Source organism: Macaca nemestrina, chromosome 14 (genome assembly GCF_043159975.1).
Source record: "Macaca nemestrina isolate mMacNem1 chromosome 14, mMacNem.hap1, whole genome shotgun sequence".
Lineage (NCBI taxonomy): Eukaryota > Metazoa > Chordata > Mammalia > Primates > Cercopithecidae > Macaca > Macaca nemestrina.
In genome coordinates this window covers 85,298,981-85,370,194 of record NC_092138.1, presented here as the reverse complement: position 1 = coordinate 85,370,194, position 71,214 = coordinate 85,298,981, and the positions used below count along the sequence as shown (strand labels likewise).

Sequence of the window (71,214 nt, the reverse complement as noted above, 5' to 3'; positions counted from 1 at the left end):
AAAATGAGACTCAAGTGCCTATAATGAAGGCAAACTCACAAAGCAAAGTGAATGAGGTATTGTGAGGGACGCCTGACCAATACCATGATCAGAATTTCCTTTTCAAGGGGGGTTTTGCCACAAGAAGGGGAGTGAGAACAGAATGTATCCAGAGATCTGAAAAACTTGATACACAAATAAAGGAATCTGGGACTAAAGCAAGGCCTTATAATCCTGGACCTTCAAAACTAGAAAGATCCTTGAAGAGATCATCTAGCCTAACTTCTTATTACTGATGAGGAGCCTGAGACACAGAAAGAAGCATGGACCTACCCAAAGCCGTCCAGCAAATTAGTGGCAAAACCAGAATTTAAAGCTACGAGTCCATATGCTTCCTTTCCATAGGACCTGGACCAGCTGGGATCATTTGAAGCCAGGAAGCCACATGAAGAGAAGGGAGGAAAATGGAATGACCATTGATTGAGTACTTATCGTATACCTAGCACCACAGGAGCTACTTTTCATATATATGATTCTTTACTCCTGCAAAGTAGGCACTGCTATTCTCATTTTTCACATGATAAAAGTGAAGTTCAAAAAGGGTAAAGAATCCACCCAAGAACATGCACCTGTTAATGGGGTAGGACACAGAGCTATCTGAAACCTGAGCATGTTCACGTGCATGTCTGCATGAGGTGGGATTTTGCTGTCATCAGATCCTATCTGGAGTGTGAACACAGGTGAAGGACTAACATTTTTCAGCCACAGTCTTATGTTTACTTAGGAAACAGCCCAGCCCAGTGAATTGGGCTCAAACTCAAGATTGGCTGATTCAACAAGGCACCCCTGCAGACAAAGCTGGCAGAGTAGAGATTTCAACTCCTTTCCATGGGTAAGAAAATTTGTACAGAATAGGAAAAAAAAAAAAATGGCCTAGGCGGAAGGGACTGGATCTGCTGGCCATGGGAAGCTACAGAAGATTTGGGAGAGGGGAGGAGTATTATGTTAATACCCTGGGAGAGGCTGACCCAATGATACCCCCCCGCCACCACAGTCAATTTCCAATAGGCATCTGGAATTCAGATTCCAGAACCCATGCCCCTCATTCCTTTGCCTCCAACAGCAGCCCACCAAAACCTGATCTCGAAGATCTTCTGTTTATGCTGCAGGGACTGTCAGGAGCCCTATGCCATCGATGACTCCAAGGTTCCCAGTCAAACCCAAGAGCACAAGCCATCGACCCAAAGTAGGTATCAGATAAGGACACTCTGCATGGCCCCTCTATACCTCAGTTTGCTCACTTTCTGCCTGCTGGGATACCCCCAAACTGCCTTCATCTTTTGAGTGATAATTCCAATTTAAAATGAGGTGGGTGTTGGATAGCTAAGTACTCAAAACAATAAAAAAGAGAGCTTAAACTCTTGTACTTAAAGTATAGTCTACAGACCAGCAATACTGGCATCACTTGGGGGCTTGTTACAAATGCATTTTCAGACCCTGCTCCAGACCTACTGAATCAGAACTGGCACTTTAACAGGATCTCCAGGTAAATTTGAATATACATTATAGTCTGAGAAACACTGGATTAAAGACTATAAAAATAGTGGGTTAAGATCCCTGTTTGGGGGGCAATACATGCTAGTTCAAATCTCAGTTCTGCCACAGAAGTTGGGCAAGTCTCTTGACCTCCCTGAGCCTCACTGTCCTTACCTGTAAAATAGGGCTATTCACAATACATTATGATTTTACAGGATCATTGGGAGGGTAAAATGAGGCAATATAAATAAACATCTAGCTCAGGGTCTGGCACAGAGTAGGCACTCAACATACAGAAACAATATGTAGGTATTGATCAGGATAGAGTATGTTCTGCTGCTAAAACAAATAAGTCTTGAAATCTCAATGGTTTACAAAATAAAAATTTATTTCTTGCTTACACAAAGTCTAGTACAAACCAGCCATCCCCCTTTTAATCTTTAGCCAGGGCCTCTGGAACATGAGGCTTCCTAGGCTACCATGCCAAGGGAAGACAGAGAGACAGAGAAGGCACCCTGGTCTTCAGTTTGTAATCAAAATCTTCTTGAAGATCCAGGAAAAGAGATCAAGCAGAGAAGATCAGGGATCAAAACCAACTATTTCAGACAGAAAAAAAAAAAAGGAAGCATTGTTGTCAAAATCAGCCAAATTTAGGACTCACACAAGTGGGAGGGGGTGAGCACAGATGGCCAGGAACCTGGCAGACCCCCATTGAGAGACAGGAAAGCACAATGATTTGTTTTGACAGAAATCCACATGTGAGAGTCTTTAAAATACTTTCCCTGGAAGTAGAGTCACAATAAAAATCAAGAACCTTAAAAATATGAATGCCTTTTCCCAAGGGAAGGATGATGATAATTACTGAGAACCTATAATATGCAAAACACTGTCTAGGCACTGGGGACCCAGCTGTGATCAGATAAATCCCTTACTGTTTCAGAGCGTATATTTCTCATTTTAACAGTAAAATGATATTATTTAATCCCCACCATAACTCAAAGAAGTGGACATTAGTATTCAAATTGAACATACCATTTTGCAGATATGAATGAAGAGGCAGGCGGGGGTTAAGCAAATAGTTAAGGTATGCAGCTAATAAATGACAGAGCTGTCTATCACAGAACATAGTTCAGACTGTCGACAAAATTCGTTGTTGTTCTTCTAGAAACCTAGAAGTATATAAAGACAAAGTCTCATATACAACATGTTCATAGCAACAGTATTTATGGTAGAAAAATTTGGGCTGGGCACAGTGGCTCACACCTATAATCCCAGCACTTTGGGAGGTAGGAGGATCACTTGAGCCCAGGAGTTCAAGACCATCCTGGGCAACATGGGAAGATCCCACCTCTACAAATAATAAAAAATTAGCCAGACTGGGCACGATAGCTCACGTCTGTAATCCCAGCACTCTGGGAGGCCAAGGTAGGTGGATCACCTGAGGCTGGGAGTTTGAGACCAGCCTGGCCAACATGGAGAAATGCCATCTCTACTAAAAATACAAAGTTAGCTGGGCATGGTGGCACATGTCTATAATCCCAGTTACTCAGGAGGCTGAGGCAGGAGAATTGCTTGAACCCAGGAGGTGGAGGTTGCAGTGAGCCGAGATCACGCCATTGCACTCCAGCCTGGGCAACAAGAGCGAAACTCCATCTCAAAAAAAAATTAGCCAGGTATGGTGGCACACACCTGTCATTTCAGCTACTCAGGAGGCTGAGGTGGGAGGATCGCTTGAACTCAGGAGGTCGAGGTTGCAGTAAGTCATGATTGCACCACTGCACTCCAGCCTAGGTACCAGAGTGAGAGTCCCTCAAAAAATAAATAAATAAATAATAAAAAATCCAACATTAGAACTTTGGTTAAATAAATCTTACATTATTCAAAAACTAGAATATTGTACAACCATTTTTTAAAATTATTGACATGAAAAAAAATTTATGCTATTAATGTATATAAATAAATTCAAATGCAGGGCTGGCTGAGGTGGCTCACATCTGTGATCCTAGCACTTTGTGAGGCTGAGGCTAAAAGATTACTTGAGGCCAGGAGTTCGAGACCAGCCTGGCAACATAGTGAGACTCCCGCTCTCTACAAAAAAAAATTTAAAAATTAGCTGAGCGCAGTGACACATGCCTGTAGTCCTAGCTACTTGGGAGGCTGAGGCAGGAGGATTGCTTGAGCCTAGGAGTTTGAGGTTACAGTAAGCTATGATCACACCACTGTACTCCAGTCTGGGCAACAGAGCAGATCCTTGTCTCAAAAAATAAATAATAAATAAGTAAAATTCATCCATAATACATAGGATATGATGGACTATGTAAAATATGCATAGGAAGAGACCGGAACTGGGATAATAACTTGGGGAAGAGGTGTTTGGGGTCACTCTTTCCTCTTTTATACTATGTATTATTTCCTAACTTTTCTATAAAGCATATGCATTACATTTATAAATGGAAAAAAGTTAATGTCTTAAAAGGAATACATACTTTGCCCTGAACTGATCATTATACATTCTATGCACATAACAAAATTTCATATGTAGCCCATAAATATGTACAAATATAATGTATTATTTTAAAATACACACTTTGAATTCAGCACCTACTTGTGAGGGGAAGCCCTCAGAGGACAGGAGGTGGTAGTTTCAGGTACACCCCCACCCCATAGTAACCCCCACTTGCCTGTGTGCACTGCTTCAGAGCCTGCAAAACACCTTCACTTCCGTGATCTCACCTAAGCCTCCCCACGTGACCCTGTGGAATTCTCATTGCCAGATTTGCAGCTTCAGAAGGATGAGCTTGACAGACAAAATCCCAAGCGCATTAACGCAGCCTCCCATTTGCCTTCGAGAACACCCCTGATCCAGCCAAAAAAGAGCACTTCCTCCAGCAGCAGTGAGTTTGAAGGTGAGTCCCAAATTGGGGTCCTAACACTGATCAGAAACCCCTAGACAGGGAGCCTGGTCCTGACTCCACTGATATTTCAGCTAAGCGAGATGCGGAGATGGAATCGCTCCCAACAAGCAGCCCCAGTCATATTCCAGAGCACACTGGGGAGACCCTAGAGTCTAAGACCTGACTCCACTATCTTCCAAGCTAGGAAGAGGATGAGGAGGAGCAGGTCTGGGGGGAAAGGGCACACATCCACGCTTTCCTTTCAAAGCTTGGTGGCATCATCTTTTTTTTTTTTTTTTTTTTTTTTTTTTTTTTTTTTTAGATGGAGTCTCCCTCTGTTGTCTAGGCTTGAGTACAGTGGTGCAATCTCTAATCTCAGCTCACTGCAACTTCCGCCCCCCAGGTTCAAGTGATTCTGCTGTCTCGGCTTCCTGAGTAGCTGAGATTACAGGTGCCCACCAACATGCCTGGCTAATTTTTGTATTTTTAGTAGAGAAAGGGTTTCACCATGTTGGCCAGGCTGGTCTCGAACCCCTGACCTCAAGTGATCCACCTACCTTGGCCTCCCAAAGTGCTGGGATTACAGGTGTAACCACTGCACCTGGCAGCATCATCTTATACGTGTATTTTTCATATGCTTAGTTGATATCTACTTTGGCCACTAGACAGTAAGTGCCAGGAGGGCAGGGCCCACATCAGTTTTGTTCCCTGTTATGCCCCCAGATCCAGCCAGGTGCATGGCAAGTAAACAATGCCAGAAAACACTTGTGGATTGAATGTAGTTCAACTGGGGGTGAAATGCCTCTGGGTCATGGAAGAACAGATGCCCAATCCCGGGACAGGGGCACAGCCCAGGAAGAAGAAATGCAGCCACATTGCTGGCCAACAATTCTATGCCCAGGTGGTCTCACATAACTCACAACCAACCCAGGAGTCCTGCTGAGAACTAAGGATTATCCAACCCAGTCATTTTGAAACCCCCTTGAAAACAACATTTCACAGAGTCCAATTTTTATAAAAGACCAAAGAGGAACAGCTCTGCTTGAATCAAGCCTGAGAAGGTAGGAACCCCACCACCTCACCCTCTCCTTCCTTCTGCCCTTCCCACCCCCTACAGGGGTGAGGTTCACAGAGGGAAAGGGACTTCCCACGAGTGCGCTAGGGAATGACGTGTCAGAGCCACGAGGGGCCCAAGTCTCCTACTTTCTATGCCACTGCGCTTTGCAAGACAGCCTACCATCACTGAAGCCACCAACGTAGCACAACGCAAAACACACTGCAAGAAACTCCTCCTATCACAAAAGTCTTCGAAGTCCTAAGCTAGGGGCTGCCTTGGGTCCCTTGGGATTCAAGAATCTGAGGAATGATCAGCAATGGATACAAACAACAAGAACAGTTCATCCAAGCCCTATTCAAAGGCCTTCACCCAGCATAATGTTTTCCTTTCTTCTTTCAGATCTGAATGCATATGCTTCCCAAAGAAATTTTTACAAGAGAAACTTAAACCGCTACTGCCAGGAGCGCTGGCCATTCCAGCCGTGCCTCATTGGGAGGCCATGAGCATTCTAGCCGGCAGCTGCACAGCTGCTGGGGCGCCTCCACGAGGAAGAGGGCGGTGGACAGGAGTCATGAAGATGAATTTGGAAACTCCCCTGAAGGAGGAGAAGACGTCTGAACCATCCTTGGGCCACCAAGCAAGAGTCACCCCAGCTCCTGAAAAAGCCCCCATGGAAAGAGCTGCCTCCAATTAAAGTTCTTGATTGCACCAGAGGATGTGTCCTTCCTTTTTTCCTTTCCCCCTTACCAAATAATGTCTTATTATTTTTAAATATATTGTCACATCTTACTAAGCTTTAAAAAGTTAGCCTATTGGCCGGGCACAGTGGCTCACGCCTGTAATCCCAACACTTTGAGAGGCCGAGGCAGGTGAATCACATGAGGTCAGGAGTTCAAGACCAGCCTGGTCAACACGGTGGAACCCCATCTCTACTAAAAATACAAAAATCAGTGAGGTGTAGTGGCGTGCTCATGTAATCTCAGCTGCTAGGGAGGCTGAGGCAGAGGTTGCAATGAGCTGAGATCTCACCACTGCACTAGCCTGGGTAACAGCCTGGTAACAGAACAAGGCTCAGAGAAAGAAAGAAAGAAAAGAAAAGAAAGGAGAGAAAGAGAAAGAGAAAGAGAGAGGGAAAGAAAGAAAGAAAGAAAGAAAGAAAGAAAGAAAGAAAGAAAGAAAGAAAGAAAGAAAGAAAGAAAGAAAGAAGGAAGGAAGGAGGAAAGAAAGGGAGGGAGAGAGAAGGGAGGGAGGGAGGGAGAGAGGGAGGGAAAGAAAGAAAGAAAAAGAAAGGAAGAAAGGAAGAAATGAAAGAAAGAAAAAAGAAAGAAAAGAAAGAGAAAGAAAGAAAGAAAGACGGGAGGGAAGGAGAGAGGGAGGGAGGGAAAGGAAAGAAAGGAAGAAAGAAAAAAGAGAAGGCGAGGAAGGAGAAAAAAGTTTAGCTTTTTGGATACCTTTTGAAATAATTCCAAATTGACAGAAATATTGCAAAAATAATACAGAGAAATTCCCATTTACCTTTTACCCAGAGTCACCAATTGTTTAATCTACATTTTCCCCATTTGTACCACCTTAGCTCACTGCAGCCTCCACTTCCTGAGTTCAAGTGAGTGAACTCAGGAGTTCAATCCTGCCCCAGCCTCCCGAGTAGCTGGGATTACAGGTGCCTGCCACCATGCCCGGCTAATTTTTGTATTTTTAGTAGAGACGGGATTTCACCATGTTGGCTAGGTTGGTCTCAAACTCCTGACCTCAGGTGATCCGCCCTCCTCAACATCCCAAAGTGTGGGATTACAGGCGTAAGCCGCTGTTCCAGGCCAAGGTATATCTTTAATAACACATGAGAACAGATTAATACAGTGTACTTTTAGGGTTAATTTTTAAGCATGAACTTTTTAGCCAAATGAATAAACATACACAGTGTTGTTAGATGCTGCCAACCTCTCTTCTATAAGAGTATATGATATCTGAGATACCTGTTTCCCCATGCCCTCAGCAACTGTTTAGCCTCTCCCAATCCTACAGGTGAGAAATGGTATCTCATTTTGGTTTTAACTTGCATTTCTCTTACCATGAGTGAAGACTAACATCTATTCATATGTTTAAGGGTCATTTTCATATGTTTTTATTAATTATCTGTTTATGTCTTCCACTCTTTTTTATTTTTCCCATTAATTTTTGAGTACTCTTTATATACTAGAAATACTAGCTCCTCAAAGTCAAGTTTATTAACGTTTCATTGAATCTGGACTTTGGGTTATCATTAGAAAGCCTTTCCCTACATCCAGTTTATAGAGGAATTCACCCACACTTCTTCATTTGCTTGTATAGCATTATATATTAGAAGTATAGAACCCTTTTCCTAGCCAGGGGAACTGAGACCCACAACACCTGGAAAATCGGGTAACTCCCACCCCAATACTGCGCTCTACCAAGGATCTTAGCAAACGGGCACACCAGGAGACTATATCCCACACCTGGCCGGGAGGGTGCCACGCCCACGGAGCCTCCCTCATTGCTAGCACAGCAGTCTGCAATCTGGCAGTAAGGCAGCAGCGAGGCTGGGGGAGGGGCACCCGCCATTGCAGAGGCTTAAGTAGATAAACAAAGTGGCTAGGAAGCTCGAACTGGGTGGAGCTCACAGCAGCTCAAGGAGTCCTGCCTGTCTCTGTAGACTCCACCTCTGGGGACAGGGCACAGCTAAACAACAACAACAACAACAACAAAAAGCAGCTGAAACCTCTGCAGATGCAAACGACTCTGTCTGACAGCTTTGAAGAGAGCAGTGGATCTCCCAACATGGAGGTTGAGATCTGAGAACGGAAAGACTGCCTGCTCAACTGGGTCCCTGACCCCTGAGTAGCCTAACTGGAAGACGTCCCCCACTAGGGGCAGACCGACACCCTACACCTCACGCGGTGGAGTACACCCCTGAGAGGAAGCTTCCAAAGCAAGAATCAGACAGGTACACTCGCTGTTCAGCAATATTCTATCTTCTGCAGCCTCTGCTGCTGATACCCAGGCAAACAGGGTCTGGAGTGGACCTCAAGCAATCTCCAACAGACCTACAGCTGAGGGTCCTGACTGTTAGAAGGAAAACTAACAAACAGGAAGGACACCCACACCAAAACCTCATCAGTACGTCACCATCATCAAAGACCAGAGGCAGATAAAACCACAAAGATGGGGAAAAAGCAGGGCAGAAAAGCTGGAAATTCAAAAAATAAGAGCACATCGCCCCCTGCAAAGGAACGTAGCTCATCGCCAGCAACGGATCAAAGCTGGACGGAGAATGACTTTGATGAGATGAGAGAAGAAGGCTCCAGTCCATCAAACTTCTCAGAGCTAAAGGAGGAATTACGTACCCAGCGCAAAGAAACTAAAAATCTTGAAAAAAGAGTAGAAGAATTGATAACTAGAATAATTAATGCAGAGAAGGCCATAAACGAATGGACAGAGATGAAAACCATGACACAAGAAATACGTGACAAATGCACAAGCTTCAGTAACCGACTCGATCAACTGGAAGAAAGAGTATCAGCGATTGAGGATCAAATGAATGAAATGAAGCGAGAAGATAAACCTAAAGAAAAAAGAAGAAAAAGAAATGAACAAAGCCTGCAAGAAGTATGGGATTATGTAAAAAGACCAAATCTACATCTGATTGGGGTGCCTGAAAGTGAGGGGGAAAATGGAACCAAGTTGGAAAACACTCTTCAGGATATCATCCAGGAGAACTTCCCCAACCTAGTAGGGCAGGCCAACATTCAAATTCAGGAAATACAGAGAACACCACAAAGATACTCCTCGAGAAGAGCAACTCCAAGACACATAATTGCCAGATTCACCAAAGTTGAAATGAAGGAAAAAATCTTAAGGGCAGCCAGAGAGAAAGGTCAGGTTACCCACAAAGGGAAGCCCATTAGACTAACAGCAGATCTCTCGGCAGAAACTCTACAAGCCAGAAGAGAGTGGGGGCCAATATTCAACATTCTTAAAGAAAAGAATTTTAAACCCAGAATTTCATATCCAGCCAAACTAAGTTTCATAAGTGAAGGAGAAATAAAATCCTTTACAGATAAGCAAATGCTTAGAGATTTTGTCACCACCAGGCCTGCCTTACAAGAGACACTGAAGGAAGCACTAAACATGGAAAGGAACAACCGATACCAGCCATTGCAAAAACATGCCAAAATGTAAAGACCATCGAGGCTAGGAAGAAACTGCATCAACTAATGAGCAAAACAAGCAGTTAATATCATAATGGCAGGATCAAGTTCACACATAACAATATTAACCTTACATGTAAATGGACTAAGTGCTCCAATTAAAAGACACAGACTGGCAAACTGGATAAAGAGTCAAGACCCATCAGTTTGTTGTATTCAGGAGACCCATCTCACATGCAGAGACATACATAGACTCAAAATAAAGGGATGGAGGAAGATCTACCAAGCAAATGGAGAACAAAAAAAAGCAGGGGTTGCAATACTAGTCTCTGATAAAACAGACTTTAAGCCATCAAAGATCAAAAGAGACAAAGAAGGCCATTACATAATAGTAAAGGGATCAATTCAACAGGAAGAGCTAACTATCCTAAATATATATGCACCCAATACAGGAGCACCCAGATTCATAAAGCAAGTCCTTAAAGACTTACAAAGAGACTTAGACTCCCATACAATAATAATAGGAGACTTCAACACCCCACTGTCAACATTAGACAGATCAACGAGACAGAAAATTAACAAGGATATCCAGGAATTGAACTCATCTCTGCAGCAAGCAGACCTAATAGACATCTACAGAACTCTCCACCCCAAATCAACAGAATATACATTCTACTCAGCACCACATCACACTTATTCCAAAATTGACCACATAATTGGAAGTAAAGCACTCCTCAGCAAATGTACAAGAACAGAAATTATAACAAACTGTCTCTCAGACCACAGTGCAATCAAACTAGAACTCAGGACTAAGAAACTCAATCAAAACCGCTCAACTACTTGTAAACTGAATAACCTGCTCCTGAATGACTACTGGGTACATAATGAAATGAAGGCAGAAATAAAGATGTTCTTTGAAACCAATGAGAACAAAGATACAACATACCAGAATCTCTGGGACACATTTAAAGCAGTGTGTAGAGGGAAATTTATAGCACTAAATGCCCACAAGAGAAAGGTGGAAAGATCTAAAATTGACACTCTAACATCACAATTGAAAGAACTAGAGAAGCAAGAACAAACACATTCAAAAGCTAGCAAAAGGCAAGAAATAACTAGGATCAGAGCAGAACTGAAGGAGATAGAGACACAAAAAACCCTCCAAAAAATCAATGAATCCAGGAGTTAGTTTTTTGAAAAGATCAACAAAATTGATAGACCGCTAGCAAGACTAATAAGAAAAGAGAGAAGAATCAAATAGACACAATAAAAAATGATAAAGGGGATATCACCACTGACCCCACAGAAATACAAACTACCATCAGAGAATACTATAAACACCTCTATGCAAATAAACTAGAAAATCTAGAAGAAATGGATAATTTCCTGGACACTTACACTCTCCCAAGATTAAACCAGGAAGAAGCGGAATTCCTGAATAGACCAATAGCAGGCTCTGAAATTGAGGCCATAATTAATAGCCTACCAAAGAAAAAAAGTCCAGGACCAGATGGATTCACAGCTGAATTCTACCAGAGGTACAAGGAGGAGCTGGTACCATTCCTTCTGAAACTATTCCAATCAATAGAAAAACAGGGAATCCTCCCTAACTCATTTTATGAGGCCAACATCATCCTGATACCAAAGCCTGGCAGAGACACAACAAAAAAAGAGAATTTTAGATCAATATCCCTGATGAACATCGATGCAAAAATCCTCAATAAAATACTGGCAAACCGGATCCAGCAGCACATCAAAAAGCTTATCCACCATGATCAAGTGGGCTTCATCCCTGGGATGCAAGGCTGGTTCAACATACACAAATCAATAAACGTAATCCAGCATATAAACAGAACCAAAGACAAAAACCACATGATTATCTCAATAGATGCAGAAAAGGCCTTTGACAAAATTCAACAGCCCTTCATGCTAAAAACTCTCAACAAATTCGGTATTGATGGAACGTATCTCAAAATAATAAGAGCTATTTATGACAAACCCACAGCCAATATCATACTGAATGGGCAAAAACTGGAAAAATTCCCTTTGAAAACTGGCACAAGACAGGGATGCCCTCTCTCACCACTCCTATTCAACATAGTGTTGGAAGTTCTGGCTAGGGCAATCAGGCAAGAGAAAGAAATCAAGGGTATTCAGTTAGGAAAAGAAGAAGTCAAATTGTCCCTGTTTGCAGATGACATGATTGTATATTTAGAAAACCCCATTGTCTCAGCCCAAAATCTCCTTAAGCTGACAAGAAACTTCAGCAAAGTCTCAGGATACAAAATTAGTGTGCAAAAATCACAAGCATTCTTATACACCAGTAACAGACAAACAGAGAGCCAAATCATGAATGAACTTCCATTCACAATTGCTTCAAACAGAATGAAATACCTAGAAATCCAACTCACTAGGGATGTAAAGGACCTCTTCAAGAAGAACTACAAACCACTGCTCAGTGAAATCACAGAGGACACAAACAAATGGAAGAACATACCATGCTCATGGATAGGAAGAATCAATATCGTGAAAATGGCCATACTGCCCAAGGTAATTTATAGATTCAATGCCATCCCCATCAAGCTACCAATGAGTTTCTTCACAGAATTGGAAAAAACTGCTCTAAAGTTCATATGGAACCAAAAAAGAGCCCGCATTGCCAAGACAATCCTAAGTCAAAAGAACAAAGCTGGAGGCATCATGCTACCTGACGTCAAACTATACTACAAGGCTACAGTAACCAAAACAGCATGGTACTGGTACCAAAACAGAGATATAGACCAATGGAACAGAACAGAGTCCTCAGAAATAATACCACACATCTACAGCCATCTGATCTTTGACAAACCTCAGAAAAACAAGAAATGGGGAAAGGATTCCCTATTTAATAAATGGTGCTGGGAAAATTGACTAGCCATAAGTAGAAAGCTGAAACTGGATCCTTTCCTTACTCCTTATACGAAAATTAATTCAAGATGGATCAGAGACTTAAATGTTAGACCTAATACCATAAAAACCCTAGAAGAAAATCTAGGTAATACCATTCAGAACATAGGCATGGGCAAGGACTTCATGTCTAAAACACCAAAAGCAACGGCAACAAAAGCCAAAATTGACAAATGGGATCTAATTAAACTAAAGAGCTTCTGCACAGCAAAAGAAACTACCATCAGAGTGAACAGGCAACCTACAGAATGAGAGAACATTTTTGCAATCTACTCATCTGACAAAGGGCTAATATCCAGAACCTACAAAGAACTCAAACAAATTTACAAGAAAAAAACAAACAACCCCATCAAAAAGTGGGCAAAGGATATGAACAGACAGTTCTCAAAAGAAGACATTCATACAGCCAAGACACATGAAAAAATGCTCATCATCACTGGCCATCAGAGAAATGCAAATCAAAACCACAATGAGATACCATCTCACACCAGTTAGAATGGCAATCATTAAAAAGTCAGGAAACAACAGGTGCTGGAGAGGATGTGGAGAAATAGGAACACTTTTACACTGTTGGTGGGATTGTAAACTAGTTCAACCATTATGGAAAACAGTATGGCGATTCCTCAAGGATCTAGAACTAGAAGTACCATATGACCCAGCCATCCCATTACTGGGTATATACCCAAAGGATTATAAATCATGCTGCTATAAAGACACATGCACACGTATGTTTATTGCAGCACTATTCACAATAGCAAAGACTTGGAATCGACCCAAATGTCCATCAGTGACAGACTGGATTAAGAAAATGTGGCACATATACACCATGGAATACTATGCAGCCATAAAAAAGGATGAGTTTGTGTCCTTTGTAGGGACATGGATGCAGCTGGAAACCATCATTCTCAGCAAACTATCACAAGAACAGAAAACCAAACACCGCATGTTCTCACTCATAGGTGGGAACTGAACAATGAGATCACTTGGACTCAGGAAGGGGAACATCATACACCAGGGCCTATTATGGGGAGGGGGGAGGGGGGAGGGATTGCATTGGGAGTTATACCTGATGTAAATGATGAGTGGATGGGTGCTGACGAGTTGATGGGTGCAGCACGCCAACATGGCACAAGTATACATATGTAACAAACCTGCACATTATCCACATGTATCCTAGAACTTAAATTAAAAAAAAAAAAAAAAGTCAGTGAATAATTTTAAAAGGACATTTTAAAAATTTCTTGAAACAAATGTAAATGGAAACACAGCATACTGAAACCTGTGGGATACCGGGAAAGCAGTACTAAGAGGAAAATATATAGCAATAAGCACCTACATCAAAAAACTAGGAAAACTTCAAATAAACAACCTAACAAAAAAAAAAGAAGTAAAACCTGTTCCATTTGGCATTTATTATTATGTATTTAGGAAGTATGGATCTAACTTTACACTTTCTCCTAATGATTACTTAGTCATTTCAGCATATTTATTAAAGAGAATATCTTTTGTCCAATCATCCATCTGAGATGACACCTTTATCATATACTAAATTTTAATATATATTTGTGTCTCTTTCTGAACTTTCTATTCTACTCCACTGGGGAGTCTGCCTGTTTTATTCTTGCTTGTATTTTCATGTAAATGTTAGGATCAATTTGTCTAGCGTCCGAAAAAATCTTGATGTTATTTTCATCATGATTGTGCTAAATTTATAGATTAAATTAGGGAAAATTATAAATCAGGAAGAACTGACACATCTATAACATTGATCCTTCCTAACCACCAACCAATGGCTTTTCCTTTGTTCAAACCTACTTTGTGGGCTTTCAGGACTATTTTCAAGTGTTCTTTATATTAATTTTGCAAATTTCTTATTAACTTTATTCCTAAGTATTTTATCTTTTGTTGCTATTGTAAATGGAGTTTTCTCTCTCACTATTGTTGTAGTTATTGCTTGTGTATAATAACACTATTGAGTTCAGTATGCTAATTGTATGCCTTGCTTCCCCTCTGAATTCTTTCATTGTTTGAGCAGTTTTCTTTCTGCTTTCCAATGGTTTACCAGTAATACTATTATGTCATCTGCAAGTAGAAATACTTTAACTTCTTCTTCTTCTAATTTTTATGTGTCTGATTTACCTTGTCTAATTGCAATGGTTAATGCCACTGGTACAATGTTAAAGTTAGTAGGTATCTGTGCTTTGTTCCTGATTTTAAATAGCTCCAGTATTTGCACATTAAGGAAGAAGTTGAGTTTAGGGCAAAGGCTTAGAGGTAGAGATAGAGAGTGCCATTTTATCATATTAATATAATAGCCATCAATTCCCTCTTTTTTCTTTTTTCCACATCTATAAGAAAAAAGGCACATAATTTCTTTACTCATATTGAATCAAACTTCCATTCCACAGATAAATTTCACCGACCATGATTTATTATCCTCATACTATGAGGTTGGATTCTGTTTGCTAATATTTTATTAAGTATTTTTGTATCAGTATTGGTAGGTGGCATTGCCTTGTAATTTTCTTTTTGTATTATCCCTACCAGATGTGGTTATCAATATACATTTGCTTCACAAAAAGAATTTGGAAGTTTTACTTTAAATGCTCTAGAACAATTTATGTAGTACTGTAACTGGTCTTTAAAAGCTTGGTGAAACTCTCCTTGTGAAACTCTCTGGACCTGTTGCCTATTTGGGGGAGGGTAATTCCTTAAAAAATTTCTTCTACAGAAATTGATAGTTTCTATCTTTAATGCAGTAAATTTAATAAACTGTATTTTCCCAGAAAATTATCTACTTCCTAGTTTTTCAGACTTTTCAAAATAAAAGTATGTTATGGACTCTCAAGATTTTTAAAATTTCTTTTGTTTCAACAATTATTTCCCCCTCATTCTTTCTAATTTTATATATTTGCGCTTTCTCCTTTTTTTCCTGATTAAGCTACACAGTATTTCTATTTTGTTAATTTTTTTCAAAAAAAGATTTCAATTAATTAGATCTGCTTTTTAACATTCTAGTAAATTCTGCTTTTAAACTTTTGGTTACTTTGTTGCTCTTTTTCCAGCTTTTAGAATTGGGAAATTATTTCATTCTTTTATTTTCTAAGATTTCAATTAATTAGATCTGCTTTTTAACATTCTAGTAAATTCTGCTTTTAAACTTTTGGTTACTTTGTTGCTCTTTTTCCAGCTTTTAGAATTGGGAAATTATTTCATTCTTTTATTTTCTTGATACAAGTGTTTAAACACTGTCCCACTGCGAAACATTAAAGTTGAAGCTACAATTAAGGTTGCTAATCAGTGACCTTGAGATAATCCACAGTTACCTGGATGGGCCCCATGTAATCACACTGGGAGGATCTGCAGCCCACTCTGGGGCAGGTTTCTGCCACAATAGCACAGAGGCCAGGACAGGAGAGGAGGCAGCAGCAGTCGGGAATTCACCAACAACCCCTTCCTGGTGAGAAGGGACTAAATTGTCATGTGACTTGCTTGGCCAATGAAAACATAGCAGATAGGACACTAGCAGGGGCTTAGGAATGTGTTTTCACAGTGGGGCTTGCTGTGTCTTCCTCTAGCAGCCCCAGAAGAACACGCCTGGCTGCCTACTAATCCAAAAGGGGTAAGAGTCAAGTGAGGCAGAACCACTCCAGCCGACCTGATAGGCACAGTAGACATTACGGCATGGTGGACAAAGGGATGGACCCCTGGAGAGGGGCTCAGCATATGTCCTCCCTCCTCCCTTTGTGGTTCAGTCCAAACCCCACTGTCTCCAACATTCCCTGGTTCCCCCACTCTGTGACATCACTGCCAGCCTCCTGTCCACTCTGCCAGCTGCAGGTGAGTGAGGCTCATAGGTTAGACCTAAGGGTAGGAGGGGGTAATCTTTCTGTACTAAAATAGAAAATGCCCCCAACATTCCAGGACACCTATTCACTTTGTTACAAGAAGCACCCCTTATTTGCCTTGACCACACTGTTTCTCTGTTTCTGGGTCTCAGTCTCCCCATCTGTGCTGAAAGTCTCCTAAGGGCTCTCCTAGCTCCAGACGACTTCCTGTTTGACCTCGTTGATCTTTCTTACTCTGATCAAAGTGCTGTGGGGTCCCTAGAGAACCGAAACTCAACAATCCACTGGGGACAGCCCAAGGGCCCTTTTCTTTGGCTCCTGCTTCCCTCTAGAGGCGGGCATTGGTAATGCAAGAAACACCACACCCGACTCCGTCCCAGTGAGCATCTCAGTGACATTAAACGCTTACTATGTGCCGGATGCCCTCCAAAGCACTTGACATCTTTATGTCACCAAATCCTTACAACAGCATTCTGCGGGTAGGTTTCACCATACCATTGTACAGACTGGAAAACTGAGGTTCAAGGAGGCTAAGTGGCCCGAAATTACACAGCAAGATGCAACAGGAATTAGGAACTAAAGTCCATCTAAGTTAAAAAGGAGTGTGCTTTTAACTGTTATGCTGTTCTGCCAGGCTTCAGATGGAGTGTTTCCATTTAAAAACCACTTACCATCAACTCTTGGAGGTCAAGGTGGTTCTGAACATCTCATTCTGGAATTGTATAGACAGAATAAACTACATTATTCTGTACAGACAGAATAAACTACATTAAAATCCCAGCTGTTCCTGTTGGCTGCCACACCTGAGCAAGTGACCTTTCTTAGGCTCAATTCCCTCCATCTGGAAAATCAGACAAAGTCCCTTCTTTGCAAGGTGGAGAGGAAAATGAAATGAGCTCAGAGATGTCAAAGGACCTGCCCAAATGCTCAATGAATGTCAGTGTTCTTGACATCATGGCTGTTTCTATTCCCATAACTTTCTGAGATTTTTTTTTAAAGCCTGTTCATGGAAGGGAGAATGGGGTGAAGGATTGAGCTTCTTGAAGGAGGTCACACCTGAGCTGTCTTCAAGTGTAATGAGGAGAGGACATGGAGGTGCAGGTTGCAGCTTGTGCAGAGGCACAGGGATAGAACAGTAAGAGAAAGTCTGGAGCACAGCCAGCAGCTCCTATGGCTGAAGAGTAGTGACTGAGTTGGAACCAGTGGAGCTGGCAAAGTTCACAGGGGCAGATCCTCAGACAAGTTTGAACAGCAGAACAGGGGAGCCACTGAGGGTTTAAGGCAGAGGAGGAGTGATCTAACAGGATTGGCACCAGGGACAGATCTTCTGGTTGCAGATGAGCCACCAGAGAGGCTAGTGGGAAAGCAGTGGTCAGGATCCAAAGACAGGAGGTGCTAGTGGTGAGGGCAATGGGAATGGAGGGTGGCCGACAATGGAGATATTTATGGGATAGATTCAAAAGACCTTGATGAATGTGAACAGACGGGAGGTAAGGGGTGCCCCATTTCTAGCTGTAGACACAAAATGAATAGTGGTACCTGTCCCCAAAATAGGAAACATGAGAGGAGGAAAAGCACGTTTGGGATGGAGAGGGTGGGGAAGAGAGGTGGTCCCACCAGCAGGCAGCCAAAAGCAACCCTATAAGTCATCCATAAAGCTATTAATGAACTTGGCAGATGGGTGAGGCAGGTGGTGTCCTGCTGGTTGTGACATTCCTTGCTACTCCCTGGTGACAGCACCTGCTTGAACCCTGAACCAAAGTGAGATACATACAGGTTCATCCAACCATGCCACAAATGCTGTTAACCACCTGTCCTACACCCTGCACTGGGGACTCAGCAGCGAACACAGAAGACTCCCTGCCTTCCTGGATTTACTAATGGGAAAGTGAGTACAAGAACATAAATGAATTCTAGGCTACTTCTGAACATGACAAGGGCTGCAGAGAAGCATGAGGTGGGGAAGGGAAATAGAGAGTGCTGGGAGTGGGGAGGAGGCTTAAACAGAGGGAATAAATGGAGAGAATTAAATAGAGTAAATGGGCCAGAGAAGGCCTCACTAGAAAAAGTGTTCATGGCTGGGTGTGGTGGCTCACACCTATAATCCCTGCACCTTGGGAGGCCGAGGCAGGCAGATTTCCTGAGGTCAGGAGTTCGAGACCAGCCTGGCTAACATGGTGAAACCCCGTCTCTACTAAAAACACAAAAATTAGCCGGGCATGGTAGTGCGTGCCTGTAATCCGAGCTACTCAGGAGGCTAAGGAATGAGAATCGCTTGAACCCCGAAGGCGGAGTTTGCAGTGAAAAAAAGATAAAGTGTTCTCTAAGCAAAGGTTTGAAAGAAGTGAGAGAATGAATCTTGTGGATCTCTAGAGGAAGAGCATTCCAGCAGAAGGTGGAGCAAATGCAAAGAGCAGTATGTTTGGTGTGGCAGGAAAGGGATGAAGGGTAAAGTAGCAGTAGACAGTGAGGGACAGGTGGATAAATGGTTAGATTATGAGTTGTTTCGAGAGGCCCAGGGAAGGACTTTTCTTTTACTCTGCATGATACTGGAAGCCACTGGGAGGTTCTGGGCAGAGGTGTGACATGATCTAATGTCTGTAGGAGGAGGATTCATCTGTGTTGATGCTTAATGCTGATGGTTTGGAGCCGTTGCAATAATCCAAGTAAGAGATGCTGGTGACTGAGGCTGGAGAGGAGCATTGGACAGGTGGGAAGCCACTGCCCAAGGATGAGGCCATGGAGTGAACCCAGTGTGCTGTGATTGACACACGACCACTGATGATGGAAATTTCCAAAGTGGGGCTTTGGCCACAGAGAAAGGGGAGCAAGAGCAGATGGCCAGAGCCTGGAAAAGAGAAAGGAGGTTGGGAATAAGATAGACTTACAACCTTGGGTCATCAGAGCTGGGAGAATCCTTGGAAAGATGGATGATGCAGCACACTGACTTCCTGTGGCAGATGCGGGGGACCTCAGCATGGGCTAGCCCAAAGCCACACAGCAAGTTAGTGGCAGTGCCAGGACTGGGACCAGCAAAGCTGAGCTGCATCATCATGCTCCCGTGGGACCTGGGCCCAGCTGGAATAATGGAGCCAACAAACCATATGGGAAGACAATGAGCACAGAAAGCACTTTGAGGCACCTCCCATCAGAGTGGCCAGTTTACAGACAATTAAACACTCATCACTCCAAGGTGGTATTACTGTTCCCATTTTCCAGATAAGAAAGGGAGGCCAGTGGCTGGGCAAATTGACTCATGCCTGTAATTCCAGCACTTTAGGAGACCGAGGCAGGAGGACTACTTGAGGCCAAGAGTTTAAGACCAGCCTGGGAAGAATAGCAAGATACCGTCTCTACAAAAAGTAAAAAAAAAAAAAAAAAAAAAAAATAGCCAGGTTTGGTGTCACACATCTGGAGTCCCAGCTACTCAGGAAGCTGAGGCAGGAGGATCACTTAAGCCTAGGAGTTCAAGGTTGCAGTGAGCTATGATTATGCCACTTCGCTCCTGCCTGGGCTACAAAGCAAGACTCTGTCTCAAAAAATAAATAAATAAAATAAAATAAAGTGAGGCACGAAGAGATTACAGAACCCACCCAAGAGCACACACACACCTAGAGAGAAGGCAAATCTGACTCTTAAACACGAGCTTGTCTCCGTGGGCTGCCGCATCTCCTGGGGTTCTGCTGCTATGGGACCTGGCAAAGAAGAGATTCACGTTTTTCAGCTACAGTCTTAAGTTCATCTAGAAAACGACGCTGCCCAGAGAACTGTGCCGGACCTCCAACATCTGCGGTTCAAGAAGGCGACCCTACAGGTAAAGACTGGCAGAGTGGAGGCTCCAAGTCCTTTCCACAGGTAGGAGAAATGTGCACGCTTGAGGAAAGACCGGCCCTCAGAGTGGTGGGCCCAGGCAGTTGGGCCTGGAACTGCTGGCCACAGGGAGCTACAGCAGGTCAGAGAGAGGGGAGGGCCCACTATGACCCAGTGCTTAAATAACAATGGGTTTCTGGGATTGGAGCTGCAGAGCCAGGAGCCCCAGTGCCCTTTCCTCCTCCCACCGCCCACCAAAACATGGGGTCCAAGATCTTCTGTTGTTGCCACAAGACCAGCGAGGGGTCTTCTACCACTGCTGGCTTCCACAATCCAAGAATGTTTCAACAGCATCATCCACGGTCCTTTAGTAGGTTCCAGGAGTGGGTGTATGATAGTGTCGGGAACATCTGATGATTCTCTGTGCCTCGGCCTCCCCAGCCACCTCCTGCTGGGACATGCCCAGATTTCCTTCAGCCTTCTGGGAGTGTGGAAAGGGCATACTCAAACCTGTAACGACACAACCTAAAGACTCTATGAGTTATTAGAGATTAGTTATTAGGTAGCAGATATTCGTTGAAATCACTGGCTTTAGTCCTCCATAGTAGTTTATTGATCATTTAATTTCTCACTGAGTTTGTGGTATTTTATTAGATGGTAGTTTAAACTCTGCCTCGGCTGCTTACTGAATTTGGGCATGTCGCCGACCCTCCCTCTCTAAGCCTCAGCATCCTTCTCTCCAAAACGAGGATAACGATAATATATCGCCCACTGTGCAGGCTGTTAGAAGATGAAGGGAGACACTGTGTGTAAGTGAATGCATATGGCCACACACAAAGAAGACATTCAGCAAATGATATCTGTGGATGTGTATTAGGATCAGCTGGGCCATGCTGAGGTAATGAGTGAACTCTAAAATCTCCATTGCTTTACCCAGCTTGAGATCATTCTTAGCTCACACAAGCAAACTTTTATTTTTAAAGCCATGAATGATCTGAGGAGTCTCTGAGTGGAGTATGGCCAAGATAGGTTATTCACGTATCACTCAAAGCCTTTACCCAGGATAAGTTTATTCCTCTGTTCTTTCAGATCTGAACACAAATTCTCTCCACAGTGCTGCACCAAACAGACATCCACGCCTCCCCCATGACAAACGCGTGATGCTCAAGGCGTGCACCCTCAGGAGGCCATGAGCATTCTAGTCGGCGGCACCCACGTGGTCCCTGAGGCTGCACGGCTGCTGCGCTTCCATGAGGAAGAGGGTGGTGGACAGGAGTCATGAAGACTGATTCAGAAACTCCCCTGCAGGAGGAGAAGATGTCTGAGCCATCCCTGTGCCACCACCAAGAGTCACTCCAGCTTCTGAAAAAGCCACCATTGGGGGAGCTGCCTCCAATTAAAGTCCGTGGTCACATCAGAGGAAGTGTCTCTCCTCCTTCCCCCTTTGCCAGCCCTACCTCTGTGATTCCCAAGAATTAGACCCTGGCACCTCTTGGAAAGAAATGCGGTTTTATCATTTTAACACATTAACACATTTTTTTTCAGTCACTCCTAACCAACCTAACAAGGAAGTGCTCTATTAGGAGAGGCCAGTTTGCATAACAGGCCGCTGTCATAAACGTCCAGAGCTTGAGGGCACACAATTCTGCTCACCTACTGTGCGACTCCATTTGACGCTCAGGGCCACAGGGAACAGCAGGGCAGGTTGTGAAAAACTCTGCAAACAGCAGCCCTAGAGTTATGCAACACGTAGCCAGTGCAGATACGCAGCACTGCTCGTGCTGAAACACGGAGCATGCGACTGTGATTACCATGCAGAGGACCCCACATGGTTTCCACATTAGCCAGGGAGCCAGGCACAGAAGTGTATCACTCTGCCATAACAGGGCAAACACTTGGAGAGCAAAATGACAAAGAAGCATTTTGCCACTGACTTGGGGATTCATGGAAGGCTTCCTGGAGGAGATGGGGCTTCAGTTTTCTGAAGGTTGAAAGGGAGTTAGCCAAAAGGAGAGGGGATGATATTCCAGAAGGAGGGAATACAATCAGCAAAGTTGGAAAATAGGGACACGACCCGGGAAGGCATGAGGGTAGCAAAGTACCAAGTCTGGAGTAACTCAAGTGAAAACCTGAGCCAGGGTTTGGTGGGAGGTGAGCAGACCACCAAGAGCTTTGTATCCAGGGAAAGGGAGCTGGACTCTATCTTGAAAATAATGGGAAGCCACAGATGAGTTTTAAGCAACAAAGTGACACAGTCCTGATTTCCGACTTTTGTACTATGAACAGTGCCTTAGTCTGTTCGGGCTACTAAAATAAAATACCATAACTGGGTGACTTACAAACAACAGAAGTTTATTTCTCACAGTTTTGGAGGCTGGGAAATCCAAGCTCAAGGCCCCAGCAGAATCAGTGTCTGGTGAGGGCCCGTTCCTCATAGAGGGCGCTTCTTGCTGTGTTCTCACATAGCAGAAGGGGTGAGGGGTCTCTCTCAGGCTCTTTCATAAGGGCACTAATCTCAATCATGAGGGCTCTGCTCTCATGACCTAATCCTCCTAAACCTCCCAAAGTCTGCAATTCTGAAACCATCACCTTGGGAGTTAAGATTTCAACATATGAATTTGAGGGGACATTAGACCATAACAAACAAGGTGAGTTGGAAGACAACGCCTTTTTGTTTGTTTGTTTGAGATGGAGTCTTGCTCTGTCACCCAGCCTGAAGGGCAGTGGCATGATCTCCACTCACTGAAACCTCCACCTCCCAGGTGCAAGGATTCTCCTGCCTCAGCCTCCCAAGTAGCTACAGGAACGTGCCACTACACCCAGCTAATTTTTGTATTTTTAGTAGAAACAGGTTTTTGCCATTTTGGCCAGGCTGGTCTTAAACTCCTGACCTCAGGTGATCCGCCCACCTCAACCTCCCAAAGTGCTGGGATTACAGGCGTGAGCCACTGCACCTGGCCAGAAGACAACTTATTAATTAACACTCCTTGTGCCTGCCCTGCCTCAGAAAAGTGAAGAATAAAGGAATATGGCCATGGGATTGTGGAGTAAAAGTCACACCTTCAATGAAAAGCCCATCCTGGCTACAATTTGAAGGACGGATTTTTTTTTTTTTTTTTTTTTTTTTTTTTTTTTTTTTGAGACAGAGTCTCGCTCTGTCATCCAGGCTGAAGTGCAGTGGCGTGATCTCAGCTCACTGCAACCTCCATCTCTCGAGTTCAAGAGATTCTCCTGCCTTAGCCTCCCAAGTAGCTGGGATTACAGGTGCGTGTCACCACGATTTGAGTATAATAATAATCGCAATAGACAGTCCGGTACATTGCTTACTCTGTGCCAGGTCCTCTTCTAAGTGCTTCATAAATATCAACCCAATCAGCAAAATAACCCAAAAAGGTTAGAACTATTACTACCTGATTTTACAGATTAGGGAACTGAGACACAGGTTAAATAAATCTTTTAAGGTTTACACTAATTCACATTAAGTGCCAGAGCTAAGACTTGAACTCAAAAACGCAACTGCAGAGTCCACACTTTTAACCACTTGGTTATGCAGCCCCTCGATAATGGTAGAATGACATTCAGTTATTGCTCTGGACCCCAAATTGACTGTTCATTGCCTGCTCTTCAAAAATGGAACTGGCCCTTTAAATATTTTTATGTTGGTAGTTGGTGCAATGTTAGGCTCTGTCAGGAGGGGGTGCTAGAGACATTGGAGGAGGAAGGGGCCTTCCTTCCTGGTTGTAAGGGGCCCATCTTAACAGCACACAACTCACAGCTTCTCCAACATCACCCTCCTGCAGTGCAGGCAACTTTTCCAGAACAGGAATCCTGCAGAGGATGGTGGTCAGTAGCACTTTGCAACTAACAGCTTCTCCTAGTGTCCCCCACAAATAGGAGGTGTGCCTCTAATCAGACACCGTTCCATGACAGATATCCCTGGCACCCAAGGGCAGACTCTAGAACATTCTCCCAGACTTCTCTGCCATTGTAAGCCACAGCCACCCCCTTCCCAGCAAGATCTGGATCTCAGCTGGGGATAGAGCCTGGGGGTGTTCTTCCTTAGTTCTAGGGGTGCTGGCTGCTCCTTATGTCCATTATTCCTATATTCTTTAAAGCTCTCCTGACTTCTTACCACTCCTTCATTACTCCAATCCCCTGTTCTAGTTAGTACTTACATTAAACTTCTCATATTCAAATTGTTATGTGGTTTCTCTCTCCCAATTGGATCATGACTAATGCAGAAATCCAATTAAGAGGCTGGGTTTATGTCTGTGGCCCCAGAACTACAGGAGGCAGAGACAGGAGGATCACCTGAGGCCAGGAGTTTGAGATCAGCCTGAGCAACACAGCAAGACCCCATCTCTACCAAAACAAAACAAAACAAATTAAGCAACCGCCTAGGTGATCAGGACAGACAGTGATACAGGCCTACAGTAGGGCAGCAGCAGTAAGGATGAAGAGGGCCTTGAGTCGTATTTCTCAAGCAAGGCTGGCCAATTCTAACTCAGAACCGTACAGGAAAGAAGATTCTGGAGAATGAGGTCCTTGTGGTATTGAGGCCAAGTGGACAACACACAGCAGATCACTTAATTTTGGGCTATTCCAAGCTGGAGGGGCCTGTGGGACATCTGGATGGCCATTATTAAGAAGGCTGGCAATATTTAGCAGGAAAAGGTAAAAGAACTATAGCTGGAAGGAAGCAGAGGGGCTTACCACATGTGTGCGGAGTTGTCAGCTCACAGCATTGTGGCACCTCTTCCCCATGGGATGAGACCCCACTGGCATCCGTTGGGTGAAGATACAGTTCACTTTCCCAGACCTCATGTCCAGAGTCCTCTTCCACTGCCCGCTCTCATACTGTATCCACTGGACCCACCCTCTTACCCAGAGTCCCCTTGTCCTGTGCATTCCTCACCTCCTCCCATGCCAGGGTCCCACTTTCCTTCTCCAGCAAACCCCATGTTCCTTATTTCTCGGAGCTGCTTCCTGCAACAACTATAGCAGGTGCTTTACACAAAAAAGATGCTCCTTAAATGTCACTTCCTATTTTGATAATTTAGAAACTCCTTCACAGAAGGGATGCAAAGAAGCCTCCATCCTGTGACTTTTTTAAAGAGCTCTCAGACACAGGGTGACATCTTTCTTTGAAAGATTCTCAAATAATAACAATAAAAATAATCATGGAGGCCACAGCTGGATTTACTTCTGATCATGGCAAACTAGCTTATATCAGACCAACCCTCCTGCTGACAGCAGTTTAAAAGCAATTGTTTTTTTTTTTCTTAAGTGTGTTTGAATGCATCAGAGAGATATCAACATAGTGAGGACATGAGGGGCCAAGATGCTGAAGAGGAAAGTACAGAGAGAGGAGATGAACAATGAAGCCTTCTTATCCCCTTGAGGCACCTGCCAAGTCCTAAGCAGAGTCCAAGTAGCTGAAAAGCAGAGTAAAGCTTTCAGAAGTCTCACAGCTTGGGGTAACAAAAATTGGAGGTTTAGGACTCACCATGAAAGAGGAGTCCTGGTTAGAGATATATATATGTATTACATTTATATATATAATATAAATATATTATAAATATATATTATATATTAATATATATTAATACACATATATGTATATATACACACATATTTATATACATATATATATATTAGCTAAAACCCCTGAAGGGCTACAGCCTGAGAGTAAGGTGTAATCACAACTAGACTAGCTCTTACAAAGCCCAGGGTCAAGTTTATCTCAAGCCTACTTTTCCCAGAGGTAAAAGTAAATCCTGTCTGAGGGAAGATCCAGAGCCTTGTATATCTCCTTCGATATTTCATTTTTCAAAATATCTAGCATTTAATGAAAAATTACCATGAATATCAAAAAATAAGACCAACTGACTGAAGAGCAAAAGGAAAAAAAAAAAACAGATATTGGAGTTTGCAGACATGAACTTTAAAAGCAGTACAATTAGCAGGGCATGGTGGCTCACACCTGTAATCCCAGCACTTTGGGAGGCCGAGGCAGGCAGATCACGAGGTCAGGAGATCGAGACCATCCTGGTAACACGGTGAAACCCCGTCTCTACTAAAAATGCAAAAAAAAATTAGCCGGGCGTGGTGGCGGGCACCTGTAATCCCAGCTACTCGGGAGGCTGAGGCAGGAGAAGGGCGTGAGCCTGGGAGGCGGAGCTTGCAGTGAGCTAAGATCACGCCACTGCACTCCAGCCTGGGTGATAGAGCGAGACTTCGTCTCAAAAAAAAAAAAGCAGTACAATTAAATATTGAGAAGAATAGATGACAAGATTGGTAATTTCATTTGAGAACTGGAAACTATTTTTTAAAAAACAAAATTGTGGAACTGAACGTTATGATAGATGAAATTAAAAACTCAGGCTGGGCATGGTGGCTCACACCTGTAATCCCAGTGCTTTAGGAGGCAGAGGCAGGAGGATTACTTGAGGCCAGAAGTTCGAGATCAGCCTGGGCAACACAGCCAAATCCCGTCTCAACAAAAAATTTAAAAATTGGCCAGGCGTGGTGGCACCTGCCAATCGTCCTAGCTACTTGGGAGTCTTAGGTCCCAGGAGTTTAAGGCTGCAGTGACCTGTGATTGTGCCCACTCCAGCCTGGGCAACAAGCAAGACCCTACCTCTTAAAAAAAAAAAAAAGTTAGAAACTGGATTGACTTTTAAATGAAACATAGGGTTAACAAAAAAACTCAATTGATAGGATTAAACACAAATGAAGACAAGATTAATGGAGAAGCCTAGTCAGTAGAAAATATCCAGACTGAATCACAAAGAGCCAAAAGAATGGAAAAATACCAAGAAGTGTCTTAGAGATATAGTGAAAAGGTCTAACACTTATCATTAGAGTCCTGAACAAGATGAGAGAAGAGGGCGAATGCCATGATGAAAGATATCATGTCACAGATTCAAGATGTGCTGTGAACAAGCACAAGCAAGAAAAATACTTTAAAAGCTACAGCTAGGCACATCAGAATATAACTGCTAAAACTCATAGAAAATGTTAAGAGCAACAATGGGGCTGACAGATGACTTCTCAACAGAAACAATAGAAACCAAAGACATTTTCAAAAGGTGAAAAGAAAATAACTGCACTAACCTAGAATTCCTTACTTACCAAAAATATCTTCCAAGAACAAAAACAAAATACACACTTCTCAGCAAACAAAAATTGAATTCATCACAAGATCCGTACTGAAAGGAAAACACTAAAGGTATTTCTAAATATACTATACTAAATATGATACTATATTGAAGAAAAATTCTAAAGTTAGTTCCAGGAGAAGAAGGATCCAAAATAGATGCACAGAAATACAGAAAGGAACGAAGGGTAATAAAAAAGAAATAACAAATAAAGAGTAATAAAAAGTAACGTGAATAAATCTAAATGAATATTGACTCTAGAAAGCATTAATAAGAATGTCTGTTGTGGCTTAAAATACAGAGAAAACTGAAATCCATGACAAGACTACCACAACAGGTAGAAAGGTGAAAGAACTGTATAGTTGTTGGGGCCAGGCCTGGTAGCTCTCACCTGTAATCCCAGCACTTTGGGAGGCTGAGGCAGGTGGATCACTTGAGATCAGGAGATCGAGACCAGCCTGGACAATATGGTGAAACCCTGTCTCTACTAAAAATACGAAAATTGTCAGGGTGTGGTGGTGCACACTTGTAATTCCAGCTACTCAGGAGGCTGAGGCGGGAGAATCGCTTGAAGCTGGGAGGCAGGAGGTTGCAGTGAGCCAAGATTGTGCCACTGCACTCTAGCCTGGGCCACAGAGGGAGACTCTGTCTCAAAAAAAAAAAAAAAAAAGAATTGTGTAGTTGCTGGGTTGTCCAGAAAATGGTAGAAGTGACCACTTATAATACACTTCAGTTAGTCAAGGATGCTTGTTAAATCTAGGATAAGAACTAAAAGAAAAGTATACTTCATATGCTAATAAAGGAGAAATTACCCAGAACAAACAACCTTAATCCAAAAGAAGGAAAAAAGACAGAAAAAAGGAAAGAACACAGTAAGAGAAAAACTAATAGAAAGACTTATTAGTAAGATGGTACATTCAAACCCAAGTCTATCAATAAACACATTAGACATAGTGTAGTAAATACTCCGAATTTAAAAAAATCTTAATTTCAAAAAAGCAAATCTTACATGCCTACAAGGGTGAAACCTTAAATGTAAGAATGTGGAGGTCAAAAGTTAAAGGATGAACAAAGATATACTATGCAATGACTATTCAAAAGAAAGCTAATTTCCTCTCAGTAAGCAAGGAATAGAGAGGAAATTTTCTCAACTTGTTAAAGAATATCTCATTTGGGCATGGTGGCTCAGGCCTGAAATCTCAACACTCTGGAAGGCTGAGGTGGGAGGATCAACTCCAGGAGTTCAAGACCAGCCTAGGCAACAAAATGAGACCCCCATCTCTACAAAAAACTAAAAAAATTTGGCTGGATGTGGTGGCCCAGGCCAGGCACGATGGCTCACGCCTGTAATCTCAGCACTTTGGGAGGCCAAGGTTGGTGGATCACCTGAACTAAGGAGTTCAAGACCAAACTGAGCAACACTAACATGACAGAACCCTGTCTCTACCAAAAATACTAAAATTAGCCAGGCATGCAATGCATGCCTGTGGTCCCAGCTACTCAGGAGGCTGAGGTGAGAGGATCACTTGAGCCTGGGAGGCAGAGGTTGCAGTGAGCCAAGATCCCACCACTCCACTCCAACCTGGGTGACAGAGTGAGATTCCATTTCAAAGAAAAAAAAAATTGGCCAGGTATGGTATAGACCCAGCTACTCAGGAGGATTGCTTGAGCGCCGGAGATCAAGACTGTAGTAAGCTGTGATCGTGCTACTGCACTCCAGCCTCCAGCCTGGGTGACAGAGTGAGACCCTGTCTCAAAACAAAACAAAACAAAACAAAAAAACTACTAGGGCTGGGCATGGTGGCTCATGCCTATAATCCCCAGCACTTTGGGAGGCCGAGGCGGGCGGATCACAGGGTCAAGTGATCAAGACCATCCTGGCCAACATGGTGAAACCTGATCTTTACTAAAAACACAAAACAACTAGCTGGGTGTGGTGGCACACGCCTGTAGTCCTAGCTACTGGGAGGCTGAGGCAGAAGAATTGCTTGAACCCAGGAAGTAGAGGTTGCAGTGAGGCGAGATGGGGCCACTGCATTCCAGCCTGGTGATGGAGCAAGACTCTGTCTCAAAAACAAAACAAAACAAAACAAAAAAACCTACCAAAAAGTCCGGAGCTAACATTATATTTAATAGTGAAGGCCAGGCATGGTGGCTCACGCCAGTAATCCCAGCACTTTGGGAGCCCAAGGAGGGCAGATCACCTGAGGTCAGGAGTTTGAGACGAAGCTGGCCAATGTGAAGAAACCCCGTCTCTACCAAAGAAAAAAAAAAGTATAAAAATTAGTCGGGTATGGTGGTGCAGATCTATAATCCCAGCTACTCGGGAGGCTGAGGCAGGAAAATTGCTTGAACCCGGGAGATGGAGGTTCCAGTGAGCTGAGATCACGCCACTGTACTCCAGCCTGGGCAACAGAGCAAGACTCTGTCTCAAAAAAAAAAAAAAAAAATAGTGAGACACTAGAAACTCCCACTACAATCATAAACAAGGCAAGAATGTTCCCTCTTACCAGTACTCTTCAACATCATACTGGAAGTCCAAGCCAATGAAATAGGACAAGAAAAGGAAATAAAAAGTATGCAGATATACAGATGAGGAAGGAAGAAATAAACTGTCTTTGTTTACAGGTTCCGAGATGATTATCTCATCAACAAAAGAATCAACAAAGAAACTCCTAAAACTAATGAGATATTATAGCAAGGTTGCAGGATACAATGTGAATAGATAAAAGTCAATCATTTTCCCATATATTAGCAATGAACAAATGAAATTTGAAACTAAATATACAATACTGTTTTTATTAGCACCCCAAAAAATAAGATATTTAGGTATAAATCTTATAAATCTAACAAAATATGTACAAGATCTGTAAGAAAAATTACAAAAAAAAAACTGTAGGAAAAGGGAAAAACCTCTACAAAACTGATAAAAGAAATCAAAGAACAGCTAAATAAATGAAGATAGATTCTATGTTTGTAGACAGAAATCAATATGGTGAAAATGTCAGTTCTTGCAACTTGATCTATGGATTTGATGCCATCCCAATCAAAATAAACAGTGAGTTGTTTTGTGGATATTGACAAACTGATTCTAAAGTTTACATGGAAAGGCATAAGACACACAATAGCCAAATCAACATTGAGAGAGAAGAACAAAGTTGGAGGACTCACAATATCCAATTTCAAGACTTACTATAAAGCTACAGTAATCATGACAGTGTGTTTTTGGGAAAGAACAGACACATAGATCAATGGAACAAATAGAGAGCCCAGAAATAGACCCACATAAGTATAGTCAACTGATCCTTGGGGAAAAAAAAGCAAAGGCAATACAATGGAGCAAAGAGAGTCTTTTCAACAAATGGTGCTGGAACAATATGCAAAAACTTAATCCAGATAGAGACCTTACATCCTTCAGAAAAACTAACTCAAAATGAATTACAGACCTAAATGTAAAAACACTCAACTATAAGATAACATAGGATAACATAAACTAGAAGCCAACAGCAGCCAGCAGCTGCAGAAGAAACGTCCCCCACTGACTGAGCCCTTACTGTGGACCAGGCTCTGTGCTTCACATCAATCGCTTCCATTAACCCCCCTTATTATCACACTCCCCCCTTAATAGATGAGGAAATTAGGTACAGGAAGTACAGAAAGAGTGAGTATCTGGCCCAAAATGAACGGTTTGCTCTTTATCTCCTTGCTATGTTATCTCTGGATGCTGAATTCCAGAGATTTGACTAAAATCTTTATTGACATAAATATACCCCATGGCACTGAAATAGGTGAGGTCTGAGGCAGACTGAATAGCCTTAACTGTTAATGACCTGCTACATCAACAAAAATATACATCAGGTATCTACAATATACATGACAAAAAAATTTTTAAGCAACAATTTATTGAGTTTTCACTCAAGTTTAGAATTCAAAGTTGCAAGCACTTGACACTTTTTTACATCATTATTTAATCCTTACTACAACAACCTGCCAAGTACATGCTCTCATCCCCATCCTACAGATGAGGAATGAGATTCAATGAGAGGAAGAACATTGTTCTTAAGTGGAAGAACTTGAATTAGAATAAATGGAACTCTAGAATCCATGCTTCACTCTCACTCGAAGACATCGCACTGCCTCCACGATGGCCACAACTATCACTAACACAGAGCCTTAAGACTTAGGAGCCGGCTGGGCATGGTAGTTCACACCTGTAATCCCAGCACCATGGGAGGCCAAGGCAGGAGGATCACTTGAGGCCAGGAGTTCAAGACTAGGCTGGGCAACAAGACCCTATCTCTCTGAAAAAATTACATTTAAAAAAAATAAATAAAAATTAAATAAAATTTAAAAACTGATGAGCATTCTTGTGTGTAGTATGCGATCTTCACAGCAACCCTGTAAAGTAGGTGAGACAGAGATCATAGGGATTTTATAAGTGAGGAAACTGAGGCACAGATGCAGAGAAATGTATATTGTGGGCATACCCTGAAAGCCCTAACCACTAGGTGAGACCATCATCCATTCTAAAGAAAGGAAAAGGCAGGAAAAGAAACACACATCAAAGGTTCTTAAGTAGACCTTAAAATTGAAAAACTGCTGCTTTGTCATTTACAAACACATTTTTATTCTCTGTTATTTACTTACCAGGATTCTAGGACTGAATGAGAAATACAGGCTTCTTTCTATTGGTCATATTCACAGCCAACATTTCCTCTGTGCCAGGTCAGAAAGACAGTGGTCACCTCCGTGAATAATTTCCTTGAGCAAAGCTGCTCTCAGCCTTGACTTAGGCAGCCTTTCCAGGGGCTGGTCTATACCCATGGTCTCTCTTCTCTGGCACACAGAAAGTGAATGGTCAGACTCATCTCTTGAATGGTGAGCCACATGCTTATTACATTTCTTGTTCTCCAGATCCACTTTATTAAAAAGTGAAATGACAATCAGAACGGTTAAGTGACTTAGCCAAGGTCACACAACTTGGAAGCAGCAGATCAGGAAGAAAATTCCAGGTCTGCTAGGTAGGCCAGTCTTCTGTCCAAGGGCATCCTAGGCCCAGGTCATCTCAGCCATGTGGGGTTGCCAGATGTTTCTGCATCTGGATAGACAGGTCAAGAGCTACGAAGGGGCAGAATAAGCTAGAAATTCCCAGAACTTTGGACCTAGAAGGGCCCTTAAAAATCATCCAGGCCGGTTGTGGTGCCTCACATCTGTAATCCCAGCACTTTGGGAGGCCGAGGCGGGCGGATCACCTGAGGTCAGGAGTTCAAGACCAGCCTGGTTAACATGGCAAAACCCCATCTCTACTAAAAATACAAAAAAAAGTATCCAGGCATAGTGGTGCACACCTGTAGTCCCAGCTACTTAGGAGGCTGAGGCATGGGAATCACTTGAACCCAGGCGACAGAGTTTGCAGTGAGCCAAGATCGTGCCACTGCACTCCAGCCTGGGTGATGGTGCAAGATTCCATCTCAATTAAAAAGAAAAAAAAAAAAAAAAATCATCCAATCCACCCATTATATAGATGGGCAAACTGAGGACCAGGCAAAGAAAGCAACTTGCCAAAAATTACACAGCTTGAACTGGCAGATCAGGTCCAGAACCCAGGTCCATAGCAATGTCATCATTCAAGTGAGTTTGGACAGCAATCTGCAAAAGCTGCTGTGAGGATGGCAAAGCAATCAATCTACCGGATTTTTTTTTTTCCTTAGTGGTCCAGGTCATGCACAAAAAGTACAAGGTGTAGTCTCTGTCCTTAAGGAGTTTACAGTCTAGTTAGAAAAACTGGCATATACACAGGAAAACAAAATCAATACCATAAAACATCAGAACAGGCAACAGCTGTATCAAGAATTTAAAAGAGGCAGAGAGCAGCAGGGTTGGCTGTATGGGAAGGCTTCCTAAAGAAGGGCTTAAGAAAGCTGGACTTTGAAGCATGAATAGGAGTCCAACAAATGGAAAGGAATAGGTATGTCAGTCCAGGAAAGAGCTTCAACCCATAAAGGGGTTTTGTGGGAGATGAAGCCAAAATCGCAGATGAAGGCTAGGTCTTGGGGGCTGGGGATCCTTCAGATGCCAGGTCAGGGCATTTGGACTTGGGTCGATGAAACAATAGGTCTTCAAACTTGTTTCAGGAGCAGATCACTTGGAAGCCTCTGAGCTCTTCACAGAATTCCACAAGTGGCTGATCACACTTCATTCCAGGACAGTGTTTGTGTCGGGAAACATAACCAGTGTTCTACATCTGTAATATAAAACCACAGCCACAAGCGTGCATGCCTGTGAACAAAGTAAGTCCTCAAGTCAAACAGGATCAATCTTTCTCAAATATTCCTGTCAACAGTTATCTGCCCTTGATCTCTTTCTTCTGTGTCTTCTGTAGCCTGTATACTGGTAGACAACATGTACATGTACCACTGCTTTTCACAAAATATGGGGGAGAAAAACATAAAAAATTGAGAGAATTCTGAAAACATTTTTTCTTTATATTGGAAAAAGGCAGTCTGATAATTTTAGGGGTTCAAGGCAACGCCACATAGAACAGTATTCTCTCTGAGCCTCAGTTTCCCCATCTGGCATGAAGGGGTTGGAAATGGAAACATCTGAGGCCAAGTTTTGGACACATAATTTGCCCTGTCTGGTCATCTTCATGCCTCCTGGGCTCTCTGGACAATGAAAGCGATAGGGGTCCAGTCCTTCCATACGTGTCCACAGTTCTAAGCAGCAGAAAGAGTAGCTTTGGTGGGACTAGCTCTGTAACCATCAGCTCCTGCAAAGGCCAGGGGGTCAGCATGAGATGTCAAACAGCATGAGATTTGTGTGCTGGGCCCTGGAGTGAGCACAACACCCCAGTGGCTGACATCACGAGCCCCTTTTGGAGTGCCCCTAGATGCTTCTCTCCTCACCTGGGGCTCCCCATTGGCCATCTTGGGCTCCTGAAGCCTTCCCGACTGCTCAGTCTTGGAGGAACATGAGTACCTTCATCCCTAGGTCACCTGGCCAGGAACGGGCAGCACCCTGTGCCCAGGACGTAGGCTTCTATGAGCTGGCAGGGGCATGGAATTCTCGGAGAGTTCGTGTGTCGTGTCCCCATTGCCTGAGGGAGCTGGGAGGTCACTAGAAGCCGGATGTAGTAGCCGCCAAACACTGCCAGCAGCTGGCGCGCCATTTCCTAGAAGAGGCAGGGAAGCAGATTGAATACCACAGGGGAGCCCCTTGAGGAAAAACGGCTTAGGCACCAGGGGAAGGCCACACTGCTTTCTTGCCCCTGGACCCAGGAGTGATGCTCACTAGGAAGAACCAGGCCAGGTCAGCACCTGGGACTCTCAGAAGATGTCAGCCTGGTCCAGAAGCCCAGCTCTGCAATCCATGGCCTGTGGGGCTCCTGCAGCTTCAGTGTCCTCATTGCCAAGGTGGGTAACTAATTACTGAATGGCAATAATAATACGCACAAAAAAAATACGCAACCTCGAAGCCCTAGAGAAATTACCTAATTTCTAATTATCTAATTTTTTAAGCCTAGTTGGCCGGGCATGGTTGTTCACACCTGTAATCCCAGCACTTTGGGAGGCCAAGGTAAGAAGATCACTTGAGGTCAGGAGTTTGAGACCAGCCTGGGCAACAGAGCAAGACTCTGTCTCTACAAAAATAAAAATAAAATTAAAAATATATTTCAAAAGCATAAAAAGAAAGTAAACCTAGCCAGCCACAAATACATTCTTTTTCCACTTTCAAATGTCTATGAGTCTGTCAAGTACGTGAGATCAAAGTGACTCACTTGAAGAAAATTACTAGTTAAATGTGGAGGTGGGGAGAGGAATATTCCCATTACAGCAGAATTCTTTAATTCATATGAGGTACCTTGTAGATTTGTTTACACAAGTACTCCTAACATATTAAAAGAAACTGCTTACATTTAAATATGACACTGATAGTAAAAGAAAAAAAAGAAAGAAAAACATAAAAAAGGGAAAAAAAGAGATTGATTACCAAAATTAGGTTTATCACAAAAGGACAAGTACTGTATGATTCCACTAATACGAGGCACCTAGAGTAATCAGTTCACAGGGAGAGAAAATAAAATGGTGGTTTCTAGGGGTTGAGGGGAGGGAGGAAGAAGGAAAGGGGAAGTTAGTGTTTAAAGGGCACAGAGCTTCAATTTGGGAAGACGAAAATATTCTGCAGATGGCTGATGGTGATGGTTGCATAACAATGTAAATGTACCTGATGCTGCTGAACCATATACTTAAAATGGTTAAGATGGTAAATTTTATATTATGTATATTTGCCACAATAAAAAAATTTTAAGTAAAAAAGAATTTAAAAATTGCATTTAATGTACTTTTTTTTCTTTTTTAAAGACACAGTACAGCCGGGTACAGTGGCTCATGCCTGTAATCCCAGCATTTTGAGAGGCCAAGGCGGGCAGATCACTTGAGGTCAGGAGTTCGAGACCAGCCTGGTCAACATGGTGAAACCCCATCTCTACTAAAAATACAAAAACAATTTAGCCGGGCATGCTGACACATGCCTGTAATACCAGCTACTTGGGAGGTTGAGGCAGGAGAATCACTTGAACCCAGAAGGCAGAGGTTACAGTGAGCCAAGATCGCACCATTGCACTCCAGCCTGTGCAAAAAGAGCAAAACTCCGTTTCAAAAAAAAAAAGACATAGGATCTTACTATGTTGCTCAGGCTGGTCTTGAACTCCTGGGCTCCTGCCTTGGCCTCCCTACAGTGTTGGGATTACAGGTGTGAGCCACTGTGCTAGGCCTAACTGCACATTCTTATTAACACAGTTGGTCTGTAAAGATCCATTCACTGGTATAGAAAATGGGATCTCAGGGGAAATGCTTAAATTCCTTAAGCATAGTGTTGAAGCTCTTTCACAATACTTGTGTCCACTCTGAATGTAATGAAATAAGGTGTGGGTTACACTAGGTATGTCTGTAGAGTTAGTAATTAAGAATAGGCTTTAAAGTCAAAAAGGCCAAGAGGGAATTTCAACTCAGCCACTCTATGACTAACCCAGAGCAGTCACTTCACATTATTGAGCCCATTTCTTCATTGGTAGAATAAGGAAAATAGTAGCACTGACCCCTGTAAGTTAGAGTGAGGATTAAAGAGACTAATAGAGGCCGGGTGCATTGGCTCACACATGTAATCCCAGCACTTTCAGAGGCCAAGGCAGGTGCATCACCCGAGGTCAAGAGTTCGAGAACAGCCTGGCCAACATGGTAAAATGCCGTGTCTACTAAAAATACAAAAATTAGCCGGCCGTCGTGGCAGACGTCTGTAATCCTAGCTACTCAGGAGGTGGAAGCAATAGGATCGCTTCAATCCGGGGGGTGGAGTTTGCAGTGAGCTGAGACCACACCACTTCACTCTAGCCTGGGCAGAAGAGTGAAACTCCATCTCGGGGAAAAAAAAAAAAAAAAAAAAGGGAGAGACTAATAGACAGAAAGCATTGAGCCCAGTGCCTAGTGCTCCACAAATGGCATCAATATCTTTCCGTCATTATCACTCAAAAAAGCAGAAACCCCACATGGTTCATAAGATTAGCTTTTGTTTCAAGTTATCCTTTGTGCTAGAAAATATAAAACACTTCAAATAGTTTACCACTCACCAGCTCAGATCGGTCTTCTTGCCAATTTACTCTAAAATCAATAATATAAGAAGCAAAGAACCATAGCAAGAACATTGGCTTACTTAGAATCAGCAGGGCTGGCTTCTGCCCTGGGCTTACTGCACTCTCCCTTTCTGGCAACCTTGGGCAAGTCAGCTGACCTCTTGGAACCTTATTTCACCCATCAAGGAAGAAGGGAAAATAATTCATACCTCGAAGAGTATGCTAATGAATTTTATGCATGAGAAAAATCCATAAAAATGTAAGAGGTCATTATTACGGTCTTTCCATCTTTTACAGACCCTGGGTTCCTACTGAAATGTGACCATCTGGCACAGGTTGAGACTTGGGCATCGATTATATTTTTCCTAACTAAATTATAAGGGCAGCTACTTTAAAAACATGTGCACACACACTTGATACTCATGACAGGAAATTGTATTACTATTAGTTGGAATGAATCTGAGAATAATCATTTAAAAGACCCATATTTAATGGGCTATTGCACAAAAACCCACAGATGCATGTCACAAGAAAGTACATAACCTTATCAATCTCTTCTCTTTAAAAAAAAAAAAAATCAATAGGATAAAGTGAAGAGGTTAATACATCTATCATTTCTCTCTTTTTTTTTTTTTTTTTTTTTTTAATATTTTGGCAGGGCACGGCGGCTCACACCTGTGATCCTAACACTTTTGGAGGCCGAAGCGGATGCATCACTTGAGCTCAGGAGTTCAAGACGAGCCTTGGCAACATGGTAAAACCCCGTCTCTAAATAAAAATTTAAAAATTTATATAAAAAGATAAAAGATTTTAATAGAGGCCAGGCATGGTGGCTCACACCTGTAATCTCAGCACTTTGTTCAAGTGAGCCACCGCACCACCCTGTCACTTTCTTTTTTAAATAGTGCTACTTGCAGGCTTCCTACTCCCCACCAGTACAAAAAAGAAAGTCTGGGCTGGTTTGGACCTTGAATTCCCAAACCTCTTGGCTAAAAAGATATAAGTGCTCTTCTGAAGTTTCAAATGTCACCTGAGGTCACCATCACTGCTTGTCTCCCCGACAGTGGGTCTGTCCTCATGATGAGAAGAAGGTAGCACAAGCTGCAAACCACATTTTCAGATTTCTGGTCTGCCAGTGCTGAGCCATAGCCAAGAGGCAGCGTGGATGGCAGGACCCAAGGGAACTCTGGGGCGGGAGGAATTGGAATTCAACAGAAATGCAAAGAAGTGGGAGGTCGAGGCAGGTAGATCTCTTGAGCCCAAGAGTTGGAGACCAGCCTGGGCAACATGGCAAAACCCTGACTCTAATAAAAATACAAAAAATTAGCCAGGCATGGTGGCACATGCCTACAGTATCAACTACTCAGGAGGCTGAGGTGGGAGGATTGCTTGAGCCTGGGAAGTTGAGGCCACAGTGAGCAGTGATCACACCACTGCACCCCAGCCTGGGTGACAGGAGTGAGACCCTGTCTCAAAATAAAACGAAACAAAAAAAAATGCAAAGAGGATTCAACTATCTAACTGCAATTAAAGTAGATGAATGAATGGTTGGATAGATGAATAAATAATTGATTAATTGACTAAGATCCAAATATTTGTCAATATGTTCATGGTTAAGTAAGTTATAATCTATCAACATGCAACTACCCATCCAATGCAACCATCAAAAAGAATATCCAAGATATTAAATAATGCAACAAAAAGTCCCAACAAATATAAAATGCTTAACTATTTTTTTAAGTGCTAGGGTGAAGAATGAAAAGATCGAAAACTCTGAGCTAGATTTGTATAGTGTCTACCAACTGAGAGAAGCTATGTCCCGGGGAATCTAGGAAGCCTCCACATACGCAATTCCCCCGAGGGAGGATGGCCCCAACTATCCCCAGTGCCTGTTACCTCCGGCTCGGCCTCAGGAACGAGCTGATGAAGCTCAGTCTGCACGAGTGGCCTCTCGTTAGGACAAGAATTGCCAGGCAGGAGAGGAGCATCCTCCAAGTCCTCAGGCCCCTCCGCTGTTACAGGGCTCACCCCAGTCTCCATGACAACACACAACTGGCTCAGTCTGCTTCTCAGCAAGGACTGCAAAGGAAACAGAGAAGGGGCTCAGGAGTGCCTAAATCAGGTGGTATCTGCGAGGCTGAGTCCCTCCCCAGGCTGCAGACAGAGCAGAGGATGAGGTCTCAGACTCAGACGATGACCTCAGAAAAAGCTGGTCACATGGGTGGTATTACATAATTCCCTACAGATGGTCATTAATAGTTTCTAAATATTTTTCCTTTTATGGTCAGGCACAGTGGCTCACACCTGTAATCCCAGCACTTTGGGAGGCCGAGGCGGGCGGATCACTTGAGGCTAGGAGTTCAAGACCAGCCTGGCCAACATTGTGAAACCTCGTGTCCACTAACAATACAAAAATCAGCTGGGCGTGGTGGCGCATGCCTGTAGACCCAGCTACTCGGAAGGCTGAGGCATGAGAATTGCTTGAACCTGGGAGGCAGAGGTTGCAGTGAACCAAGATGGTACCATTGCACTCCAGCCTGGGTGACAGAGCAAGACTCTGCCTCAAAACAAACAAATAAACAAATGCCTTTCCTTTCATGCCCTCACTTGCTCAAAACAGCCTGGGATGTGGGTATCTTTATCCATATGTTGCAAATGAATAAACTGAGACTCAAAGCCCTGCCTGAGGCCACATAGGAACTAATGAGCCAGATTCAGGGCTAAGTTACAACTCTGACTTCAAGACCCACTGCAGCCGGGGCTCAGAAAAGGCTGATCCTAGAGAAGGAGTCCAGGCTTCAGCGACAGGAGGCCTGGCCTCCAAACCTGGGCATCACCAGCCAGCTCCATGACCACAGGCCGGTAATAGGTCATCCTGGAGACTGTTTCCTCCTCTGCAGAAGCAGAGCAAGATCCCTCTGGTTTTCTTAATAAATGGTAGAAAGGCACTGTGAACAAGTAAAAGTTGCCTCAATGCATGATACTTTGGGATCCACCAAAATTTATTATTAGTATTATAATTATAAAGAAATATATGGCTGGGCGCGGTAGCTCACACCTGTAATCCCAGCACTTTGGGAGGCCAAGGCAGATGGATTACCCGACGTCAATTCAAGACCAGCCTGGCCAACATGGTGAAACCCCGTCTCTACTAAAAATACAAGAAATTAGCCAGGTGTGATGGCAGGCACCTGTAATTCCAGCTACTCAGGAGGCTGAGGCAGGAGAATCGCTTGAACCCAGGGGGCGAAGGTTGCAGCGAGCCGAGATCGTTCTACTGCACTCCAGCCTGGGCAACTGAGTGAAACTCTGTCTCAGAAACGAAAAAAAAAAAAAAAAAAGAAAAGAAATATATGCTCACCATAGGAAATGTGGAAGAAGCAATGAGTTAAAAAGAAGCAGAAAAGCAGCCATAATTCCCTAGGCAAAAACAAGCACTGATTGCTCGTAGGTATTCTTCCAAGTAACTTTTTCTTAGACATTTTCCCACCCTTAAGATAATGCAATCGATAAAACTTGGCCTCCTGGCTTTTGCTTTGTTTTGCTTTTTCACTGAAGATATCTTACCTCTTGGCTAGTCTTCATTTCTTGAACATGATCAGACAAAAACTGCACACAGTTCTCCAGGTCGAAGTAGACAAACCAAAGCTGTAGGGAGAAGCAGCAGTGACCACTGTGGCTCAAAGCCAGCCCAACCCTGAATTCCCCCTCCCTGAGACAGTCCTATTTAGCCTGCTCTCTGGCAGGAACGTGCCATTTGGCTCCCTCCCAGAGTTCCACACCACGACCACATCTCACTTGCATGGTTGGTAGAAAAATGGCTTTGTGTGCAGGTTTAGAAAAGGTCAAACCCTAGGCCAGATGCAGTGGCTCACACCTGTAATCCCAGCACTGTGGGAGGCCGAGGCAGGCAGATCACTTGAGGCCAGGAGTTCAAGACCAGCCTGGCCAACATGGTGAAATCGCTATCTCTACAAAAAATACAAAAAAATAGCTGGTGTGGTGGTGGACGCCTGTAATCCCAGCTACTCAGGAGCCTGAGGCACAAGAATCGCTTGAACCCAGGAGGTGGAGGTTGCAGTAAGCCAAGATTGTACCACTGCACTCCATCCTGGGTGACAGAGCAAGACTCTGTCTCAAGAAAAAGGAAAGGGAAAGGGAAAGGGAAAGAGAAAGGAAAGGAAAAGAGAAAAAGTTAAACCCTGTTTAAAAGGGCTGTGGCTCCATTTCCCACAAGCTGCCGAGCATCCCAGACAGACTCTGAACCCTCCTGGACATCACCTGTCCACCTGAGGCCACCTTCATCCTCAATGGGCGGGGCGTGAACATGCAAATGAGTGAAACCCTTCAGAGCTGACACCTGCAGCCCACAACCAGGTCTGAGGTAATCAACCTGGGTGCTTGTGGGGAGAGAAGCAGGGTGAGAAGTCCGTACCCCATCTGTGCCTCCCCTTCCACCCCAGGGGCCAGCCAGGCTAAACTTAACCAGACCGAAATCCTCCACGTTCATGTTACAACATCCTGTCAAGACCACAGCTGCTGCACATCCCAATTGAAATTCTCAGAGAAACTGGTGGCCCTTGTCCCAAACTCCCATCCACTGGCCACCTTCTCTGGTTCCCAGACCTCCTTCCTCTTAATGACTGACCCATGAGGCCCAAAGTCACAGCCTTCTTGCCAACTACTCTCCCAATGTCTTACTCACAAGGGAGGATTTCTCAAATGATTCCTTTAAAGCTTTTTACTATGAAAATTTCCAAGCATATACGGAAGTAGATGACAGCAACCCATCTTCCTGCTGCAACTGTTCGGTCACCTCATGACCACTCTTGTTTCATCTTCATCCTCACTTGGTACCCATCCCCAACACCCCCACCTCCACTGCACCCCCCAGGGAATCTGAAGGACAGAAGGACATCCCAGATAGTGTATCACCTTATCCCAAGACACTATTTTGAAACCGAAAGAATCCAGTTGTCTAAAAAGATGTGTCCATTTTTTTTTTTTTTTTTTTTTTTGAGACAGGGTCTCACTCTGGCAGCCAGGCTGGAGTGCAGTGGTGGGATCACAGTTCACTGCAGCCTTGACCTCCCGTGCTCAGGTGATCCTCCCACCTCAGCCTCCCAAGTGGCTGGGACTATAGGCATGCGACACTATGCCCAGTTAGTTTTTGTACTCTTTGTAGAAACAGTTTGCCATGTTGCCCAGGCTTGTGTTGACTCTTAGATTCAAGCAATCCACCTGCCTCAGCGTCTCAAAGTGCTAGGATTACAGGTATGAGCCACTGTGCCCAGATGATGTGTCCATTCTTTTTTTTGGGGGGACAGAGTCTCGCTCTGTTGCCCAGGCTGGAGTGTGGAGTGTAGTGGCACGATCTCGGCTCACTGCAACCTCCACCTCCTGGGTTCAAGTGATTCTCCTGCCTCAGCCTCCAAAGTAGCTGGGACTACAGGTGCATGCTGCCATGCCCTGCTAATTATTTTGTATTTTTAGTAGAGACAGGGTTTCACCATGTTGCCCAGGCTGGTTTCAAACTCCTGAGTTCAGGCAATCCACCCGCCTCAGCCTCCCAAAGTGCTGGGATTACAGACGTGAGCCACCGCGCCCAGCCCATTCTTTAGTCGTCTATCCATCCACGCATTCATCTAACACATGCCAAGTCACTCTGCATACCAATGGATAAAGGAGATTGGAAGATAAACGAGGCTAAAAAGGACCCCCACATTCCAGGAGCTCCCAGTCTACAATGTCACACTTGAACTGCCGAGAATCTTGTGATGCCATCTGCTTCACTCCAATGTTAGGCAAGATCATCTTATATCTACACCATCTCGGGTGTGATAGGTTCCACAAACATAGGGACCTGCATGTGTTCTCTGCTGCAGCCTCAATCCCTGGGACAGTGCCTGGTACATAATAGGCTCTCAATAAACATTCATGGAGTAACTGAGGCAGGTGCGTGAGGAGCCTCTTCCCAGGTCCCCCGTGCACACCTACCCCTGGGCTCCCACCAGGCAAGGGGCAAAGACTGGTGAGAATGCAGATGTGGTGCCGAGGAGGTTTTGCAATTCCACCGGGTAGATCAGGCATGGATGGAGGAACAGGAGAGTTCAGCCAGGATCAGGAGATCTGCCCTAACTGTGTTCCGACCCACCCTGCGACTCCATACTAGTCACTTTGAGATCTCCCCACAACCTTTGGGGCAAAGAGAATGACCAAGCCAGGCAGACAAGGCCTTCAGCATCTGACCTGCCTCTCCGGCCTCATCTCTCCCCGCTGTGTCACTCTGGTGTAGCCCTGGCCATGGTCAGCTCCATGCAGCCCTTCAAAGGGACCCTGTGTACCTTGCCTCTCAGCCTTGTCGGGGGCTGTCCCTTTGCTATAAGGCCAGAGAGGCTACTGTGAACTATCTCACTGTATGCCTGTCATCCTCTGCCAGGACAGGGACCTTGTATGGGCCCCTCAATGTCGTCAGTGTCCAACCGAGGGCACAGCACATAGGAGGCTCCGTCTGTCTGCTGAATAAATGCCAGGTGAGCAGCAAGGTTTGGGCGCTATCTGCGCTTCCCTTCCAGCCCTGCCACGTGGAGGTTCCAGGCCACTGGTTACAAAACAGAGAAGGTGTCTTGAGGAAGAAACACCAGGGCAGGGAGGAAGGAAAGGGCTGCCGACAGCCATCTCATTAGCAGACTACTGCAGACACTGTGCAGGTTGGGAGAACATGAGGCCACTGCTCTCCATTAGCCCAACGTAAAACTGGGCCATCAGGAAGAGGTCACTATGAGACACAGCACCTGAATCACACTCTGGCATCCTTCCACCGTGTCTGTCACCCCCAGCAGCACCCGATGTCTCAGGAGGGCTCCATTGGCAGCTGCCAGCCTCAGGTCCGTATTGGTGTTGGCCTGTAAGACAAATGCCAGGCCCATCACCAGACCTCCACACTACTGGGGAACTCCCGGGCTCTGGGCAGTAGAAACACACCATCCCACCCCTAGATGCCAAGGGACAATCCCCACCCTCAGGACTGTCCCATTTCCTCCCCTATTAAATGGGCTGGGGTGGAGGCAGGTGCAGTGACTCATGCCTGTGATCCCAGTGCTTTGAGAGACTAAGGCAGGAGAATTTCTTGAAAACAGGGGTTTGAGGCCAGCCTGGACAATGTAGCGAGATGCCATCTCTATAAAAAATTGTTTAAAAATTAACTAGGTGGGGCCAGGCGCAGTGGTTCACGCCTGTAATCCCAGCACTTTGGGAGGCCGAGGCAGGTGGATCACAAGGTCAGCAGTTCGAGACCAGCCTGGCCAACATGGTGAAACCCCGTCTCTACTAATAATACAAAAATGAGCTGGGCGTGGTGATGCACGCCTGAAGTCCCAGCTATTCGGGAGGCTGAGGCAGCAGAATTGCTTGAACCCAGGAGGTGGAGGTACAGTGAGCAGAGATCATGCCACTGCACTCCAGCCTGGGCAACAGAGCGAGACTCCATCTCAAAAAAAAAAAAAAAAATTTGCTAGGTGCGGTAGCATCCACCTGTAGTCCCAATTACTTGGGAGAGTGAGGCGAGAGGATCACTTGAGCCCAGGAGTGTGAGGTTATAGTAAGCTATGATTGTGCCACTGCACTCCAGCCTAGGTGACAGAGTGAGACTCTATCTCTTAAAAAAAAGGAAAGAAAAATAAAATGAGATGGGGGATAGTTGGAACAGTAAATCCAATAGTGTCAGACAGCCCTGGCATAAAGCTCAGCTCTGCTGCTTCCTGGCTATATGACCCTGGACAAGGCATGTCCCTTCCCTGAACCTTATTTTCTTCAGTTGTAGAATAAAAGAATGTCTCAGCCTCCTAGGAATGGAGTGAGACTTCACTGAGATTGTGTGTGATGTACTTAACCTAGGGCCTGGGACTCTGTCAAGGTGCATAAGATATTTGCGGAAGATGGGAGATGAGACGGGTTTGATCTGTTTGAGCTGACACATTAAATCTGTTGTGTAAGTGAAGCACTCGCTCCATCTAGAAAGCACCTACTTTAAAGTATCTAACACAGTGCCTGGTCCTCAGGAGGGTCTCTGGGAATCAGCTTCCTGCTCTCCCACCCAAACCAACGGATGCCACACGTTCAGCTGGAAAAGTGGATGCTAAACAGGTGCGGGAGAAGAGAAGGGACAAGGGGACCTCAAATGCTGGTTTGGGGAAGTGAGTACAAGAGGACTTTCAGACGCAGTTAGAAGAGAGCCTGATCAAGAATAATAGTTCTCAAAAGGGGCAGCACCCTGTAAGGGAGATTCTGGAAATGCAAGAAGGACGCTTTGGTTGTCACAGGGATTGGATGGACAATGCCGGCAGTTAGTGGAGGAGGGCCAGGCGTACTAAACCCATGCCTTCCACTGAAAGACATGTCCTATTAGAAACCATTCTGCACGTTCAAGACTGTCCCCTGGGCTGCCTGGACTCCAAATGTCCCACTGAGCATACATACAGATAAAAAAAATCTACTTAGAATTATCTGGTTGGCAAACATAACTCCAGTTTACATTTATACCTAAAGTGATTTTTTTGGAGGGGAAACCTAGTCTCATTCTGTCACCCAGGTTGGAGTGCAGTGGTACGATCACAGCTCACTGCAGCCTTGACCTCCTGGGCTCAGATCTTCCTGCCTCAGCCTCCCAAGCAGCTGGGACCACACATGCATGCCACCACACTCAGCTAATTTTTAAAATTTTTGTAGAGATGGGGTCTCACTATGTTGCCCAGGCTGGTCTCAAACTCCTAGGTTCAAGCAATTCTCCAAACTCAGTCTCCCAAAGTGCTGGGATTACAGACATGAACCACCATGCCCAGCCACTTAAAGTGATTATTTGCATGAGTTTAATATACACTGAGTTTTCCAGGAATGCCTCTACTATGAAAATTGAGGAATAATTAGATTTTGTTTTGCCTAGATCTGTAGTAAGGAGATTTGGATGTGGATTTGGATTTGATGTGGATTTCTTCCTTTTAGAAATCCACATCACCAACAGTTCAATTCCTAACTCTATCTCTCACTGCCCATATAACCTTGGGCAAATTACTAAACATCTCTCTGTCTCCATCTTCATACCCCTAAATGGAGATAATAATGCCTTTACCTCAGAGGGGTATAAAAAGGATGAAATGAGTTAATCCATGTAGAATAATTGAAAGAATTGAACACTTAACACATATCAGCTGATAATTTCACAGTGAGGATGACAGTGGATTTAAATCATCATGTTTTTACTGTGCCATATTAGCCACAAATAAATATTTGTAGGAACTTGGAACTTCTCATGTGTCCTAGCAATGTGCTATACTCTACAAGGCCGGGACTTGCCTGCCTTTACAAACCTTCCAATCTTTTTTTTATTTAATTTTATTTATTTTTGTTATTTTATTTTATTTATTTTTTATTTTTCTGAGGCAGGGTCTCGCTCTGTCACCCAGGCTGGAGTACAATGGCGCCATCACAACTCACTGCAGCCTTGAACTCCTAGGCTCAAGCGATCCTCCCGCCTCAGCCTTCTAGGACTATGGGCATGTACCACCACACCCCGCTGATTTCATTTTTTGTAGAGACAGAGTCTCACAATGTTGCCTAGCCTGGTCTCAAACTCCTGGGCCCAAGTGATCCTCCCACCTCAGCCTCCCAAAGTACTGGGATTATAAGTGTGAGCCACAATGCCCGGCCCAAACCTTCCAATCCTGAGGAAGGCTAACAGTACACCAAAGGGAAAACAAGACAGTTATGCAAGACATTGAGGCTCTCAAGGACACCAAGTAACAACACAGGGAGGATGCTAACAGTAAGAGTGACAATGGCCAGGAAGAGGGGATCTGCATAGTCCTGAGTGACAAGGGATCCGGGGAGGAGGAGGTCCTGGAGCTGAGACCCAAAAGAAGACCTGAGAAGGGCTGTGTGGCCATGGACTGACTACTTAACCTTTCTGAACTCCCATTTCCTCACTGGCAAACAGAGTTAATAACAATTAATACTTACAAAGCATTTACTTTACACCAGGTACTATTATAAACACTTTGTGTGTCTAAGTCATTTAATTCTCACAATAATCCTATGAGGGAGCTAAAATTATTATCTCATTTTCTAGATGAGGAAACTGAGGCCCTGATAGATTAAATAATTCACCCCAAGTTGCAGAGCTAGCAAATGATGGAGGTATCCTGCCTCCTTATAAGGTTGTTGTTGAGCACAGACGTGAAGCCCCAAGCATACAGCACACAATAGGTGCTCATGAAATGATGGACATTATTAGGAAGAAAAGAAGGAGTCTCCTAAATGGGCAGTGATGATGGCATTGCCAGGATGCACCTGGGACTCCATGCTGCACATAAGCCTTGCTCATTTTCTGGGATCTGTGCCGGGCACAGAGTAAAACCCTGTCTTGGATGGATGGATGGATGGATGGATGGATGGATGGATGGATAGATAGATAGATAGATAGATAGATAGATAGATAGATAGATAGATAATGATAGATAGATCCATGGATGGATGGATGGATGGATGGATGGATGGATGGATGGATGGATGGATAGATGCATGGATGGATGGATGGATGGAGGGATGGATGGATAGATAGATGGATGCATAGATGGATGGATGGATGGATGGATGGATGGATGGATGGATAGATAGATAGATGATGCATAGATGGATGGATGGATGGATAGATGCATGGATGGATGGATAGACAGATGCATGGATGGATGGATGGATAGATAGATGGATGCATGGATGGATGGATGGATGGATGGATGGATGGATAGATAGATGCATGGATGCATGGATGGATGGATGGATGGATGGATGGATGGATGGATGGATGCATGCATGGATGGATGGATAGATGGACAGATAGATAGATAGATAGATAGATGCATGGATGGATGGATGGATGGATGGATGGATGGATGGATGGATAAATAGATGGATGCACAGATGGATGGATGGATGGATGGATGGATGGATGGATGGATGGATGGATGGATGGATGGATGGATAGAGAGAGAGAGAGAGAGAGAGAGAGAGAGAGACAGACAGACAGGCAGACGGATGGAAGGATATATATATATATAGTTGGGACAGTAAATTCAATAGTGTTAGTCCTGGACCAAAGCCCAGCTCTGCTGTTTCCTGGCTGTGTGGCCGTGGACAAGGTCCTGGTACTATCAAGGGCTTCATAAATACCGGCTGAATAAAAGGAGGAAAGAAGAGACAGAGGCAGAGAGCCAAAGCAGGCATTCCCTCCACCATGTGAATTACATCCGCATCCTTGAAGCACCTGTCAGGTGCCAATCTTTTTTGCTTGCTCCTGCTAAATAAAACAAAGCACTTTGCTTCTTCCCCTCCCCAAGACAAAGTTCTTGCTGCAGGAGTAGCCAGCTCTATTTATTTTTTATAGGTCAAACACAAGGGCCATGAAAGTTTCAACAGACCCCAAGGGCAGCATTACTTTATCAGTCTCATGGCAAAGCCCAACAAAGATCCTTTCAGAATGAGTGCACCATAAAGTTCCCATGTGTCTCCGTGAACACACGCACTAAGTGGAATTCACACCCCAAATGCTGATTTACATTTCCCAACATCCTGCCCTCCCTTTCTGAGTCAGGCAAGATCAGAGTCCAGGACTGTGCCAGGGATCAGGGTTCGGAGGAACAGGAACTTCCCAAGTAGGTGGAAAGACAACATAGGTGCAGTAGCAAAGAAATGGTCCCCAAAGATGTCTAAATCCTATTCCCCAGAACCGGTGCGAATGTTGCTACACAGCAAAGGGGAGTTAAAGCCGCTGATGAACTTTATGTTGTTAATCAGCTGACCTTAAAATTAGGAGATTATCTGAGATTACCCAGCTGGCCCAGGGTAATCACAAGGGTCCTTAAAAGTAAAAGAGGGAGGCAAAAGAGCCAGAGAAGGAGATGCAAAAAAGACTAGATCTGCCATTGCTGGCTTTGAAGATGAAGAAAGGGATCACCAGCCAACGAATGCAGAGGACCACTAGAAGCTAAACAAGCAAGAAAACAGATTCTCCCCCAGAGCCTTCAGAAGGAAGCAGCCCTGCCTGTACCTAGATTTTAGCCCAGTGAGACCTATGTCAAATATCTAACCTACAGAACTGGAAGATAATAAATTGTTGTTGTTTTAATTCACTAAGTTCATGATAATTTGTTACAGCAGCTATAGAAAACCAACAGTTTTGGGCCGGGCATGGTGGCTCATGCCTGTAATCCCAACACTTTGGGAGGCTGAGGCAGGCAGATCACCTAAGGTTGGGAGCTCGAGACCAGCCTAACCAACATGGAGAAACCCCATCTTTACTAAAAATACAAAATTAGCTGGGTGTGGTGGCACGTGCCTGTAATCCCAGCTACTCGGGAGGCTGAGGCAGGAGAATCACTTGAACCCAGGAGGCAGAGTTTGCGGTGAGCCAAGATTGCGCCACTGCACTTCAGCCTGGGCAACAAGAGCGAAACTCTGTCGAAACAAAGAGAGAAAGAGAGGAAGAAAGGAAAGAAAGAAGGAGAGAAAGAAAGAAAGAAAGAAAAGGAAAGAAGGAAGGAAGGAAGGAAGGAAGGAAGGAAGGAAGGAAGGAAGGAAGGAAGGAAGGAAGGAAGGAAGGAAGGAAGGAAGGAAGGAAGGGGAGAGAAAGAGAAAGAAAGGAAAGGAAAGGAAAGGAAAGGAAAGGAAAGGAAAGGAAAGGAAAGGAAAGGAAAGGAAAGGAAAGGAAAGGAAAGGAAACCAACAGTTTTCTCTAGTGTAGTGACTAAGAACATGGCTTGGAATCTGAGGCCCTAGCCTTGATTTCCAACTCTGGCATTTATTAGAAGCATGGCTGGGGCTACTCTTTGAGCCTGAATCTAGGGTTCCTCAACTGCAAAAGAAGTGTAACAGCGTCTACCCAGATTTAATGTCAAGGGATTTAATGAGTTAATGTGTTAAGCATTTAACAGAGGACCTACTACATATGATGTGCTCACTACATATCAAAAGACAGACACTGAAGAGACAGAATACAATTAAAATCATACATCAAGCTGGGAAGTATCCACCTCCTTTCTAAACATGATCAGGAACCAGAAGGCTCAGGGTTTGAACCCTGGCTCTGTCACTAACAGTGGGATCCAGGACAAGTTACCTAACTCTCAGACCACCCACCTTGCTTCAAAGGTCATTGCTGGGATTAGAGACATGACTGTCAATAGAGCACAGGAGGGAATAACATAAATTACCTCTCCCCAGAGGTCAACTTCAGGCACCTTGTGCTGCAGGGTGGGTTCAGTAACCCTCCCTTGTTCACAGGGCTGTTGTGAGCACCCAGCGGGAGGAAGTGCATGAAAGGGCTCAGTTAACTAAAGTACTGTCAGGATATGGGCTATTAGTGCCCTCCTCCCACATTCTCAAAACACAGCTTGCTTCCAGAAAAACAATCCACAGGGATTAGACAGAAAAAGCAGAGAGGACAATCACATATACGATTTGATTTCTTTTAGTCACTGGGCTTATGGGCTAGTGTGAATTTTCATGGCCAGGGAAATTCTTTGAGGGAGGCAAAAGAGAAAAACCTGATTCTCACGCCTGCACCGCCCTTCTGGAGGGAGCATGGCAGGGATCTCCAGACATCTCACCTTCTTCTGCTGTCTCTCAAAGACCAGCACAAGAGTCAGGGTCAGGCTCACCGCGGCCAGGGTCACGAGCAGCATGCCAGCCCAGTGGTTCCCTAAGGCAAACATCTGACTGGTAGAGTAGATATTAGCCCACACCACCACGTAGAAAACCTGCAAGACGCCAGACAGAGATCATGGTCAGGAACTTCAGTCCTCACATAAAGCAGCTCCATTCAAACGGACACCCTTCAGACACTACTGACACCCTCCTTGGATTCAGACAGCTCACAGCACCAGTAAGAGAGTGATACGGACATCTAGGTCTGTGAGAATGAGCTCATGTTCCTTGTTCATAAGCAAAAAATAGACAAAAAGGGTTAGCAGCTACCCCTAATCCTTGTTTACCTTAATTTTAAATAAAACAGAAAAACACAGGTGTATCCAAAGTGAGACAAGTATCAGTTCAAAGACCACAATGATCCTTCAACTACTACATGGCTTTGGACAATGTATAACTCCTCTAAGTCTCAGTTTCCTCATCGGTAAAATGGGGATAATAACACCTATTTCACAGCATTGTAACAAGGGTTAACAAGGTCACATAAGTAGCAGCCCAGCACTCACCAGGTAATGAATCAATGCTGGTTCCCACCCTTTTCCCTTCTCCCTGGAAATGGGACCTGGGAGTCAGGTGTGCTATCTGACCATTTATACATACAAAACAGCAGCAAATCACAGTGCTTCTGAGCACAGACACTGAAACCAGACTACCTGGATTTAAATTCTGGCTCTGTCATTTATGTATGTCAGTGTTTATATGTATCAATATGAAGATGTATATTTTTCACATTATATATACAGATGTGTATACACACACACATAGAGCTGAAATAACCCATCTGTTGAGCAGATGGGGAAACCAAGTTCCGGAGAGGAGGAAAATCTTGGCCAAAGCCAGACATTGAGTCCAGAGCCTGGGTGGATCTGCAGACTTCCAATCCCAAGTTCTGCCCACAGTAAACCCTGACTCCCATCCTTTATGCAAGGACCTGGTTACAACTCTCTCCCATAAATTTCCGCTGATCCCAAATCAATGTCCATACGTGCTGCTCGTTTCCAGGCACCTGGGCCAACAGCCCCCAAGCCTGTGACCCACACCAGCAGTCTCCAAGACACGGTGCTGAATTTGGTGGTGCCACAAGCTGTCAGGGCAGGGTCAGTGTGCGGGCCACCTCCCCCTTACCACAGCAAAGGCCAGCCGCATAGGCCTCGAGTTGTAGATAATATATCTTCTCACTTGGGGCTCCAAGAGAGCACTCTCAGCCAGGCTCCTATACTGGTCGGCCGGGACCTGCTTGGAACCCAGGGAAAGAGATCAATTAGCCACAGGACAGCCAGTTTCCAGTTCATGTGACTATCATGTGGAAGGGGGATTAGGCACATTCTGGGCTGTCCCAGAGGCAGAATGAGGAGCTTGGAGCACTGGAAGTCACATGGTGCAGCTCTCAGCTCAGGGAAGAACCGGCATCACGACATCTGGAGAAGGATCCATACAGCCTCAGACTCAGTACCTTGCAGCAGACACAGAAGCCTGATGGTTAAGGCACAGGCCCCAGAGTCAGACAGCCCTGGGCCCAAACTCTGGCCCTGCCACTCATGTGCTGTGTGACCTGGAGCAAGTAACCCCACTCCTCTGAGCCTCAGTTTTCTCCTCTGTAAAATAAGCATAATAAAAGTACCCACTTTGTAGAACTAAGGTATATATTAAATGAGATAATATATGTACTGTGCTGAGCAAAGGGCCAGTCCCTCAGTGAACACTCAATATAGAGTTGCCATTATCAATACTGCAATATCAATATCTATTAATGCCGTCCAAAAGACTGAACACTCACATCTTCCTGCTCAAACAAAAGTGTCTATAGAATATAAAGGCCCTGTGAGAGTAGACCTAAGAAAACACAACTTAACCATTAAAATTATATTTAGGCTGGGCACAGTGTCTCATGCCTGTAATCCCAACACTTTGGGAGAGCAAGGCGGGCGGACTGCTTGAGCCTAGGAGTTCAAGACCAGCCTGGGCAACATAGCAAGAGCCTGTCTCTTTTTATAAAAATAAAAAAGAAGGCCAGATGCAGTGGCTCACGCCTGTAATCCCAGCACTTTGGGAGGCCAAAGCAGGTGGGTCACAAGGTCAGGAGTTCGAGACCAGCCTGGCCAACATGGTGAAACCCTGTCTCTATTAAAAATACAAAAATTATCTGGGCGTGGTAGCACATGCCTGTAATCCCAGCTACTCGGGAAGCTGAGGCAAGAGAATTGCTTGAAGCCGGGAGGCAGAGGTTGCAGTGAGCCGAGATCACACCGCTGCACTCCAGCCTGGGCCACAGAGCAAGACTCTGTCTCAAAAACTAAATTAATTAATTAATTAAATAAAATAGAAAAAAAAATTATATTTAGGAACACGGTAGAACAGTATGTAAACTGTTCGCGCATAAGAAAACCCTATCTGCCAGGCGCAGTGGCTTATACCTGTAATCCCAGCACTTTGGGAGGCCAATGCGGGTGGATCACTTGAGATCAGGAGTTCGAGACCAGCCCTGCTCAACATGGTGAAACCCCGTCTCTACTAAAAAATACAAAAATTAGCCAGCCGTGGTACATGCTTGTAGTTCCAGCTACTTGGGAGGCTGAGGCATGAGAATCACTTGAACCCAGGAAGCAGAGGTTACAGTGAGCCCATATTGTGCCACTGCACTCCAACCTGGGCAACAGAGAAATACTCTGTCTCAAAAAAAAAAAAAAAAAAAAGAGAGAGAGAGAAGTAAATTCTAAAACCTTCAGGCTAAAATTAGCAGTATATCTTCCCTATTTGTAATTAATCCTTAATCCTCCTTGGCTAGCACAGGAAAGGCCTGACCATGTTGGGGACTTTGGGAAAAGAGTAAAACCCATACATATAGGTACTTCATAACAATAAGAGCTACAATGTATTGAGCATTTACTATATACTAGAGACAATGCCAGGGTTCCTCAAGCATTATTGCATTTAATCCTAACAAAAACCCTTTGTAATAGGTATCAATATTAGCCACATTTATAGATGATAAAACTGAGGCTCAAAGAGGTTAAGTCACCTTCCCAAAGTCACATAGGTAGTGAGCATCTGAGCTAAATCTGTATCCAGTTCCACAGGTCTGTAAGCCTGGCCTCAAATCACTATGCTTGAAGGTACTGCATCATTATCTAATGAATTCATATGCACTTTCCTTGGTATATGCAGTTCCCTCTTCCAAAATGCCCTTCCTCCTCTCCACCCAGCATATTCCTATTTATTCAAGATCCCAGATCAAGCATCTGCTCCTCTGCAAAGCTTTCACAACCACTGCCCTCTTCCCCCAGGCAAGTTTCTCATTTTCTCCTGTGAATGTCTTCACTGCCTATGCATTCCTCTCCTGTGGCATTTATATGATACGGTCCCAATTTCTCCCACACACGTCCATCTCCCCCGCTGGGATCTGTGTCCTGTCCACCTCTATTATGTTTAGCCAGTTAAGTGCCTGGCACAGAGTGGGCACCCAAAAAATACACATTTGTTAAGTGAATTAATTGGGAAGAGAGGAAAGAGAGAGCAGTTCTAACACGCCTTCCTTGTATGCCCTATGACAGCTGGCACAGACTGTTTCATAAAGATTTTGTGAATAACTGGATGAAAAGATACATGGATGAATGGATGAAAGAGAAAATGGTAGGGATTCAAGGAAATCAGCACTCACCTGAATGCCCCAGGTTTGCAGTTGCTCTTCTGCGGCTCCCAGGTCGAAGGAGATGGGTGCACAGGTATTGTCAATCCGGAGAACAGTGAGGACCTGGCCATTGTGGAGCTCTGGAAGCAGACCAGAAACTTCATCTGGCTGAGTGATAACCATACCATGCTTGTGGGGTGAGTCCAAAGCCTGATGGCATCACGTCTCTGGCCATGAGAACCTCCTCGCAACAAGGAGGGACACTGTGGCCATCCTCAAATCCTCCTGAGGGAAGGACTGGATTTGACTGGGAAGCCCTAGGAGGCAGAATTAAGGCCAGAGGGAGGAGGCTACTAGGACCACAATGTGAGACCACATAAGGAAGAACTTCCCAAGAGCAAAAGCTGTCCCCACAAAGAATAGGTATTTTTTGTCCCCACAAAAAAATGTTCCCCAACACAAGGAACATTTAAACAGAGAATGAAAAACTACATTAAGCGGGGGTGATGCAGTGGACCTTGATTTCAGCACTGCAAAGGATGCTCAGCTGAATAAGTTAAATTCCCAGTAGGCTCAGAGAGTCTAAGAAAGAAATCACTGATCACAGTAGGCAGAACAATGGCCCCAAAGACATCCATACCCTAATCCACAGAGCCTGCAAATATACTGCCTTTCATGGCAAAGGGCGGAAGTAAGGGGGCTCACTAGATGGCCTTTAATAGGGAGACTATCCTGAATCATCTGGATGGGCCCCATGAAATCACAAGGAACCTTAAATGTGGAAGGGGGGGACAGAAGTAGAGTCAGAGGGAGATGTGACTATGGATGAAAGGCAAGGAGGCACGTGGCATCAATCGCTTTGACCATGGAGGGAGAGGGCCATGAGCCAGGGAATGTGGGTGGCCCCAAGGGGCTGGACAAAGAAAGGAAATGGATTCTCCCCAGAGCGTCCAGAAAGAAAAACAGTCCTGCCAACATGGGGATTTCGGCTCAGTGAGAGCAGTGTCAGACTTCTAACTTACAGAACTACGAAATAACAAATCCAGCTGGGCACGATGGCTCATGCCTATAATCCCAGCACTTTAGGAGGCCGAGGTAGATGGATCACCTGAGGTCAGGAGTTCGAGACCAGCCTGGCCAATATGGTGAAACCCCTGTCTCTACAAAAAACACAAAAATTAGCCAAGCGTGGTGGTGGGTGCCTGTAATCCCAGCTATTGGGGAAGCTGAGGCAGGAGAATTGCTTGAACCTGGGAGGTGGAGGTTGCAGTGAGCTGAGATCGCGCCATTGCACTCCAGCCTGGGCAACAAGAATGAAACTCCATCTCTAAATAAATAAATAAATAAATAAATAAATAAATAAATAAAATAATCTGTGGTTGGTTTTTTTGTTGTTGTTATCATTGTGTGGTTTTTTTTGTTTTTTTGTTTTTTTTGAGACAGAGTCTCTCTCTGTCACTCAGGCTGGAGTGTAGTGACACGATCTCAGCTTACTACAATCTCCACCTCCCAGGTTCAAGTGATTCTTGTGCCTCAGCCTCTCAAGTAGCTGGGAGTACAGGCATGCACCACTGTGCCTGGCTAATTTTTGTATTTCAGTAGAGACATAGTTTCGCCATGTTGGCCAGGCTAGTCTCAAACTCCTGGCTTCATGTTATCTGCCCGCCTCGGCTTCCCAAAGTGCTGGGATTACAGGCATGAGCCACTGCACCTGGCCCAAATCTGTGGTTTTAAGCCAGTATGCTAGAGGTAACTTGTTATAGCAGCAATAGAAAACTAATACACTGACTTACTGGTAATCCCTCCTACATATGGCTGTAACACACTCAGCATGTCAAAAGCATAAAATATGTGTTTATTCCCTCAAAAAACATGCATCAAACCAGGCTGCTCCCAACTGCTTACAAAGCCCTCGCCCTCCAAGGGTGGGATGAAGCCAGACCATGAGACCAGCTGGAGAGAAAGGTCTGGACTGAAAACCCCTCATGGCCAGGGAGGAATGGCAGCAGCACGAAGCCAAACCTACCCGCCTGCAGTTCCAAGTAGAGAAACTGGACAAAAGGATCGAGATCTCCTTGCACCACAGTACAAGGCCCTGTGAGCCACTGGTCAGCAGCCAGGAGGTCTGGGGGTTGGGAAAGATTCCAGCCCTGGGATTCTAGGTCCCAGGTTTCAGCCACACACTGCTGAGGACTGGATATTTTGGCATATTCTCTGTGGCTGCTGCTTAGACAATGAGGCAGGACAGAAGGGATTAAAGCATAAGTGTGTTGTCTGCTGGCCCAAACCACCTGTCACCCCAGTCTAGTTCTGAACAGTACTTGAATCTTTAAAGCCAAATGACTCACTATACTTTCCTGGAAATTCCTGGCCCAGCCCAACCCTCTCTCTCTCTGCTCCCCCAGTGCATCACCAAGTCCTGCCAACCGGGCAAACAAAACATCTGTCCACTCCATGCCCTCCTGGCATCCTCACCTCTCCCTTGGCCCTCTGCAGTAGCCTACTAAGTGGCTTCTGCTGCAAACCTACCTTTACTTCTATGATGCATCTTCCACACAGTGGCCAGGGTGCAGATCAGATGATACCAACGCCTTGAGTAAAACTTTCAATAGCTTCCTGGTGCTTTGCAAAAGCCAACCTTGTTACCATGTTCTTCCAGCCCTTAGGAAAACCAGCCTCCCGCCAGACTCAGCTTGAGCCCCTCAGCCTCGTTCTGTGTCTCACCACACCAGCCTCCTTCACTCCCTGAACACAGTGTTCTCCCCCACCCCAGGGCCTTTGCATATGCTGTTCCTCTCTCTAGAACACGTCTACCTAGCTTCACCCAGTTACAGCCCATGCATCATTTGTATCCCAGCTTGATTCACTTTCCCCAGAGCGACCTCCTTGACACTCTAAACTACTAACTGATTAAATCCTCTGCTAAACCTACCATAACTGATGCTCTTCTCCTTAATACTCACCAAAGCTAAATACCTATGTATGCAATTATTTGATTACATATGCATGAAATTACTTGAACAAAATCTATCTTCTCTGCCAGACTATACACTCTCGCATTGGTTTGTTCATCATTGAATCCCCTGATCTGATACAAACAGGAGGCACATTAAATACATGTTTGGTGTATAAACAAATTAACAAGCTAGGAAAAGATTTTTTTTTTTTTTTGAGACAGCATCTCATTCTTGTCACCCAGGCTGGAGTGCAGTGACACTAACGCAGCTCACTGCAACCTCCACCTCCCAAGGCTCAAGCAATCGTCCCACCTCAGCCTCCCAAGTAACTGGGCTCATAGGCATGCACCACCACATGTAGCTAATTTTTTTTAAATTTTTTATTCTGTAGAGACGAGGTCACTATGTTGCCCAGCCTCGTCTTAAATTCCTGGGTTCAAGCAATCTTCCCATCTCAGCCTCCCAAAGTGCTGGGATTACAGGTCTGAGCCACTGCACCCAGAGAGGAAAAGGTTCTTTTTTCATACCCTGGGATATCATCTCTGATCTCAAGGGTTCCATAGAATTCTAAATTCTACATCCTGCCAAAAAGACATTTATTTTGCTTTTTCTCTCTCTCTCATTTTTTTTTTTTTTTTTTTTTTTTTTTTTGGAAGTGGTAGGAACAAGGAGGCGAGGTGGTGAGGTGGTGAAAACACAAGCTAGATAGCTTTCGAGTTCAAACTGGAGCTCGGTCTCTTACTAACATGGTAAAGTTGAAGAAGCAACTTAAACCTGTTTCCTCGCTTAAAGGATGCACACATTCACTGCAGAGGACTTTACAGATAATTAAGGTGATAAAAATAAAGTGCTCAGCACAAGATGGGTACAAAATAACTGGCTGCTATTTTCATAATTTAAAAGCAAGCTTGTCACAATTCAAGTTATAATCAAGCAACATTTATTTATTTGTGTTTTTAAAAGCAAGCTTGCCACAACTCAAAATTAAAATCAAGCAACATTGATTTATTTGTGTTTTTACTCTCCCATACCTTGTTCCAGAAAGGATTTAAGGTGGCTTCATAAAAATAAAATATGAAAAGATAAAACTGACCAGGCACAGTGGCTCACGCCTGTAGTCCCAGTACTTTGGGAGGCTGAGGCAAGTGGATCACTTGAGCCCAGGAGTTTGAGATCAACCTGGGCAACATGGTGAAAAACCCTGCCTCTACAAAAAAATACAAAAAATTAGCCAGATGTGGTGGCACGTGCCTGTAGTCCCTGCTACTCGGGAGACTGGGGTGGGAGGATCCCCTGAGCCTGGGAGGTCAAGGCTGCAGTGAGCCAAAATCACGCCACTGTATTCCAGCCTGGGCAACAGAGTGAGATCTTGTCTCAAAAAAATATCAGTAAGTAACTAAAACTATAAAAATATTTTTTTTTGAGATGGAGTTTCGTTCTTATCACCAAGGCTGGAGTGCAATGGTGCAATCTCGGCTCACTGCAACCTCTGCCTCCCAGGTTCAAGTAATTCTCCTGCCTCAGCCTCCTGAGTAGCTTGGGATTACAGGTGTGCACCACCACACCTGGCTAATTGTTGTATTTTTAGTAGAGACAGGGTTTCACCATGTTGGCCAGAATGGTCTCGAACTCCTGACCTCAGGTGATCCAATCCACCCGCCTAGGCCTCCCAAAGTGCTTGGATTACAGGCATGAGCCACCATGCCCAGCCTGAAAATAAATTTTAAAATAAGCAAATGAGGAAAACCAGACAAAACAAAAAGAAAGGCAGACAATAAGAACAGGTTCTGGGTATGCAGCCCTTTCCTAAGCACCAGGCAGTACGCTTGGGCTTCATTCATGATTTCATTTCATCCTCCAAGAGCCCCCAAAGCTCAGTACCATCAGCATGGAAAAGAAAACTGAGCCTCTGAAAAGTGAAGAAACTCCCTTGTAAACAGGGAAAATGAAAGTGAGAACAAGAAGCGACAAGGGAAGGTAGTGCACAAAATGCAGGCAGTCAAGCAGATCCAGTCTCAGACCAGCTCTCCACTCCACAGGAAGAATGAAAACTCCGCTTTGATTTGGACTCCACGCATGGAGACTCAGAACCATTCCCAGGTCTAGTTCGTTGTACACTGAATTAAATGTTTGCCCAAGCAATGCAAAGATCTTTCAGGATGTCTTTGTTTGCCTTTCCAACCAAGAGTTCCTGGATTCTTTGCAATACCAGCTCTCATCTGTTCCTTACAGTGAGAACAGCAAGTCCTCCACTTAAAAATACTTGTTTTTACACCTAAGCTAAGAAAAGCTACCAAAGAAAAATGTGTGTGGCTGTGTGTGCGTGTGTGCGTGTGCATGCAAGCACAGAGAGGGCAGCAGCTTCCTACAAAGGAACAAGAACCGATGTGCCAAAAATCAGTGAAGCAATGTCTTCAAAGTTCTGATAGAAAAATTATTTCATTCCATCTTGTTCTACTATTGTGTACACACTGCTTTCCTTACGTATATACACACACAGTGCTTTCCTAACAACAGTAGTAATAAAAGAAGCCTTTGTTTTTAAGCAGTCAAATTTCAAAGTCTCTAAAAAAACCCTCCACATTCCTGTGGACCCCCACAATTCTGGATGCTGTTTCCCCTTGCCCATATCCAGCTACTCATTAATTCTTTCATTCAACAAAATATTTAAATTGAGCATCTACTATGGGCCAAGGTCTGTGCTAGGTACAGTAGATACAGGGATGAAAAAGACAGAAACCACTTCCTTCAGGGAGCTTACACTCTAGTGAAGAAGCCAGACTTCAACACTTTATACATAATTATTTACAGACTATGATAAATGCTAGAGGGAGAAACAGGAATACATCAGAGGGTCCTGACTTCGACTGAGCCACCAGGAAGATTCTTCAAGGAAGGGATATTTGAACTAAGTTCTGAAGGATGAATGGAAATTCCTTTTTTTTTTTTTTTTTTTTTGAGATGGAGTCTCACTCTGTCACCCAAACTGGAGTCCAGTGGTGCGATCTTGGTTCACTGCCTCCGCCTCTCCGGTTCAAGTGATTATCCTGCCTCAGCCTCCCTAGTAGCTGGTACTACAGGCGCCCGCCACCACATCCAGCTGATTTTTGTACTTTTAGTAGAGAAAGGGTTTTACTATGTTGGCCAGGCTGGCCTTGAACTCCTGACCTCAAAGTGATCTGCCTGCCTTGGTCTCCCAAAGTGCTGGAATTACAGGTGTGAGCCGCCATGTCTGCTGGATGAATAGAAATTCATCAGGAGAAAGGAGGCAGGGGAAAAGCACAACAGGCGGAAGGAAACACAGGTGCAAATGTCCTGAGGCAGAACAGCACAGCAAAGAACATGAAGACAGGCCTTGCAAGCCGATACTGACAGGTCTTCACACTAAGCCCCATGGGAAACACTGAGCAGAAAGTGACATGGTTGGACTAAATGTGTATTTTAAAAAGATATCTGGGGCCAGGTGTGGTGGCTCATGCCTGTAATCCCAGCACTTCGGGAGCCCGAGGTGGGCGGATCACCTGAGGTCAGAAATTCGAGACCAACCTGACCAACATGGTGAAATCCCATCTGTACTAAAAATACAAAAATTAGCTGGGCATGGTGGTGGGTGCCTGTAATCCCAGCCACTCAGGAAGCTGAGGCAGGAGAATTGCTTGAACTTGGGAGGTGGAGATTGCAGTCAGTCAAGATCATGCCACTGCATTTCAACCTGGGCAACAGACTGAGATTCCATCTCAAAAAATAAAAAAATTAAAAAAAAAAATTAAAACCTCTGGGCCTCATATCCGTAACCCCAGCATTTTGGGAGGCCAAAGCCAAAGGACTGCTTGAGGCCAGGAGTCTGAAAACAGCTTGGACAACAAAGTAAGGCCCCATTTCTACAAAAAACATTTTTAATTAGCAGGATGTGGTAGTGCACACCTGTAATCCCAGCTGTTCAGGGGGCTGAGGTGGGAGCATTGCTTGAGTCCAGGAGTTCGAGGCTCCAGTGAGCTATGATCACGCCACTGCACTCCAGCCAGCATGACAGAGCACCCTGTCTCTAAACAAGTAAAAATAAATTAGAAATATAAATAAATAATAAAGAGCTCTCTGGCTGCCATGTAGAGAACGAATGGAAAAGAGAAGACCAACAGGCAAGCTTCAGCAGGGGCTCAGCAGAGAGGGATGGTGGCTTGGTCTAAGCCCAAGAGACAGAACTGGTAAAAATGACAGAATGTGGCCTCAAAGACACCTCCCCCTGACCTTATCTAAAGAAACTTCTGTGCCCTGTGAGTGCAGCTCAGCATGAGGTAGAAAGGGGGTGGAAAATGAAAGGTTGTGATCTTACCTTGCCCCCAGCCGGGAGGGCTCCCTCCAGGCAGAGCGCTCCAGCCAGGGGAGGAGGGGGGCAATGGGCCAGCGGCCCCCGGGTCCACCTGTGGTTCACAGGCCATGGCAGGGTGCCAGCTGTTTCTACTTCCCCTTCTCAGAGCTGTGGTTCATTCTGGAGCAGCCAGTTCAGCATCATATGCCTTCAAAACACAGCACAAAAAAGAACTTCAGGCCTGGGACTGGGCAAGATGGGCTTCCTAGGGGCTCTCTCCAGGGCCAAAGTCACCAAAGGCCAGGGAGAGCCACCCAGAGTCTTTTTGCCAAATTTGGCCTTTCTGAAAATGCTGACAAAAATTCCCAGGAGGAGAAGGAGGAGGAAGAGAAACTAAAACCCTCCAAGGCCCAAACTGAGAACTTCCCTTCTGGTCTTGGGTCTCCTCCAGCCCAGGCACAGCCAAGGGTCCACAGGGTACTCAAGAGCTGACCAGGCCCCACTGCCAGGCAGCTGAGATTTCTGTTCCCTTATGGAGGATGCCCCAGGCAACCAGGCACAGGATAGGTATATTCATTACAGGGAGTCTTGTTTACACACAGGATTTCAAGTAGCTTCCCATAAGACACTGCAAAATACAAATTAAAAAAAAAAAAAAATCAGGCACAGTGGCTGACACCTGTAATCGCAGCACTTTGGGAGGCCAAAGTGGGTGGATCACCTGAGGTCAGGAGTTTGAGACCAGCCTGGCCAACATGGTGAAACCCCATCTCTACCAAAAACACAAAAATCAGCTGGGTGTGGTGGCGCATGCTTGTAATCCCAGTTAGGAGGCTGAGGCAGCAGAACAGCTTGAACCCGGAAGGCAGAGGTTGCAGTGAGCCGAGATTGCACCACTCCACACCAGCCAGGGTGACAGAGAGAGACCATGTCTCAAATCAAAAACAAAAACAAACAAACAAACAAACAAACAAAAATCAGACGGTAGGAAAGACAAATGAATAAGAAACGTAGGCTGAGCACAGTGGCTCATGCCTGTAATCCCAGCACTTTGGGAGGCCGAGGTGGGTGAATCACCTGAGGTCAGGAGTTTGAGACCAGCCTGGCCAACATGGAAAAACCCCATCTCTACTAAAAAATACAAAAAATTAGGCCGGGCATGGTGGTGGGCACCTGTAATCCCAGCTTCTTGGGAGGCTGAGGTAGGAGAATCACTTGAACCCGGGAGGCAGAGGTTGCAGTGAGCCGAGATCACATCACTGCACTCCAGCCTGGGCGACAGAGAGAGACTCCATCTCAAAAAAAAAAAAAAAAAAAAAAGGCAGTAACACCTGTCATGGGTGTTTCCTTGATGAGAAACTGAGTTTCCAGTGCCACTCTCTCCAGCGGCAACCTGCACATTTACCTCTGTTATGTGTCCACCAGCAGGCCTGAAAATTACCCCTCACCAAGGATAATCAGGCCTAAGTCCCCTGGGATGACACACCAGCCCTGCTAACCACATGGTGAAAAGTCTACTAGAATCGTCTTTTGCTACCATGGTTCTAGATGTTTGTGAGGACATGAAGTATCCAGTCAGCACACATCTTCATGATTCCAAGCTGGCCCAAGGGCTGATGGCCACTGATCAGGCCCCCTGGAGAGGGAACAGGGCTCTCATGCCCTCACCATCTTTCACTTCTCTCAATACTTTAAACAGCAGCAGCTACAGAATGTGTGGGACCCAATGCAAAATGAAAATGTGGGGCCTCCTCTTTAAAAATAATGAAGAATTTAAAGATGGCAACAGCACAGCATTAAACAAAATGGGAGGGGCTTCCTAAGTGGCGGACCCTGTGTGACTGCACAGGTTGCATGCACCTGAAGCTGGCCCCAATTTTCAGCTCTGGAAGATCACTTAGGAGCCTCCACTCCCAACCAAGAATATGTAAAAGATGAGCCTTTAACAATTATCATATACCTGCCCTGCACCGGGCTCTAAGGCTGCAAAGCAGCAAACTATGAAAACATTGAAGACTTTAGAGCCAGAAAACCTGGACTTGAATTCCCACTCTGCCACACACATGCTCTTTGACATTAGCTGTCAAGGTACTTAACAAGCCGCACCTTGCTGTTCTCATCTGTAAAATGGGGATAGAGAGGTCCACCTCATATAGCTGCTGTGGGGATGTAACAGAAGGAAATGCAAGCATAATATCCAGTACTCTGCTCACCAGACCGGCTCCTGTCCTCAACATGATTTTCCTATTTTACAGGAGAAAAAACTGCAGGTCAAAGATGTAAAGTGACTTGCCGAAGGTTGGGAGGCCATGCTACCAGCGTGGAGCCAGGAGGTAAACCCAAGCCATCTGGCTCCAGGGTCCAAGCACATAATTTCCATGCCCTTGCCCCTCTGCACTAACTGTCTCTGAGAATGTTCATGAAATCACCCTTACAAAACAAAACAAAACAAAAAAGAGTGAGTCAAGGGAGACTGCATTTCCCAGGCAAGATCAAGCAATAAATGCAAGTCAGCCCTGAGATGTTACACTGGGGCCTTCTCCTCCTCACCTGGCCCACAGCAGAAGACTCTCCTAAATATGCTAAGCGTTTCTCACTCTCATCATGCCTTCCTTCCTTCCTATTACCAATAAAAATAGCCACAAGGATCTCTGTCCTGCACTTGATAATCACTGAAGCCCTTCCCTGCTTCATTTGATCATCTCTTAGGCCCCTGAGGCAGATATAATTCTGAGATCCATGTTCCAGACAAGACACATAGGGACATCGTAGCTAGGGGCCTACAGCCCAGAAAAGCTGACTAGAGTCTCAAAAAGGCCTGGGGGACCAGGGAGCCACGAGGGACCATGCCCAGGCTGGAGCTGCACAAGCATCCTTCCAGACTGCGTGGAAGGTTCCATTCGTGGCAAAAATCCCACCATGAGGCATTGTCTTTCGGAAGAAATCACAGCACCCTAGTTGGCCCCATCAGCCTCTCACAAAGTACCAATCGGCAGGCTTTATTCCATTCACCTGGAGGCTGTTTCCTGTAATAGCTCAAAGTAACCAACCCTGTCCTGCCGCTTCCCACCTGTGTAACCTTGAGCGAGTTCTCTCTGCCTCAGTTTCTTTACATGTAAGTGGGGAAAACGACAGTAACTTCAGGTGGTTGTGAGGTTTAAAGAGTTCACACATGTAAATCACTCAAAATAGCACTGGGCAAATAGGAATCACTGAAGAAATACAGCTGCCATCATTTTTACTCCACAGACATTTCCTAAGCACCTTCTCAGGCCAGGCCCTGTGCTTTCTTGACTACGAAACTGGAAATAAAAATGGAAGTTCCTACTCAGCCCTCCCTGCTAGGGATCACCAAATGGTAGGAATGACAAACTCAGGGAAAGACAATTACAAAACAAACAATTGCAACAAGGCAGTGAGAGGGAGCACCTCGTTTGGGGTGGAGGAAGGGTTCTCCGGAAGGCTTCCTGGAGGAAGGAGGCTCCTGGGCTTGGCAAAGGTGGAGGTGAGAGCCAAGAGAGGCCAGTGCCAAGCAGAAAGGGATATGGATCAGAGGCCAGGATGGGCCCATCAGGGCAGCCTGTGTGGTCACCTTGCAGCCCCTCATTCAACCAGGAAGCTGCAGAGGGCAGGAGGGGTGCTGGCAAGACCCCAAAGGCAGATGCCTATCATATGTCCTGAACTCCATTTCCCCATCCAGCTCAGCCCTGCACCAGCCCTAGGACAACACAGAGGGTCTGACAGATACCAGGGTGGAGGCAGAGCAGAGGGAGTGAGCACAGCCTTGAGGCCCCTGCAACTAAGCAGGAAACTAGAGCTTCTCTGAGTCTCCTTTGCTGATTCTGCATTTTAACCAGAACTTCCAGATATCCATCTTGCACAAGGTCAGCTCCCCTCTTTTTCAGCTCGTAGAGAGCATCTGCAAAGGAACATACTCTTAAGTCCTATTGCGCAAAGTCCTCCATCTCTGCAGACACCGAGGGCCCAGCCTCCCAGGGAACTAGCACTGAGATTCATCAGTTTCCTAAGTCAGGTTTTGTTTTGTTTGTGAAAAGCCCAACACGAGACCCTAAAAGGGTCTGTTACAGAAGTTTCGGGGCGAAAAAACCTTGAGACACAATGAGTCCGAGCTCTCCATTTTACAGGTGAGGACGTTAAAACCCAGAAAATAAAGTGTACCATCCAAGGTCAAGGGGCCGGTCCTGGACTGAGCCAGAATTGAAACCCAAGCTCCTTCAAGCCAGCCGGAGCTGTCCCGCCATACACGGCCTTGGCCTTGGGCAGCTGTCTCGCCCCAGTCTCAGTCTCCGCCCTCTGGAACTGTCCAGGTCGGCTGAGGAGGGGGGATCTCCTTCACCCCAGAAATCAGTCCGGCCCTCCCCAACCGCGGGCTTCCAGGAGGCTTCTCAGAGCCGCTCCCACGGCCGGCACGCGGGGGCAGGGGCCCCAGGGCGTAAAGAGGCCACCCGCAGGTTGCTCGGGGCGCCGACCCCAGGCCGTCTGGCCCGAACACAGGCCAAGGCGGAGGCGCCCAGGCGGCCTCCCAGCCCCGGAGCCCCGCGGCACCAATCCCGGATCGCAGGACACGGGCGCGCGCCCGGGCCCGCGCACACTCACCGCCCGCGCCTCCGCCGCCGCCGCCACCCCGGGACGCGGAAGGTCGGGGGCGCCGCGCCCCTCGTGCAGTAGCCTCTGGGCGCCGCAGCCTCTGGGCATCGCAGCCCCGCGCCCCGCCCGCCTCCCGCGTCGCGCGGCGCCGCGCCGCCTTCCCGGGCCCGCCCCCCGCCCGGCCGGCCCTGCTCGGTTGCCCAACCCGGAGGAGCCGCCCGCCGGGCTCGCTTTGGGGCCACGAGGGAATGCGGCTCCCGGGCCCGCGGCGGAGCGGAGCTGGAGGCCGCGTTTCATCAGCCTAGCGCCCCGCGGGACGCCGGAAGGAGTCTCAGCGCCCAGCCGACCACGTGCACGGCATCTTAGGGCACGGGTTCCCGCCGTCTCCCCACTGTAAAGGAGCGGCTTACTCCGGAGGTCCAGCCCCCGTCACACACACAGTCACGGGACCCGTGGATGAGGCAGTATTTGAGACCAGAAGTTTACTGGGGACTTGGGTTTGGTTTTTGTTTGGTTGATTTTGTCATTGTTTTTAGAGTCGGAGGTCTCGCTGTGTTGCCCAGGCTGCTATCAAACTCCTGACCTTAAACAATCCTCTAGCCTGGGCCCCCAAAGTGTTGGGATTACAGGTGTGAGGCACCGCACCTGGCCGGGAACTTGTTTCTAATGGAAAATTGTGTGTGTGCTGTATTATTAAGAGCATTGGTTTGGAGTCAGACTATCTGGGCTATGACTCGGGTCTCTGCACTTCTTATATCATCTTTGGTAAATTATTGAACTTCTCTGTGCCTTCGTTTTCTGTAAAAAGCAGATAATTATAGCTACTTCATGAGGTTGTGTGAAGATTTAATGAGATAGTGTGTGTGAAATGTTCACAACTACCAGACACGTAACTGCTCGCTCGTGTTCCCAGTTGCTATACTCACAAGGGCTCACTCCCACTGCCATCTTTCATAATTTCAAAGGGTCTACAGTTAAAAGTAAGTGCCCTTTCCCCTGAGGAAAGCACTGACCTTGTGCTTTCCTTGTATTTTTTCTCAGAGCACGTATGTACCTGTGCGTGTGTGCGTTTACACAAAAGGCCTTTTCTATTCTGTTGGGCACTCTGCTTTTTCATACGACAAAGTACCTTGGCGCTCATCTGCCAGAACATGCCACACTGCCTCATTTCTTTTTAAGGGGCACATAAACGTCCCTATATTATATTAGGTTGGTGCAAAAGTTACTGCGTTTTTCTGCCATTAAAAACATTGCAGGCTGGGCCCGGTGGCTCATGCCTATAATCTCAGCACTTTGGGAGGCCGAGGCGGGAGGATCACCTGAGGTCGGGAGTTTGAGACCAGCCTAATCAACATGGAGAAACCCCGTCTCTACTGAAAATACAAAATTAACTGGGCGTGGTGACGCATGCCTGTAATCCCAGCTACTCAGGAGTCTGAGGCAGGAGAATCGCCTGAACCCGGGAGGCGGAGGTTGCAGTGAGCCGATATCGTGCCATTGCACTCCAGCCTGGGCAACAAAAGCAAAACTCCATCTCAAAAAAAAAAAAAAAAAAAGCAAAAACCGCAATTATTTTTGCACCAACCTGATAGAAAGGGTCTTTGTTTTCTTTGCCCTTCTTTCTTGGTGGACATGGAGGTGATTTCCAGCCTTGCTGACAGGCCTTGCCCTGATGCACATAGCAGCATTGTTGCGTACATGCAAACACACCGCAGCCTGCCTGCCTTTCTCTTTCTTTCTTTCTTTCTTTCTTTCTTTCTTTGTTTCTTTCTCTCTCTCTTTCGTTCTTTCTTTCCTTTCTTTCTCTCTCTCAGTCTCTCTCTTTCCTTCCTTCCTTGTTTCTTTTCTTTTTCTCTTTTTCTTTCTTTTTCTGAGACAGGGTCATTCTCTGTTGCCCAGGCTGGAGTGCAGTGGCACAATCACAGCTCGCTGCAGCCTCAGCCTCTCAGGCTCAAGGGATCCTCCCATCTCAGCCTCTCTGGTAGGTGGGTCTACAAGTGCATGCCACCACGCCTGGCTAATTTGTTTTGTTTTGTTTTGTTTTGTTTTTGTAGGTTCAGGGTCTTACTATGTCTCCCCGGCTAGTCTCAAACTCCTACACTCAAGTGAGCCTCCCACCTCAGCCTCCCAAGGTGCTGGGATTACACGTGCAAGCCACCCTGCCTGGCCCATTTCTGTAAGTAGATGTGCTGAGTCAGAATGTGCATGCGTTTTTGTTTGTTGTTGTTGTTGTTGTTGTTTTTGAGATGGGGTCTCACTCTGTCACCCAGGCTGGAGTGCAGTGGTGCGATCTTGGCTCTCTGCAGCCTCCACCTCCCGGGTTCAAGCGATTTTCCCACCTCAGCCTCCCGAGTAGCTGGGATTACAGGGGTGAGCCACCATGCCTGGCTAATTTTTGCATTTTTAGTAGAAACACGGTTTCACCATGTTGTCCAGGCTGGTCTCGAACTCCTGACCTCAGGTGATCTGCCCGCCTTGGCCTCCCAAAGTGCTGGGATTACAGGGGTAAGCCATCACACCTGGCCCGTGCATGCATTTTTTTATTTCAACAGATATTGCCAGATTGTTGGGAAACTCTCAGACCCCAGAACTTAGCTGGCTACATGCTCGGCCAGCCCTCAGAGACAGCATGCTTGGAGACAGGAGCAGGAATTGACAACCTGAGTGGTAGATACCACCCAGGCACCCTCATTCACCAGGTAAGTAAGGATCCAGGTAGTGGGCTACTAAAAATGAAGTTCATTCATTTATTTATCAACAAATGGACATTCAGTACCTGCTAAGGGACAGGCATTGTACTGGGCAAGGGTGAACAATATACACCAAGTCCCTATTTAGTGTGCCTGATTTCCAAACAAAACAAAAACAGAAAACAATTTAGAGGCGTGGGAGCAAGAGCGCGTCAAGAGATATTGAAGCTTAACTCACTGATGATAGGATACTAAAAGGGATCCTGCAACAGGAGTGTGGCCTGATCGCAATCTATCTAAACCCTACATCTCCAACAAGGTCTCCCTCCTCCATGAAGCCAGATGTGGTCCCCCTGCCCTTTCTGCCAGGCTGCCTTTACTCTTCATGCTCATTGCTGGTCACTCCAGCATGAACTTAGATGCTGATACATCAGTCTCCTATACTAGGGAGGTGCAAAAGACAGGGGCCTTTGGAGCTGGCCCACCAGGCTCCTCCACTTACTGGCATGTGGCATGGGCAGGCAGCTCAGCTCACTCTCTGAGTTTCAATACCCTCATTTATGAAAGGCAGATAACAATATCTGCTAATCCGGGAGATTGCAAGGATTAACTGAAGTGATAAAGTGCTTAGAAGAAAGTGCTCAGTAAAAGTACCGTGCATTCATGGACAACAAAGTATCGTGTGTTTGTATCTCTGAAATTTCACCAGTGTCCAGTCCTGGCATAGCAAGGGGGAGTGGGTGCTCCATGGAGAATGGAGAAAGGGCAATAAAATCCAGTGAAAGTAGGGCGAAATCCAGTCAGGTCTGCTGGAAAGCACGCTTCAGCAGTGACAATGTCCTTGTGGTGGGCCCAGGCCTCTCCCCACCCACAGCCTACCCTGGACTAATCTTTACTCTCTCCCAGCACGTAAAAACCCTATGCTCCAAAAATACAGAGCATCTCTCAGTTCCTCCTATAACCCTTTCCCCTTGTTCTCTCACTTCTAGTTTTCAGTGGTTGCCATTCTCTCCCATCTGGAAAGTTGTCTCCAAACCCCAGCCCCATCGTGCCACCTGACCAACCAACTCATTCTCGAGTTTCAGCTGAAAGGGCCTTTCTTCTGGGAGCCCTGCCCTGTCCTGGGCCTGGGCCAGTTCCCCCATTCTCATAGTTCATTCTCATAGTTACTCTTGTTTGTTTGTTTCTGGCTTTGTTTGTTTGTTTTTATTTTTTGAGACAGGATCTCACCCTGTCATCCAGGCTGGAGTACAGCAGCACAATCTCAGCTCACTGCAGCCCTGACCTCCCAGGCTCAAGCAATCCTCCCACCTCAGCCTCCCAAGCATCTGGGACTACAGGCATGCACCACCATTCCTCCTGGCTAATTTTTTATTTTTAGTAAGAGACAGGGTTTTGCCATGTTGCCCAGGCTGATCTTGAACTCTTGAGCTCAAGTAATACACCTGCCTCGGCCTCCCAAAGTGCTAGGATTACAGGCATAAGCCACTGCGTCCAGCCCTACTCTTGCTTAACCTACACTCATCCCATACCCATCACATGATATTATCGTTGTTCAGTGTCCCCTTTCCCAAAAAGAAAGTAAGCCTTTTGGGCATAGGGCTGTTTCTACCCATGTTCGTCGCTATCCCCCTGCCCCTAACCCTGCCCTCAGTAATTGTTAAATGCATATGAAATAGTGAATGAGTAAATATGTATGAAATCATCAGGGCCTCAACTATAGATAAATCCAAATAACCACAAACCCCAGCCAAAGCCACCCTTACTCAGCAGTTGCTCCATCTGTCCTGTTGTGTCTGCAAGGGTTACAGACCCAGGGCTGAGGGCTAGCTGCCAACACTATTTGATAACTTGAATGAAGTAAGAGAATGAACTTCTTTCCAGCCTGGCAGAACCTTAGTGTTGCAGCAGATGGTACTGGGGGAGTCTCAGAACTGCTGGATGAGTAAGTGAAAAGGCAAAGATCAAAATTTACATCTTGGTGTTTTTTCGTTTGGGTTTTTTTGGTTTTTTTTTTTGGAGCTCGTGTGCCAGTTATGGATTCACTGACTTCCTAAACTTTTCTTGGAGACATACTACTTGGAACATCGCCGTGGCCTGAACAAATTGAATCAAAGCATGCAGTAGTAATTCAGGCTGGGAACTCAGACAGACCTGGGTTCAAATCCAGACTTCACCACAAATTAGCTCTGTGACCTTGTAGCCTCAGTTTCCTAATCTGCAAAATAGAAATAATAATACAT

At 45.2% G+C, this 71,214-nt stretch overlaps 3 protein-coding genes across 9 annotated transcripts in view; 2 read left to right on the top strand and 1 right to left on the bottom strand.

Annotated features, from left to right (window-relative positions):
* The window catches only part of TEX48 (testis expressed 48), a 15,223-nt gene extending 9,044 nt beyond the window's left edge, over positions 1-6,179 (top strand). The window contains exons 2-5 of one of the 3 annotated variants that reach the window (XM_011750389.2): positions 764-871; positions 1,103-1,225; positions 4,290-4,421; positions 5,866-6,179. In XM_011750389.2, the coding sequence (XP_011748691.1) occupies positions 868-871; positions 1,103-1,225; positions 4,290-4,421; positions 5,866-5,969 (363 nt within the window). In that variant the 5' untranslated portion in view covers positions 764-867 and the 3' untranslated portion in view covers positions 5,970-6,179. Of the gene's footprint in view, positions 1-763; positions 872-1,102; positions 1,226-4,289; positions 4,422-5,132; positions 5,271-5,865 lie in introns of those variants that run through there. The other 2 variants (XM_071078236.1, XM_071078237.1) reach the window with 2 other exon arrangements.
* A 14,287-nt stretch (positions 6,180-20,466) lies between these two features.
* LOC105487088 (testis expressed 53) lies at positions 20,467-21,653 on the top strand. Its single transcript, XM_024794565.2, has 2 exons — positions 20,467-20,606; positions 21,326-21,653. The coding sequence occupies exons 1-2, from the start codon at positions 20,498-20,500 to the stop codon at positions 21,427-21,429; spliced, it is 213 nt and encodes a 70-aa protein (XP_024650333.1). The 5' UTR covers positions 20,467-20,497; the 3' UTR covers positions 21,430-21,653.
* Positions 20,509-66,649, bottom strand: LOC105487178 (transmembrane protein 268). Of its 5 annotated transcripts, none has more exons than XR_011612800.1 (10): positions 66,291-66,370; positions 61,698-61,881; positions 54,438-54,547; positions 51,905-52,015; positions 50,683-50,832; positions 43,819-43,929; positions 40,592-40,672; positions 38,921-39,103; positions 34,302-34,567; positions 33,330-34,165 (listed from the first exon to the last, which is right to left on the bottom strand). XR_011612800.1 is itself a non-coding variant. In XM_071078233.1 (9 exons), the coding sequence occupies exons 2-9, from the start codon at positions 61,801-61,803 to the stop codon at positions 34,388-34,390; spliced, it is 1,032 nt and encodes a 343-aa protein (XP_070934334.1). In that variant the 5' UTR covers positions 61,804-61,881; positions 66,291-66,649; the 3' UTR covers positions 20,509-34,387. The 5 variants fall into 5 exon arrangements, 3 of the variants coding, with proteins under 3 accessions (XP_070934334.1, XP_070934335.1, XP_070934336.1); XR_011612801.1 differs by having other exon boundaries at positions 33,330-33,640; XM_071078233.1 differs by having other exon boundaries at positions 20,509-34,567; positions 66,291-66,649.
* Between the last annotated feature and the right edge of the window lie 4,565 nt (positions 66,650-71,214).

Coding starts and splice junctions, on each gene's coding strand:
- LOC105487088 (XM_024794565.2), top strand. CDS start 20,498: ATGGGGTCCAAGATCTTCTGTTGTTGCCACAAGACCAGCGAGGGGTCT. Junction 20,607..21,325: donor GCATCATCCACGGTCCTTTA/GTAGGTTCCAGG, acceptor CTGTTCTTTCAG/ATCTGAACACAAATTCTCTC.
- LOC105487178 (XM_071078233.1), bottom strand. CDS start 61,803: ATGGCCTGTGAACCACAGGTGGACCCGGGGGCCGCTGGCCCATTGCCC. Junction 54,548..61,697: donor CCCTCCCGGCTGGGGGCAAG/GTAAGATCACAA, acceptor GTCTGCTTCCAG/AGCTCCACAATGGCCAGGTC. Junction 50,833..51,904: donor TGCGGCTGGCCTTTGCTGTG/GTAAGGGGGAGG, acceptor GGCGTCTTGCAG/GTTTTCTACGTGGTGGTGTG.